The sequence below is a fragment of the Pinus tabuliformis genome, chromosome 3_1 (genome assembly GCF_031772625.1).
Source record: "Pinus tabuliformis cultivar Carrire ecotype Pingquan chromosome 3_1, CPIR1, whole genome shotgun sequence".
Classification (NCBI taxonomy): domain Eukaryota; kingdom Viridiplantae; phylum Streptophyta; class Pinopsida; order Pinales; family Pinaceae; genus Pinus; species Pinus tabuliformis.
Genome location: NC_142301.1, coordinates 503952424 through 504024512, shown reverse-complemented (window position 1 = coordinate 504024512; position 72089 = coordinate 503952424). Strand labels below are relative to the sequence as shown.

The following is a 72089-nucleotide window of genomic DNA, read 5'->3' as shown; positions in this document are numbered from 1 at the left end:
TGGAGGTATGGCTGCATGTGATCCCTCAGCCCACCTGGCTCGAAGTTTCCCCCTACTGGAGGTCTCTGCATGAGTAGATGTCTCTACTCAATCTCCTCTCAGCTTCCCTTGTTGTGGCTACTCCACAACCTCCTGAAGCTGTTGCACCAATCGTGGCTCCTCCATAATATTCTGAGACTTCTTTTGGCTCTACATGTTGAGAGGTAATATACGCTCCCTCTCAACCACCAAGTCTCCATCAGTTGCCTCACTGCTCAAGGCTTTGCATGCATCTTGAACCTCAAGAGCATACAGGTTCTTGACCCGTGAACCAATCTGCTTCACCTGTCTAGTGATGATGTGTCTAAGGAAAACCTTTCCCTTACTGAAGACTACATCATAGCCTTTTTCTTCCGGCATCGCGATCGACACCAAGTTTCTCTCCAGTGCTGGTACATACTTTACATCAGTCAAGGTAAGGCGAGCTCCATGCTCCCTCTAAAAAATAACCGTGCCTACACCTGAGACACTATACTTCTCATCATTACCCATCTCTATGAGTATCTGGAGATCTTTCTCCTCCAAAGTACTGAACAAACTCTTGTCACCGGTCATGTGGAAAGAAGCTACACTGTTAAGAAACCAACCACTTCCCACCATGGATGAAACCATGCATGAAAAGAGTGTGAAATCCAACTCAAACTGTGAAGCAAGTGCCTCACCTTCAGATCCTTCCCCGGATCCCTTCTTGGATTTCCTCCGTGGACAATTTGCAGCATAATGGCCCACCTCATGACAACGAAAGCATCGCACTTTCAATTTGTCAACCTTCTTCCCATCATTGGAAGAACTGGATTCGGAAAGAGAACCCTTCTCCTTCCCCTTCTTTGCTTTGGCAGCCAAAGCGCAATTTTCTTCATCAGATGCCTTTGATGAAAATATGTCCCTAGTATTCCGCCTGATCTCCTCTTGCACAAGATCCGACCAAAGTCTCTCCCATCCTGACAATTTCTCCCGACCATTGACAGAGTCCTGATAGGAATTCCAACTCTTCGGAAGACCAAGGAGAGCCAAGCTCACCAAGTCCTCATCATCGACAGTCACCCCCACACTTCCCAGCTCATCCCGGCATTGGGTGAACTTCGTGAGATACTTGGGCATACTGTCTCCATTCTCACACTTAATGTTTCTGAGTTTATCCTTGAGCGCCAACTTCCTCTGGTCACTCTTGCTTTGGAATAAATCTGTCAACGCTTTCCACATCAAGTATGGAGAAGCCTTTCCATGCAAGCTAGATACAATGTGATCCTTCATGCCCTCCAACAGAATCCTTCGACACTTTGATGTCTTCTTTTGCCAAACCTCAACGTGAGCAGCATCAGTAGGCTTTGGGACCTCAGCCTCTATGAAATCCTTCAACCCATTGTAATCTAACACCGCCTCATCCTGTCTTTCCATGCAATATAACTCGAGTTGCCTTCAAGGGCATACTCCAATCGCAATCCGTTGAAAGACATTTCAAATTTGACACCTAGAAAACACTGTTGCAAATTCGAATTCCACCAGCTCAAAACTCAACCACTTCTGATCTAAAATTCGTGAGAACAAAGTATTTCTCGTACAGAGATTGACTGTATGGTATTTTACCAGATATCTCACCTTCCAAAAGAAGGATGAATCCAGAGGTTACCTGGCCCGATTACAGACTCTGCCTGAAGAAATAAAAGGCAATCACTTTCTGAATAATAGATCTGATGATCAACTTCCCTCTGATACCATGTAGAAATTTTGAATAATATAACAATTATTCACAGAGATTATCCTGATTATACATTATTTGTGGAATGCATGCATAATACATAACCTCGTCTAATTTGATCATCAATTTTGCAGAATTAAGAAACAATCACATGCACACATTGAAACATCAATCACACATATCAACACAGTATGTACTGGGGAAAGCATACAGCTGAAAACCCCCAACTATATGTATATTATAATGATAGAGAACATGTAACAATACATAGTACAATACTCCTCACAAGTACTCAGTACTATCTCCACCTGCTACACACAAACTAGCTCAGATCTGAATCAAGTCACAGGTTCAAATCTCCTCCGCTGTCTGCCTGCCTCTACTACGCAATCCAATGTGAGAATAGGAATGATCCAAGCTTGTTTTCCTTGGCTTGTACTGCACAATCCTCATTGGCAATCTCCATCATTGATTGTGCAAATCTCATGCACAGCTATAGTCACAACTGATAGTAGTCTCACTCTTTCACCCACCTCTAACACTTGTCTCCACTGAACTGTCCATGCACTGAGTTAACTGATGTATTCTTTAGTTGATTTATGAGTTAATAATTAGTGAATCAATTAATAATTAATTCACATCACTCATCACTAGTGTATTTGGCAGTTAGACTAAATACAACTACGTCAACTAAGTCAAACTGAACACAACTCCATCAACTCCTCAATCAACTCCACCAAACTCAATCACTTGAGTTCTAACTGAAGTCCATCATGCAATAGCTCAACTAACCCATAAGAAAAGCGTATTTCCTTCTAGCAGTTGCATGTGCCACATCCATAGATCGAATTGAAGTGCTCCAAGAGGATAAGATAATGCTTATAGTCCAAATATTATTAAGAGCTAATAATATTCGACTATTCTATTTTTAGACTGGCAGTCTAAAAAGAGACTTTGCCCATATGTCTAAAAATAGAAGTCCATCTATTTTTACCAACATGACCAATCATCCACAAATAGCATCCTGCAACTCATAGACCATGATCCATATGTCTAAAAATAGACTTTGCGCCAAAAATAGCCTGCGGGCCCACTTAGTGAAGGCGACTTCTTTTCACTAAGCTCCATCATCTTGTTGCATTTTCAACAGTGATTTCATTGGTATTTTTGTCCCTATTATGTTGGTTATATGTATATTTTATGACAGCAATTATGTATGGCTCTCAGCATATTTTTACTTGTATGTGAATGGATAATGTGTCTATGACCTTATAGTTGAATATGTAGTGAATGACATGAGGAATAAATGGTTAATAGATATTATCATATAAGTATGAGATCCCTACACTTATTTCTATTGTTTACACCTGTAGGTTACATGTTCACGATATGTTTGATGAAATTCCTATCATGGCTAGCAATGGTTTGGCTAAGGTCTTGATCATATCATTTCTTTTGCATCATTATTTCCTTGTAATTTCCATAATTCTAAGCATTCATTCCATTCTGGGCAGTGGCCTGGGCTCTGGGCCTGAAAAAGTGGCTTAAATCCCAAGGTCGCTGGCACAAAACTGGAAATTTTAGTCCACGTTTGCTGGCAAGTAGGCCTATGAGAGTGACTTTGGGTTTCTGGTTTCTCCCTTGCCCATAGCATGAGAGTGACTATGGCTTAAGAGGTCCAGAACAGCAATAGGACAGAGGGATAGGTTGCTTGAGTGGATGACTTGTCTTCTGAGGATTTTGTTGATGATGTTCAGGATGATTGTGTGGATGTTCTGTCGATTCCATTTCCTTAAGGTTACCTAGGAGGTCGAATCATATCATAGTGGACTATCATGTTTACCCGGCTGGCCAGTTGCTTGGGTAGATGTGGGAGGAGGGTGTTACATTAATCATGTGGGTTTCTGTCTTAATCCATTAATTGGATCATGAGTTGCATTCAAACTACCTCTTTTGTTGTGCTTATAAATGGTGCAACCTCTCCTTTCTTTCATGCTCAAAGGGGTCTTCGGCAGGGTTGTCCTTTATCACCTCTTCTCTTTCTTCTCACTGTGGAGGGTTTCAGTCGTCTCCTAGGCGAGGAAAAATCTTCTGATTCATTTCATGGATATTTGGTTTCTCGTTCTCTCGCCATCTCACATCTCCTTTTTATGGATGACATCCTTATTTTCTGCAATGGGGATCTAGGTGAGGTGGGGGTCCTAAAAGATATCCTAATGCTTATCAACTATCAAAAATATTCTCTTCTGGTAGCAAATTTGGATGTTGTCTCTATTCAATCTATCATTGAAATCCTCCCTATGGAATGCTCGCAGTTAGATGGGGGTTTTAAATACCTAGGGTTTATGCTTAAACCAAATTCATATAGAAGGGAGGATAGACTATGATCACTGTCGAAGGTTTGACGAAAACTTAAATGTGAGTCTCTCCCTTGAGATATAATACAAGACTTACGTTCTAGGGAAATCTGAGATGCATGATTTGATACAAACGAAGGTGTGACAATGAGAGATCTCGAACAGTAATTCAATTACTCTTGGACTATGATGCAAGGTTCTTCTTCGTATGAATGCAAGTCATATGATTGTGATACAAGTCACTCTTATTATTCGAACTATGACAAGATCCTAAGTACGAATTATCTTCTCTGATGCAAGTAAGTACTAGTGATGCAAGAAAAATAATGCAAGTTATGAAGTTGCTCTATGGCCCAAGTTCATCCTTCAATATAATGTGAAGTGATACAAAAGAATGTGAGTCCTTGCCCTGTACAATGATAAGAAGCTAAGTTACAACACATAGTGACCTTGTCACAACTCTCTCTTTTGAGTTACCATATTATGACAATAATGGCAAGAATGATAGCAATTTGAAGTCAACCACATTTTGACAGAGTAAAAATAAAATCTGAAGCAAGGTTGACAAATAATAATACACAAGGCATGACAAATTATGGCAATATTTCAAAATTCTAAAGAATTTGATTTGTGTGATCTTTTGCAACATGTGAGACAAAGATTTGAAGCAAGGTTGACAAATAATAATACACAAGGCATGACAAATTATGACAATATTGCAAAGTTCTGAAGAATTCAAGTTGTGTGATCTTCTGCAACATGTGAGCTTCCCTATATATATATACACACACACACACACCTTTGTACCATGAACACAATATATTGGGCAATGGGACAACAAATATTCTAATACAGTGTTGCAGCAGTGTTGATGACTTAATAACATTTGGCAGTGAGAGGTCAAAGAATCCCTTATTCACGTAATAATGACATCATTAAGAAGAATTGGGATAAGTAATGATATATACTTTAGACTAAATATTGAAAAGTGATGGTAAGTCAAAAGGACCTAATCTCTAAGGTAAATTTTATATGAGGTAAGTATAATCTTCTTTCTTATAAGGTTTGACTAGACTTGATTAGTGTTTTGAAATCTCATTCTCAAATTTGTAACCTTTTGTTGATAAATGTTAAAATTCTTGTAAACCCTAGTCTGTTTAGAATCCTTATATTTGTTCTATATAAGTTTAGGATGAATGGAAATCCCCTCTAAAGATTCCATGAATTCTCTAGTTTGTTATCTTGCTCTTGTACTTGTATACTTTCCGTAGTACTTGTCTAACAAATGTTGCAAGTACATAAAGAAATGTTAAATTTAGGCAAGAGGGGGTTCTTCAATGGGAATCCGTACAAGGTTTGTAAAAGAAGTAACTCAAGGTACGTATAAAGATTTATAGTAAAATCTTCTTCGTATTACAAGGAGTAGTCATTTTAAAATTTGCTATGTAATACTAACTCTTTCATGTCTAGGATTTCCAATCTTAAAGATTCTTGTTAGGGTGACTAATCATTAGATTGAATCTACCCTTAGTATACTATCATTTTGATCATTCTTGTAAAACCCTAACCCCTAAAGGGTTCACTATAAAACCCTAGCCTCTTGCTTCTAAGGGTATGCTTATGTTGATTATGAAACCCTAGTCTACTTAGGGTTGTTGATGTAGTCTATAAATCCCATCTTTTTTACATTTATGGTTTTGGTGTTGTTATGATTGAAACCCTAAATCTTTAGGGTTTGGTGAATTAGGGTTTATGAACAAAACCCTTGTAATATTTATAATAAGATCCTAGGAATTAAATTCTAGGTGTATATTCGTATATATGATCAAAACCGTAGATTGATTGAAATTGTTGCATATCTAACTTTTGATATATTGATGTTTGTATCTAGGGTTTAGTCGGGTAAGTATTGATATAAGTATCTAGTATATGATAATGCATCCTAGATACATTTGTGCCAGTATGCTAACCAAATTGTTGATGTTCATGTTTTAGTTTATAAAATATAGGGTTTGTGACAAAACCCTAGTTGTCACAAACCCTAGTAGAGATTGATATTATAGGACATGATGATATTGATATGATTTAGTTTTGATGATAAAATCTAGGGTTTGCAATAAACCCTAGTAGAGTCTGACATGTAATTATAAAATTTTATTGTTGAAACGTTAGATATATTATACTATGATTAGGCTTTATGTCTCGAAGATGGATTATAGGGTTCATGACAAAACCCTAGCAAGAAATTGAAGTCTAGTATATAAAAATATGTGTATCTTGCTTATAAACCTAACTAGGTTTAGGTGTTAGATGTCTAAAGTCTAAAATGCTTCCATTATAGTAACCTGATTTTGATGTAGTTAACTTCATGTTTTTGTATGTTTGTATGTGGTTGTACTTGCTATTAAAGTTTTGTAGGTACATAATCTTCAAGATGATGAAGATGTCTATATGATAATAATAAGCATGATGATCAAGATTATCTTGATGTCATAAAAGGAATGAATCCATGAAAGGTTCTCCAATGTTATAGAAGAAGGAAGTGATTGATCTCCCTAAGTTGAGAGGGAGTCTGGATAGAAAGAGTACATCTACCCAATTGAGAGGAAGGGCATAGTAAATACCTTGAATAAATAAGGAAACCAAAGATTGAATAAAAGTATTACATATGGATTTGCAAAGTTTTGAGGTTGTATTAGGTGATACTAAAGAAATAAAAGAAGAAAAGCTTCTGACAAAATGTAAATGGATAACTTGATGATGATATAAGTGGCATCAGAATGATTGAGGACCCCGAAGGTTTGTGCTTACTTGTATATATATTTAAAATTTTATTATTGATTGGGGTTTGTATTTGTACAGGTAAATCTCTCCATAAGAATGTTCAACACTTTAGAAGCATGCTTGGACAAATGGATATATCTGGTTTAGTTTATTAGGGAGAGATGAAGCATCTAATGGCAAGATGCTTGGGAGGACATATGGTTGGCCTATATGTTGATGTCTAGATCCCGAAGAGGGAGGGTGGCATTGGTCATGGAGCTTTGACCTCGGATACATGCCTAGATACCTGGGTTGATGGTTAGCAAGTAAGCTTGATGGTACCTAGAGTGGTTGAAAGCTTGAGTCCATATTAGTCCCACCCGGATATAATACCTTAGTCAGGTATATAGTCTATAGCACTGAGTGTGCTAGAACTCTTCGTAGTTCATATCATTTTGATATCTTCCATGTTCCTCTATGTATGTAATTATGAATACCTCCCTAGTTAAGAGGGAGCGTTGAAGAATGTAACTAGTGTCAGTCTTCATAATTGTACTTGAGTCATGATGTAATATATTTGTCAAAATAAATTTTTATTATTATTAAATTGACTTATTAAAGCATGGATTTCATGCTTGGGTCAATGGTCATAGGTCAAGCCTCCATTGTAGGCTTCTAGGATTTTTGTTTAAGTCAAAGTCAAATTTACTAATCATTTATAGTCAGAAACAACTATAAATACCGAGATGAACTTGACCCCACAAAAAGCAGAAAAGTTTGGATATATTTCACTGCAGTGAAGTAAAGAAGTTTGGATTACAGAGCAGCAAAGTAAGGATGATTCACAAGATCGAAGTAATGGGTGATTGCAGGATCAAGGCATTAAATTATTGTAGATCGATGTATGACTATAAGACTGTTATAATCACAAAACCAAAATAAGGTATGACTGCAGATTGTTATGATCATAGAACCGAAATAAGATATGACTACATATTGTTATGATCGAGGACATAAATAAGGTATGACTATAGGACTTGTAACTTTTTTTCACCATGTTATGTTTTACATTTCCTTTATGTTGAAAAATATATATATAGAAAAGAAAATACAAAAAAAAAAAATGTGATTTTAAAAAATATATATATATGAGAAAAATAAAAATAAAATCCCAAAGTATATGCAATTTTGTTTAAATGTCGTTGCATTATATTTGTATTATTGTTTAAATCTTTATTATGTTAATTAATCAATGATTAATTAATATGTTGTTAATAAAGTGAATTGATTTGATATTTTGTTGGCTTGCGATAAAGCCCGAGTGAGAATCAAAGGTGGAGATCACCCCCACCTAGATCAACGGCGAGGGATGAACTTTGGACACTCCCTCGCGCTATCGACATTTAACCAATGGGGGGTCCAAAAATCTGTTTTATAAATTCCGCCCATGGCTACGTGGCTTCTCCACAGCCATTTCACCCCCCCCCCCCCTGCGCCAAAAATCGCTCTCTCATCTACTCCACTCCTGCTGCCGCTTTCAAACCTCCTCACACCTTGCCACTTGTCATTCCCTCATTCATCCATACCATATTACTGTTACATTAATAAATTTCCCTGCCTACAACTAATTAACTGTTATAATGAATAAATCCTTCCCACCAACGTCTAAGTGCATTAACTAGACGCGCCAAAATGGTTAACTCGCCCAATCTCTTTAAAACATTTTGCTGCCCTCCACATTCCTTTTCTTCTATCCTCTTGCAGCAGCGCAGGCACTATTGGATTTTATCAACAGACAAGCATTTGCTACACCAGTGATCACCAGTTCCTGGTAATTTGATACACCTGTCTACAAATTCATAATTCAGCATGTCGTCGTCCAAAGGAAAGTCCAAATTAGTGGTAGAATCCCAATGTTGCCCCCTGTAGTGAATTTAGATGAATTTCCCTTGGTTGACAAGCAATACAAAATCTCTGAAACCTAGTGTGAGTTTGATCTTTATGAACTCCACAACTGGGCAAATCAAAAGTTTTTAGATGATAGTGATGAATTGAACATATGGGACTCCTTCCTACCCCAATTTGTCTTTCCTCAAACCCATTTCTTCCTGAAATTTGTCACCTGGTGTCATTTAAGGTATTTACCCAATCAAAGGGTCATAATTGCCCAAAATAATGAAGTATTGTTTACTGTCACTCTTGAGTCAATATGTCAAATCCTTCAAGTTAAACCTACAACCCCTCTACATCCTTTTTTGTAGATTCTCTCATGGAGATCTATCAGAAACTCACATTCCCTCAAAGAGCCAAGATCTTTGAATCATTTTTGAGAACTCTAAGTTACCAAGAACCAATCCACCCTACTCTTCTTCAATATTTCCATAAATTTCTAGGCAAGTCATCTCTATGGTTTCATGTCTATTAGGTTACCCTAGTGATCAATGGGTTGATGAGGTAATTCTATCATTTTTATCAGTATTTTCAACAGGTGATAAACCATCACTCATTTTCAATACAGTCAATTTTTGGCAGAGAACATTCATGATCAGTTTCTGAAGTTTCAACTGAAGGTGCTTTTAAGCATCAATCAGTCCTTGTGTATTTATTTCTATTTTTCCAAGCAGATAGATTCAAATTTCCACTACAAAAATTAGATGCACAAGGGAATCCTCAGTCTGTTATTCATTGGACTTCATTGGTAAGAAAGAACACAAAGGAGTATTCTTTCATTGATTATGTAAATCAGTTTTTACATACGACATTGTGTCTTCTCAGCAATGATATTATACCCAGAATTTCACTTGAAATCAAAAGAATTCTTCACCTCTCTGAGAAAACTAATATTGGAGACTAGTACCTCTATCAGAACTACACAGAAATCAAGATCTATGGATGTGAGCTTCCTCCCTATAGGTTGCCAAAATTTGTACCAATCAAAATTTTTGCACTAGAATATATCAGAAAAATGATGAACATGGATGATCTACATTTTGTATCCAACAAGAAGAAATCTCAGTTTAAACTAAAAGCACAGATTGGACCATTTATTGTCAACACCAGAGCAACAGCAAAGGTGACATATCTTCTCATGAAGTAAATGAAGTTCAAGTTAAACTTCACCTGGTCTTATGATCCCTTGGGGATTTTTCTAAGTTAAGAGTCAAACAGAAGACTATACCTTATGCACATACACCTAGGCCAGAAATAGAGTAGTATGCAAATCGAGAAGAGTGGCAAGAGAACACATTGCAGGAGGCAGAGGAACAAATTGTTATTCAAACAGCTTCACAAACTCCAGTTCCTCAAGAGAAAGAGACTAAGAGGCCCAGCGAAAGTTTGTCTCCTTTAGCTTCAGAAATTCAAGAGACAGAGTTCCAAGTGTTTAAAAGAAGAAAGAAAACTAATACTCAGGGGAGCCCTTTCAAGTAGAAAGTTCACAGGAGCAGGCAACAATGATATTGATAGGTTCTCATACTTCTACCTTTCCAAGGATTGAGGATATTTCCACAGATTCTCCTATATCATCTGTTTCTCAGGGTACAGAACAACATAACATTTTTGCTAGGTACAAAGAGATTAAAAGAAAGAATGAAGCACTGAAGGCCACCACATATTTTGAATTCTGGAAACAAACTTCTACTACCTAGCACAGACTTCTGTCTGCACTCAACACTGAAAAGGGACAATTTCAACTAGCTTTCTTGGAACCCAAAGTTCCAGTCCCTAGAGGTGCAGAAGATTATAAGACATCAATTTTTGCTTTTGACACCAAATAGATTCATGCCATTGATCAAATTGACCTACATAAGCAGGCTGGAGAAATGATATATTCTACTTTGACCAGTTCAGCTATGGCAGCTTCAAAACTTCAAGTTTCACTGAATAACATTCATTCATAATTAAAGATGGAAAAAATGTCATCCTTGGCCAAAGATACTAGAATTAAGTCATTGGAAGATTTGTTAATAAAATTGGGGTATGGTTGATAGTCAAGCATTAAGTAAACAATGGAAGCTCCCTACTACAGAGCATCCACAGGCCAAAGAAGTTGTTCAATTGGAGATAGAAAAAGAGAATATGTTCAAAATGATAATTGAACAAAATCTCCAGATACATAAAATGGAAGCCGAAATGGAAACATTGTTAAAGGAAAAAGAACAACAACTTGATGTTTCAACAACTATCCCCATAGCGACATCTATTACAGGTACTTCAACGCTAGGGACTACTTCTACATCAACACCTATTACAGTGGATACACAATCCACTGATGCAGCAACAGATTTATCAAAAGCCATGGGAGACTTAACACTGAAGGATCAGGGGATTGAGAAAATAAAAACTCTACTTCATAAGCTCGAAGAAAAAAAAATCAAAATTGATAATGAATACTTGGTTTAGTTGCAGAAAAGTTATAAGTTGACTCAACAAATAGCAACTTATGAAAATGAATCTGCAATTTCTCAAACCATTGTTCAGGCCAAGGAAAATATTTGGCTTAATATTAATGAATCAATTACTAAACTATAGCCTTCAATCGAAATTATTTTTGAACAAGAAGAGTTGTTACAAAAAACAAAGGAAGCAGTGGTAGAAGTAAAGGAAGACCTCGACCACAAACCACGAGATGCTACAAAAATAATCAAAGCTCTGAATTCCAAGACAAAAGAAGTGCTTGAAGAATATGGTATTGAAGACAAAACTAAAGTTGTCTTGGGGGTGAGAAGGGTACATACTAAAAGAAATTTAATGCTACAGCTGGAGAATAAATGTCATAATTTAAAACTCCAGATTAAAAAGTTTCACAGAAAATTTAATTCATTACATGTAAAAGGATTTCAAGGTTTGCATGGTATAGGTGATAAATTAATTCCACGGGGAGAGTATCAACAGAGATTGCATGATATAGCAATAGATAAAGCTAAATTTGTTAAAATCAAAGGCACTGTCACTTGAAAGGCTTTCATGGAAGGTCTTAGTTATGATTTATTAATTCAGCACAAGATCAACCATTTGTTCATAACTAAGCCTACTTTTGAGAAATACACTGAAGTGGATGAATCATACAAAAACTTATTAAAATTTTCTATTCCCGATCAAAAAATATAGCACAAATTATGTGAACTCATCGAATGAGAGATAGCAGATTTTCAACAGCACAATACCAAGTTTTCAAGGACAAAGAACAGATTTCCAGGAACAACAAACAGAACAACAGCTTTATAGCTCCAGTCACCAGCAATAGTCCTCAAATTTTGTGCAAGATGTCAAAACAGTTCAGATTTCCTCTTTTCTAGTGAATCTATTTTTGTAATAAATCCAAATCAGTTTGGAAGAGTTATTTTGTAATAAATTTTGATTTTAATTCTAGATATTTTGATTTAAAACTCTATAAATACTTTGTAATTCGAAGTAGGAAGGGTTGAACCCTTGTGAAAAGCCATTGAGCATGATTGTAATTCTCTAAACTGTTTCTGAGATTAATAGAAAGATTTTTGACTCATTTTGAAGAAGCTTGTGTTTTCCTGTGAGTTTTCTAGTTTCTTATTATGTTTCCATCTTTATTTATTTCTACACATGTTTAGAGATAAATAGAAAATATGGGTAAGACAAGATTTAATATCAATCTTTCTGAAATCCCCTGTGAAGTTCTAATCAATTACAGAGATTAATTAATTCAAACTATTTGTTTGAGTTAATTCATCTACATAATTTAATTGTTGCTTCATGTTATCATTAAATATGCTTTGTTTGGTTGTAAAAAAATTTTACGCGCATCATCTATATATGACAAGATAAATACTCTATTTGAATGTTTAAGGAATCGTGATATACATCATCTTAAAATTTTACATTTTCTAAACATTTTAAAGCTTAATTTTGTTAAAGGTGAAGAATCAACCATTTTATTGTATCAGAAATAATTAGGATTTGCATATGTTTAACAGTTTAAAGCATTGGTCGTCCAAACCCAAATTAAAAGAACAATTTAGATGTTTTGACACAGTTCCTTACCCTAAAACTGTCTAGAAAGGACAACAGGACTAAAGTATGATATGACTAAATAACCAAAGCATGATGTGTCACTTATAAACAAGGTTGACTTGATAGATGGAAGGTTTCCTTGGTCTAGGTAATAAGGGTCTTGGTCATCTCAACTGTTTTTGAATCCACTGAAGGAAGATTTTTTTACTAGGCTTTCCCCAAAACCGCTGACAATGTGCCTACATCTTGTGTCTTCTTTTGTTTATTGGTTGGCATTAGTCTTGATGATAAGAACAAAATAATTTGGAAGAAGAACTAATAATTAAATATCACAAGATAATGTCATAATAAGAGAAATCAGTAAAATTAAAACTCTAAGTTGTTGCGCTAACAGATTTCTCAACAAAGGCAAATGGTGGTAGACTCAGGTTTGGAAAATTAAATGTCCTCCCAAGGAAATAAATTTATTTTGGTGCATTTTAAGCGGTAAGGTCCCGACTTGGATAATTTATTGAGAAGGTTTGCGTAGGGGCCTAGTAGATGTGCACTTTGTCATGTTGTTGGTGAATCAATTGACCATCTTTTTCTTCACTATTCATTCTCTCAATATATCTGAGCTCAATGCAGAATCTCCAATCTGGGGGTCTTGATTTCGCAAGGTTTTTCTATGGACTCTGCTTGGTAGAATTGGTGCTCCAATCTGGCATCTCAAATTCTTTTTGCTCTTCCACTTATTATTCTCTGGGGTATCTAGATCACTCACAATAGGGTGATCTTTCAAGATTTCATCTCCTCTCCTTGTCTCATTGTGGTTGAATCCATGGTGATCATAAACCTTTTCCCTCAGGTTTCTGAACCTCGTCGCTCGCGTGTGTTGGTAGAGGTTACCTCAGATAAAGATATCCCATGGGCTTTCTTTGATATTGCCTCCTTGGAGATGGGAGGTCACAGTGGTGTCGATATCATCCTTCATTTATCCTCTAATCACTCCTATCAGATTTCCATTAGTTTGGGAGTTGGGTCCAATAATTATGCAAAATTATTCCTCTGCAAATGTCTTCTTGCCTTCGCCATTGACCTTGGAGTGTCTCAACTTCAAATATATGGAGACTCAAAATTAGTGGTTTCTTGGGTTGTTTGGATCTCAAATTTGCAAAAATTTTAATTTGCAGTGAATATTGCTTGATTCCATGAATTTAAAAAATATGCTCATTGTGTTCATGTCAACACATATACAAGGAATTAAACAAATAAGTTGATATTGCTTGATTCCATGAATTTAAAAAATATGCTCACTGTGTTCATGTCAACACATATAGAAGGAATTAAACAAAAGAGTTGATATTGCTTGATTCCATGAATTTAAAAAATATGCTCACTGTGTTCTTGTCAACACATATACAAGGAATTAAACAAAAAAGTTGGTCTTTCAAAGGTGGCTCTCACCTTGGATATTCATTTTGGCGGGTCACAAAGGTGCTTTGTGGTCACTCATCAATCACATCTTTCTTTCATGCTCCAACACTCCCTCCTATTGGGGATTTATAATGTTTTTACATGACATTGTATTTATATTATCCTATATATGCATATTTTTTATACTTCAATATTAATTTGAGTGACTAAACCAATTAACAAAAATGACAAACTTTATTTAAATATTTTTTAATATGTATGGATGACCACATAACTTGTGATGGTGGATAGGGGTATTCAAAATCTCTCTAGACATTTATTTCATGATGAACTAGATACACTAACTAAACTGCATACACACATTTGTGTGTATACAGAATGTAAATTTTGTTATAATAAACGAAAATTATAAGTTTTTTTCCAGGGAAAAAAAAAAACAAAACAAAAACAAAAACACAAACACAAAACAAACAAACAAACAATACATTACAACTTCTTTACTATATGGAGAAAAATTGTCTCTCATCACAATATTACATTACAACTTCTCGTGAACTTCTGAGTATCCAGAGAAATTGCCTCTCATCACACTATTACATTACAACTTCTCGTGAACTTCTGAGTATCCAGAGAAATTGCCTCTCATCACAATATTACATTACAACTTCTCGTCAACTTCTGAGCATCGAGAGAAATTGCCTCTCAGCACAATATTATATGTTAGTAAAGGTGGCTATTACTACATATTGGACAATATATATCAAATGTTGATGTTGTGTTCAAAGTTTATTAGTATTTTTCGTCACAAAATCAAAGTGGCTTATGCAAGCATCGGTATCATTACGTAAGCATCGGGACCCTTAGCTTGATTGCTAACAAGTGCAAGATCATGCTAATCATCATATCCACTTTCACTACCGAATGTGTCTTTTGCAAAATCCCACTTGATTATGCACCACAACTAACCTGGTATGCTAATTTTGTTTTTAGCATCACAATTTGAGAAAGATATACACAAATTAACGACTTCTTCTCATTGCATTGTCATGTCGCCTTTGATCTTCCTTAATGAAATTAAGATTCATTAACTTAATTGATTGACCACTTCTTAAAACAAATAAAAGCTCCTCAATTTTAAGATACCTTGGTTCGCCAATCATAAATGATGGTAATTGTGTGAATGACACATTTTATCCCCAACACATTGTTGATATGATAATGACAATTCAGTACGAAGCTTATGTAGTGTGATTTTTTTAATGAGAAGATCTTAAACATTTCCAACTTACTTCAAACAAAATGTGCAATCATTCAAATGGAATTTTTTTTTTAAGTGTAGAAAATAGCGCTTAATTTAGCATTCGGAATCAAAGCGACCTGGACAGAAAGTAATGTAAGCCTTCTGGGCTTTGAACTGCAATGTAACTTTAAAAATGTATATACAATAAATAAAACATACTGGACATGTAAGTCTGAATAATACAAAGGCTTTATTTGCATCATGATATAATACAAAGTAAGAAATTTACCCAACTGTTTAATCTAATAATAATACAAAGAAAGCACTTTACCCAACTCTTTAACGTAATAATAGCAAAGAGTGGAATGCTTTATTGACCAGCAAGACCTTGAGATTTTTATAACCAATGCCCATCAACAGAGCCTTTCCTAAAAAACGCAAAGCCAGCTCTGTCACCTTATTAGTTAGTATAAACTGACATTCTTCCAAGCTTGTGTGCGCAGAAACAATAAAGAACTTCACCTTAGTTTAAAGAAAGTGCCATGAAGAAAACGTCCCCAGCAAAATGAAATGGCTCCTTCGACCATTCAGTGCTCCGTAGAAAAATCAAATGACTCCTTCGACCATTAGGTCCTCCAATTGGGCATCTAACTACAAGCGGCTTCAATAGCAAGGTCCTTTCTAACTCCTGGGCATGGATCTCCACCAAAAAGCTTCTCAGAAATACTTAACGAGCATTTTTGTAACCCCATGCATTTCTGCATAACAATTAATTAGTTAGTCAGCTAAATCGTTCTAACATGCGCAAATTCAAACAATGAAGCTAAATCCAGCTATACTGACTGCAACTGAAGAGCACTTGGTAAATAATGTTAATATTTATTGACAGATGGACCAAGAAGAAACAATCAATGCAAAGTCCAGGGTGAAACAAAAATGATGAATTGCAGCATGTTTTCCAATTGCAAATTACAAGTTGTCCCCATGGATCCATACAAAAACTATACATAGATATATAAAAAAAAACGATCCAAGGAGATATAATCCATCATTATGGGAATTGAAGAAGTCAACTGAATCGTATGAAACCACCCTCAATAACATACACAATCCAAGCAACAACAAACGTAGGGCACATGATTCTATCTTAACCACTGCTGAAATTCTTAATTCCTAAAGATGATTTTCAAATATGCGGAATAGATATAAAAAAATCAGCAATCAAAACAATCCTTTTTTAAATGTTTCATCGCTTACAGCACCAATATCATGTGACCAAGAGTTCAAAATTGGGGAAAGTGGGGTTCCCGTGGTTAGGAGAAACTAATTCCTACAATTTATGCTTGAAAACATTAAGAATAGCCATTATTGGGTTCGCTGTTAAAACATTATGAGCCATAAGTGCCTGCACAGTCTGGTAATGATTGTTATCATTTTAATTCTTTATACCACTATATACTTTAAAAGAACAAATATCCAACACCTGCAATGGCTGGTATTCCCTACTACAGTGGATTTCTCCAGTAGAAGGAAATGAGTCTTACTAGAAGGAAATGAGTCTTACACCTACTAGCATAACCCTCATGCACTGGACTGCTAGGTGTAAGCAAGGGAGTTCACAATTTCATGCCCAATTTGATCTTAACTACACAGGATAGTCAATCTTTGCAAATTTTTAAACTAGTGTGACCTTTATTGTCGCAGAATGCTAATTTTTCCTACCTACAGAACTGTATTTTGTGAAAAAACTAAATGATAAATATTTTCCAGGGTAACTGCTAGCTCGTCCTTTTTGCCCTCAAAACTACAACAAGGGCAAGTGCATTTATTCCAAAACTTGGACACCAATTTATGGCTAAATACTTCCAACATTGTATATAATTTTCCAGGAGAAATGCAGGTTTTGATGGTTGGGAGGTTGTGCATGGACAAAAGCAATCAGTGCTAAACACAAAATTAGTGGTAACAACCTTGAAACACTTGGTCAAAATGTTCTGGTAACCCTATGAAAATATTTCATCAAAGGATATGTCACAACAGAGAGATGAAATTCTTCAATGAGATGGAGCTCGCCAAAATATAACTTGAAACCCATCTCTTGCACGGGGCGAACTTGATATAAATCAAATAAGTGACCAGAAATTTGCAATTACCACTCGCTATCTATAAAGACCAGAACCACTGTATTGTAGGAAGTTCTAGTAAATATGCCGAGGGAAGATTGTAACTGTTATCACAGAAGTAAAAGAAATCTAAAAGGATATGTCATATAGTATGCATTTTCTTGTACGATTCCTGAAGGAGTTGTGAGCTGCATAGGGTTTCAGAATATGCTCTCTCTCTCTCTCTCATTCTTTTGTGTTTGCACATGCATGCATGCGTCATGCATCACTGGATTGGCACATGCATGCATATGTGTGAGTGGGGATTGGGACACGCAAAAGTAATGTTTATCTACACACAAGCACACAAGTTTAGGAAAACTTTGCCAGTTTTTGGAAAATACTAACCTTCTTTATAATTGCAACTGAATTTGCAGAATGGCAGTTTCCTTGTTGGAAACTTCCACATTCTCCCTGTGGAGTTCCAAAACTTGCAAACTTAATGGCCGAAATTTGTTGTCCTTTGGAACATTGAAGATGAACCCTTGGTATGTGTAATTTATGTACTTGGTCAGTACTCTCAAGACGCCAAAAGTTGATAGATTGAGAATGTGATTCAGATACATGAGCACACACACTATCTATAGATCTTCTAACGAGTGAAACTCCAGAAGGATTTCCTCCGATTTCCTCAAACAACACCAACACATTTCCCGTAGGTTGCAGCCACGATCGAGGAACATGGTACCTAAAACCATGAAAGATTTTGATGTTCAAATAATCTCAAATTCCTCCCACCAGATTTAACCATTATTAAGAGCTCATAGAATCCACCCTTAATGTGACAAATTTGGAAGAGTGCAGTTCATTATTTATAAAATACAACATCGATTAAAAAATTCTTGCAACAAATTACAGATCACTCACCAGCGCTGAGAAGATTGGCCACAGTTTGTCGCACATTTGTGAGGTCGGTAAGTTCCTTCATAAGAACATCCATCTGAGCAGACACCTTCCGCAATATATGAAGGCCAGTACCGTCCAATGCTCTGCCCATTTACCCAAGCTTGGCCTTTTCCCATGGTGCTTAAATCCAATCCTAATGGATCTTCGCCAGCTGGTGCATCAAACATGGCCTGTACAACAGATAAATTTAGACTCTGTACAAATAAACGTCGGGGAAATCTTTATCTTACTCAATTTTTTCCATCCATGTATAACCAGAAATATGTTGCTGATACGAAATCTAGTGACCAGTACCTTATACCATGTTAGAGGCTGTCTTTGAGGAATCGCTACATCTTTCATCCAATCAGTAGTGTTATCTCCACTGGTGTGGAGATTCATTGATTCACCTTTCAATCCAACCTGCATGCATAAAGTATAAAGAAACAAATTGCATGTATTAGGCATGATGAAACCAAAGATGAGATTATTCTCCGGAGAATTTATGATAGATATTTAGATTCAGTACATTAATTATTTACTCTTTTAGAGTTCTAAGGCCCAGTAAGTCATCCCAAGGCCATTGAAATATTTTTCATTTGTTTAGATTTCAAGAAAGTAGGACCCAGTTGCTGCAGAATCTCAATGAGAGAACAAGAAAGCACCTTTCCCTTGTTCATTATCTTAAAAAGTAGTAACAGGCAATCAGATATTGCTGTAACATTGGTCAGTTACCTACTAATGTAAAATTATTATGACCCTAAATATTACAGCATAATTTCACCTTTGACTACTGATCTTTGTTGTTTGTATAGTTCTCCTTGAATGTCATTTCAAAATGTGTAAACACAGAAAACAAACTGGGATTTGTAGGATAAGCAGAGACATAAGTTTGGCAATGAAAAATCAGTACTAGAAAGAAAAACTGACAAAGGGAATAGCATGACGTTGTATAAGAACAGATTCTCCTTAAAATAAGCTTTTTCTCAGTGTTCCAAGCAATTATTCATTTTGTCTTGATTCATGATATGTATATCCATGTATTTCTACAATAACCATATGCTTGACTTTCAGTTCACAAAAATAACATCTAAAATATAAGAAAATAAGAGCGAAGGAAAGCTTCAAGTTAAAATGGCTCTAACCTGATATGACCACCTTTGTGAGGACAAGTTTTCCATCTCAAAATGGGGCCCAATATTCTTTACCACAAACAACGAAATTCTGAGTAACTTGAGAGAAGTGTAACAGTAATAAGTAATTATACACCATCCATTTGTCGGTTGCTATATTAAACAACCAACAGTAAAACCTAATTATCAAACAGTTCAAGTTTAAGTTGTAGCTCATAGACACACGTGTCTGTCACTAGTTTGAAATCTACCCAACAAAAAATTGAAGGCATGGAACATGAGCAGCGGCTTAAAAGGTTTTGAAGCCAACCTGTAGACCAACCGTCATATTCAACAGAGAAATTTTGTTTGTTCCAACATTTAACTTAACACCAGATGAAAACCTCACTTTCGGGTTCTCCCTCCTTCCATACTCACTCCCTGAAAGCATCCAAGAAAACTTTAAACCCAATTTGCAGAACTCTGGAAGAAGTATAGGTCCAAATTCTCTATACTCTTGATTTATTCTAGGAAAAAGCATCACTATCATAAGCTAAAATTTCCAGTTATTTGATGGTATGAACCTCGGCACAGCAACATGTTGAAAAGTGTATAATTATAGCTAAAGTTTAATGCTAAATGAGCAAATACCTGCAAGATCACCATTTATGAAGACATGTAACGCATCGCCTGCTGACTGTACAGTAAGGACTGGGAGAGCACCATTCTTTATAAAGGGTTCATCTTCATCAACTTCCACACTGCTCAAGACGGGATTTAATTAATGTCTAGGAATGCATGAAGCCATGAATGCATGCCTATGAATTAAAACTTCACAATTAAATCAAAGCCTAGTGAACTGAGCATCATCAGATACCTTTCCTATCAATTTTATAGGCATCATGTTGAAAACTACAACATCAATACAGTTGAAACGAGGATTAAAAAACATTTGTTTTTGACAAACTATAAAGCAGGATAGTTGCTTGGGAAGACAACAACAAATTTATGAATCCTATGATTCATATTAGTACTCCTCTTCTCCCAATTATAAGGTCTGAATATTTTTTTAATTGGGGTTTCACACACAACGCATGGGCCAATGCAACTATAAATGAGCAGGAGAAAATTCAACATAGGAAAGGAGAAAGATGCAAAAATTCAGATACAGATATCAATCTTAACAAAGAAGCAAGCAGCCCATGAATAATCAAAAGTAGCAATCTTAACATACAATTTGAAAGTTAAAATTAAAAAAGATACAAAATTCAAATCTAAGCATGCTCTTTCACAATGACATTCCAGTAAATTTTCAATTCTGACCACACTAACTGCCATCAGTCAAGGAAAAACTTCGATGAAAAAAGAAGATAAGGAAACTATGGTGTCTCACCTTGTTATGTACCACAAGTAATCAGTATTATCTCTTGTAATGTTTATCTGCTCTAGCAAACCCACTGCAGTGATGGAATTCTCTTCAAAAGAGGCAATATTTTCATCAAGAGATTCCCAACCAAACCCTCCAACAGGTTCCATTTTCATTTTTGATGTTTGTACGTCAACCTATGACAACGAGAGAATCATCTTTTAATTAGATTCTATAGTAATATGTGCATTTAAATTTGGTAAAAGAGGCCAAACACCCTTCATAATGGAAGGTAGAAAAGCAATGCAGTGAACTAGAAAACTTAATGTTATAAACCAACAGAAAATGCTGAGTTAGAAAACAGAACAATTTCCAGAGAAATTTATCCCAACGATACCCAATCTATTAATAATTTAATATAATATCGAGCATGTGACATGCTACAATATACATGCAAGCCAGGCATCAGAAAAAATATAACAGAAACAGAATGATTATTTTCTGTTTTATTATCAACTGCTATCTGAGAAATCAGATACGCATTCTTTTGTCTACTATCAGCTAGACCAGTGGGGAACTTAATTAATTGTTTGGTGCACATAATCAGTTATTATAACCTTGAAACAGCTTGCAACAAAAGGGATCAACATCCAGATACTCCAGGTTTGTGCATCAACTTTAACAAGTTGCATGAGACGTAATGCTTTAAGATAGAAAAAGAAAAGATAGAATCACAACTCTAATAACTCAAGCTTATCACCTTTGCAGTATTGAAAACCACATTTCTGCAATCAGGGAGAATGCTAACAGACCACGGAGCTATTTTATAGTGCTGACCATTAAAGATGACTCTCCCAACATTATTTGAATCAAAATTTACAAGAAATGTAGCGGCACAATTTCCAGCTCCTGCATAATATGCATAAGCCTGAATAGACAACACGTAAGTCAGTTCTGTCTTGCATAGCATCCTTTAAGAAAGTAGGAGAAACTTCTCTATGTCTAAACCAATATATGTATAGTGCAGTCAAAGAAAACAAGTCTTACTTGCTGGAAGTGCCCAAGGGACGTAACAACAGGATCACCACTAAGTAAAGCAGTCTCACAGAGCTTTATGGCTTTGTGTAATTCCTTAAGATGACCCCATTTTGGCTGTCTAATCAGCCCTGCCAAAGACAAAGAGTCGAAAGCAATAGGTTGTGTTCCAAAGGTCAGAATCCATTTCACTATTCAGAAGGCTGGATATTGAAAGGAAAAGGCAAGCATTAAGTAAGACTTGAAGAAATTCACATCGTAGCAAATTCAAGCTTTCTGTTGTTTTTTAATCTTCTGACAATGTTTTTTCTATTGCAGTTGCTTTATATTGAGCCCGAGAACAGAAAAGGCATTACAGCAGAATTCAATTCCCTTGCCAAATAAATAGATAACCTTATAGATTGCCCAAGGATGACATTCAAGTCCTGATAAAACTTCTCTCAATTCTGCACTACTTTGATACAAATTCAAGTGAAGATTGTTAGAAAATATCACATCCAAGATATAACGTACCATATTCATCTATGGGTGCATCATAGTCATAGGAGGTTGCAATGAAAGGCCCACCCGCTGTGTGGCCAAAATTTGTTCCTCCATGGTACTGAAACAAATCCGAATCATACATAATTTAGTAAAAACTTCCATATATGAAGGTCACTTGCTAGGGCGGTCCAATTGTTAATGTGAAAATCCTACCATGTAGTAGTTTACAAAAGATCCACGCTTCACTAAAAAGCGAGCAACTGCAAAGGCCAGATCTTCCACCGGTCTACGAGGAGTTGCACCTCCAAATTCAGTATACCTAGAAAATCAGAGACAATGTTTCAGATACTATAAGTTCAAATTTCATTTACAACTGATTATAAACATTGCTGCATATCTGCATTTTTCAATTTGTTGCAATAAAGACTTTACTGCAGAGCCTAGAATCTTCATCATATCAGTTTATTGAAGGACACAATTCCTAATTAATTTGAATGTGGTGTAATGGAAGCTGTTATTCCACCAGCTGAAAGAAAGTTCAAAATAATCTCAGTACCAGCCACTCCAGGCTTCTGTCCACATTGTTGGCTTGTAAGGCTTGTTAGGTACAAAGTTGTCACAATAGAAACCATTGCAAGTGTTTATCTGTTACAAATATTAAACAAGAAATAAGGTAAAACAGTGGAAGCTCCGATATCACTACATGGATTATTACAAGAAAAAGAAAAACAGAATGCAGGACCCTAAAAACCCCACAATCTATTACATGGCAACTATCCCCGAATACATGTGATCAGGTCTTCTCCGAATAGTTAAAACTTAATAGAACAGAGATTGCAGCACCAAAAATCAGTCAAAGACCTCTTTAGACAGAGTGAATATGCAAAGCTAACTATCGATTTAACTGGTGCAACATTTTCTTATAATTTGACAAGTTCATCCAGAGACAGGAGTCTCCAAGTGCCCAGATGAAGGTATTATGATATAAGTGGGTATTGATAACAGAGCTTACCACAGGGTCTGGTGCATCATCTTGTTTGCACATAACCCAAGGTACACCCGTATCCATTCCCACAGCCATCTGAGCAGCCCAATTCATATATTGCACTCCAGCAGACCCATACACCATTTCTTCAGGTTTATACTCATTTTCTACCTGTAAGAACACTTTGTCATTAGTCATTATATTAGGAAATCAAACCATGAGTATAAACAAAGTTCAAACTATCCATGCGGATCACTCTTTTCTGCAAATATAATGAATCAAGCAATTAACTACAATCAAAATTTAAGACATTTTACCATGAGGGATCAAAGCATACCTGGGCCATAATAATTGGTCCACCTTGCGATTCAAACAGCCCTTCACTTTTCATCATGTCGACAACCTTTTTTGTGAAACCTTCCATTGCATTCTGTAAAATACCCAAACGGGTAATCATAAAATGTAACAAGAATGATATGATTTGAAAGCATGTGCCTCACTGACTTTCACAGTTTAGAGAACATTGCAATGACCATAAGAATTCAAAGGAAATAAATGGGTATTCAGAGGTCAACCTTGAAAGGCTCATTATCTGTTCTGAAACTGATGCCAGGAACATATTTCAACCAAACTGGAAAGCCTCTGCGGATATATCAAAAGATTCGTGTCCAATGTTATAAAGACCTGGTAGATTTGATTAGAGAGGACCTTGCAGAAAATCAGTCAAAAGGAAATATACCCGAAATTCCATTCTGCGCAAACGTAAGGGCCAACGCGAAGATGAACATAAAGTCCTGCCTCCTGGGCAAGCTTCACAAACTTCACAAGATCTAATCTTCCATCAAAATTGTACTGCAGTAGCAAGTTGCAACAACGCAAGCAAGAGGTATAATTAGCAAACAGCTAAAGATATATCAAAGGGGTTTATACCTTCAGAATCTGCAACATACTTCTAATCACATCCCACAGAGTCACAGACATTTCTATCAACTTTAACCCATAAATAAAGTGGCATGTCATCAATCTACCACTACAAAATTTATCTTGATTAGACTGTGAAAAGTAGCTTTTAAAATATTATATACATCTCAGATGCATCATCGATAAGAAGTGTAGACGAACAGCTAAAGACCTGCACAAGACAGTTATGCTTTGATATATCCAAATGTCCAAATACAAAAGTAAGAAATGCAATGTCATGCTGCTTGCATTTACAGCGTCAGGCCACATTTCAGCTTATACAGTGCTCATATACGAACGTGTTTCCTGACAGGTTGAATGAGACACAAATTTTATAGCAACTGTTGAGAAACTTAAGTCTAGCAAGTCACCATTATGACCGTGAAAACATTGGATAAACATCGGAAACTTGACTGCTACATTCAGCCTTAGCCTTCAAAAAAATACGATGTGAACATGAACATGAAAATAGGAGTTGCAATCCAACTATTTTATCACAGGTATATAAATTTAAGTTTGAGAACAATTTCTGACCCTTACCTGAGAAGGTGAACTCTTTAGATAACAATTTTCTACAAACATATGATGAACATTGTAAGATGCAATGAAAAAGGAGAATGCTCTTAGACCATTGTCGGAAACTCTTCTCCTACCGGCCAGAAACAAACTGAAATGTGACTACTATTCGACTGTTAAAAATATCCCAGTAATAGTCTGCCAGGACATCATTACTGGAATCTGCTATACCATAACAGTCCGTCGAAAGTGGACCACTACATACTACCTTAAACATTTCAAGAATGCTCAGGTTCGTCAGGAGAGCCGATAAATTGCAAGGCAATGGCTCAATGTGATTACCATTCCACTGCTATAATAAGAAAAAATCTCAGTAATGGCCTGCCAACACGTCATTACTGAAATCCGCCTTACCATAACAGTCCATGGAAAGTAGGTCCCCAGATTCTACCTCAACATTTCAGAAATGCCCAACTGGGTCACGAGAGGTCTTACATTGCAAAGCAATGTCTCAATATGATTACCATTTCACTGCCATTGCCGACAATTTATCTCAGTAATAGCCCCGCGGCACATTATTACTGAAATATGCCTTACCATAACAGTCCATGGAAAGCGGGTCACAAAAGAAAGACAGACTGGGTCACAAGAGACCTGTCAATCGAGGCCTTACATTGCAAGGAGATGGCTCAATGTGATTATCATTTCACTCTTATGCTGAGGAAATACCTTGGTAATAACCTCCCAACACATTATTACTGCAATGCACCTTCTCGTTATAGTCCATGGAAAGTGGATCACTAGATACTATCTTAACATATCAAGAATGCCCAACTGTATCAAAAGAGGCCTTACATTGCCAGGCGATGGCTCGTGCATGTTCCAGAACACATAAGTCTGTATGACGTCCAGCCCTCCATCCTTAGCCTTCTTGATGAGATCCGGCCACATCTGCAATACCCGGTAAACAGAGACAGTTAAGTACTGAGACTACAACCGAAAACAACTATTTATATGCCAATTAAGAACGAGCACAAGCCCAAGAGTTCAATCAGCATAACAGGGCATGCCAAGGAAACCCAAAACGGATTCCCACAACAGAGGCTTTCCATGAAGGGCAAAGTAGCAGTTTCCAGATACAGTTATGTTCAGCTAAGGAACCAATCTACATTCTATCAGGTCCACTCATATTATTCTTAGGCATCAGTACTGCAATAGATCAGTTAGATGAGCTATTAGCCTAAGAAATCACAGATAACATTTATGAATGTCAGAATTTGAGAAAACAAATGTACATAGCATAAGAATAAAAAGCTGGAATCAAAAGACCATAGATGTATATACCTCAGCGGTACTCCTTGGGTAGTGAATGGATCCGGAAATGAGAATTCTGCGTTGCCCGTTAATCACCAGAGCCTTATGGTCGTATGTGACGCCGCATTCCACCACACCCACAGCTAACATCGCGCTCAAAACCAGAAATGCAAACCATCCAGAGCCCCCCATTGCTTCAGTTCACGTTGCACAGAAATGAAGCCCAATGTGAAGCTCAGCTATGTACTGGCTGCACCCGACCTCTGGCAATGAAGGGAATGGAGGGAAATTTAAACCTGAATTCGGAGAGAGCTCTAATTAAAAAATGCGTCCAGTCTCAGTTCGGCTGCATAGCTGACACACATTTTGGGTGTGTACGGGCTGGCAAGAACCTCGAGCTGTGCACATGCAGAATGACAGACCCCTCTCGTTTCAAACTCAGCTTCTGGACTTTCGAGCGAGTCTTGTGAAAGACCCTGGTTCGCGGGTTCCCTGATTTGTAGGTCTCTGTCGACTCTGTGGAGGGGTGAGGTGTCCGGGTTGGAAGTTGGAACGTGGTGACTTTTACCGTCCCGTTTTAGCGGATTTTCAGTTTTTATTGGTCTCTTTTACCCATCTCCTGCCAAAGAACACTTTGGGATAAACTATCGGTGGTGTGTCTTGTATTGTGAACTTGCGAAAAGTAGTTGAGGCAGAATTCATTGCCAGAGTATCATCGATGTATGCAGCCATGTCCTGGCATTGTGCCTGTTGTAATGTATAGCGGGCTAATTGGATGGGCACGGTTGAATTGCGTTGTCAATGGTTAACCCTAAGTTGTTACAGAATCTCAGGCCTGGATCTACCCATCTACTTTGAGCAGAGAAGACAGTATTTATGAAATAAACTCATCTTTAGGGACATCGCCATCTTAATTTCAATTATTATTTGATGTAGTCTCTTTTTTCTACTGAAAAACAAATTACTTCTTTACTGGACGAGTCAATATTGTTTATTATTGTCCCATACATTATTTTTAATCCAGTAAATGTTAAAATATTATTTTATTTCATTTCATTATCCACTGTTATTGATTTTATCGGTTAAAATATTAAACATTTCGAAAACAGTTAGATGAAGATTTTTATTTTTTCGATGCGATATAATTCGAATTTGGAGAGCTAACTCCAATTCAAAATATGCATAAATTGATTTCAAAATCTCAAAACACCTAGTAGAATTAATTTCATTTAATAAATCTCAAAACACCTACTAGAATTAATTTCATTTAATTTATTATAATATAGAGTAGTAATATAATGAATAAATTTTATTTTTTTTTATTAGATTTAAGATTTTTTAAATTGAGCTGATATAGACTTTTTTAAATAAATTTCATGATAAAAATTTATATTAATATAAAATTATAATTAAAAATGTTGAAAGGAAAAAATTTAAAAATAATGTATTTATTTATTAATTTAATTTTAATATTTTAAAAATATAAAAATTAAATTAAATAAATTTTATTTAAAAATTAATCAAGTTTTTGTGTGGCGTAAAATGTTATTTAAAATATTATGAGGTTATTGAGTAGTGCATTTAGTGATAGTAGACATCGGCTATCTTAATAGTTCAGTTTACCCAATATCAAATGAGTAAAGTGTTATTTAAAATATTATGAGGTCATTGATTAAGAACATTGTGGTGTATTTGGTGCATTTAGTGGTAATAGACATCAGCCCAACTTAGTAGTTCAATCTACCAATATCAAATGAGTATCTTCGCAATTATCTACCTAATATCATATCAAATGAGTAAAATGTTATTTGAAATATTATGAGGTCATTGATTAAGAACATTGTGGTGCATTTGGTGCATTTAATGGTAATAGACATTAGCCCAATTTAGTAGTTCAATCTACCAATATCAAATGAGTATCTCGCAATTATCAATTTTATGAGCAACCTATATATAAATCAATTAAAATTATTTTTCTTATTTTTATACACTATTAAAAAAATATAAATTATAAATATTATTCACCAATAACTTAATGGATTTTTTAATAAGTGGAACTATTTAATTTTAGGGTTTTTCATCTATCTTGAGGAGGATGAACGGAAGCACATTAGATGGTTTGCAACGTCGATCAAAAAGATTGATTATGTGATTAGTCCTTAACATGTTCTAAAAGAAATCACTTCTCAAACAATGATTTTTTTAAACTTAAAATAATAATAAAATGAGTTGAGTTTATTGTTCATTTAATTTATGATGAGTTTATAGTCCACATATTATGGACCCATGATACAATTTGCAAAATACTCTCCTTACACTAATTGCAAACAAATCCTATAATAATAATGTTTAAGGTCTTTGTCAACCCAAACACCAAAGTGGTGTATGAGAGCCTCTTGTTATGAGATTGAGGATAAACATACTCTATACCCTTTGGAGTTTAACCTATAACCTCTCAAGAATCAAACAAATCCTATAATAATAATGTTTAAGGTCTTTGTCAAGCCAAACACTAAAGTGGTGTATGAGAGCCTCTTGTTATGAGATTGAGGATAAACATACTCTATACCCTTTGGAGTTTAACCTATAACCTCTCAAGAATCACATGTTTTTAAGCATTAGACCCACTCAAAGTTCACATTGACAACAAGGTTTCCAAGAAAAACGCATTCTTATAAAACAAAAAACAAAAATTATCTCAACACCCACCTAAACCTTTACAGACATTCGAACTAGTAAAATTTCTTACAATAAATTATCCTAAACCATTTAATAAACTTTCTTATTTAAAAACCATAAACAAATACCATAAATTATCTAATACAATAAACTTATAAACCATTTTAATAAAATTATTAAAACAACAAAATTATTTATTAAAATTAATTTCACCCTAAATAAAACATTTAAATAAACCTAATTATCAACTTTACTGAATATTTGTTAATAATATTTTTAATCAACTTTACTCAATATTTGTACATAATAGTTTTAACAGTGTATAAATAATTTTTAAATTTAAATTTATAAAATCAAATTAATTATAAAACCAATACATCATTAAATTGAATATCCAACTAAACATACGCTATCTAACTAAACATAGGGTACAACAATGTCGTTGATACTTCGTTTTACATATCTCAACACCTCCTACTATTCATTGCAGAGCATCACCACCACTTCTAGAGTGGGCCCCTCCTTGGATTTGCTTTATTTTGCCTTTCATAAAGGAGCATAAAAGATATTACTTCTTTTCGTATAGTGGTTTCCATCCCACCATGGTGGGCAGGTCGGTGAAGAAGTGAAATGTGCAAAAATGCAGTTTTACAAGCGTTCACAGTCATTATGTTACTTTCTTTCCAAAACTAGAATCCAATGCCAAGCATTCAACCAACCTTACACTTAATCATAAGTATTGCTAATTCTAAGTGTGTAACATTTTCCTATGAGAATTTCTCAACACAAGGATCCTATGAGCATCGTACATAACTTTTCATAAAGAGGAAAGCACGTGTGAATCCACAAAATTTCTTATACGCGAGGTCACACACTTTCCTATCAATACAGCTTTTTAATATCGTTATTATAATATATTTATTATCTTCATGTTTTTTTAATTTATATACAGTTTTTTATTATTATTATTTTAATAGTTTATAATGTAACCAAAAAAATGAAAATAGTTCTAAAAGTTGCGTGTGGTGTTTTGCTCTTTATAAGTTTTAAGGTTTATTTTCTAGAGTAGAGTTATGTTTGGGCTTTTCTTTATAAGTTTTAAGGTTTATTTTCTAGAGTAGAGTTATGTTTGGGTTTTTCTTTATAAGTTTTAAGGCTTATTTCCTAATCAAAGTTATATTTGGGCTTTTCTTAGTTTATGTGAATGAAAAAGAAGTATAGATTGTTAATAGTATTGTGTGATTTGTTTAATGTTTTGAATGGTGATTCTATTTATATTTTTTAAGATATAGATGAAGCCAGCATCCGAAATATTGGACAGATCACACATATTACACAGTGCTAAGATATGTGGATGGAGTTGTCATCTGAAATATTGGACGGATCACACATATTACACACTGCTAAGATACATGGATCACACATATTACACACTGCTAAGATATGGATGGAGTCACCATCTGAAACATTAGGTGGATCAAAGATATGGATGGAGGCACCATCTGAAACATTGGACGATCACACATATTAACAGTGCTAAGATATGTGGATGGACCCGCCATCTAAAACATTGGATAGATCACACATATTACACACTGCTAAGATACAGGGATCACACATATTACACTCTGCTAAGATATGGATGGAGTCACCATCTAAAACATTACACGGATCAAAGATATAGATGGAGTCACCGATCACACATATTACACAATACTAAGATATATGGATGGAGTCACCATTCAGATCACATATATTACACAGTGCTAAAATATCGATGGAATCACACATATTACATAGTGCTAAAATATGAATAGAGTTACCCTTTGAAACATTAGACAAATCACATAAATTACACTAATAATTAAAATCTCCAATCTCTCAAAAATATATATAGAATTAATTAAAGTAGAATTAATTAAAGTATCTAAACAAATTTTATGTCCACCATAAAATTACCTCGCTACTTGAGTTGAATTGAAATAACTGTATATGCCTTAGTCAAAAAAATTCCTCACGATGGAAGTCACGGGCTCGTGTATTCTGTCAAAGTTAAAAATTCGGATCCTAGAAGCTTTCGATTACGAGTGCACCATGGGCCCACGACGCACAACGAGATTTTTTTCTTTTAGCTAGCTCTTCACAATGAACTAACCGCGGTTAGATAAGCTTACCAGGGTACTGCAGGGTCTTGCTGTCGTCCACTCTGAAATCTTTCCTTTACCTTTATTTATTCCGTCAAATAATTGATAAAGCGCAAGAAACGGATTCTGTTGAGCACTAACCGCATATCAAATTCAATGGAGGCTCGCCTTCCTCTGCAGAAGCGAATGCCACAGCTAACATAAAAGTGAAGCGTGGAACCAAAGCCGCTTGTTATTGGTTTTCAACACGGCATCTGTTGTTGGCAAATTACACGTTTCAGATTTTAACGCCGAAATTAAATGCCACACCTCAGTCAGGAGATTTTAATGGTTACCGTGAAATACGAACGGCCTGCCGTTTGTCCGAGCCTCGAAAGCGAATCTTGGGAGGAAACTCGAACACCGACTCTCGCACGTGTGAGGCAATTCCGAGTGTGGACGCCGTGAATAGCCATCCGCTCGACTTTCCAGTCTCGGGTTCGATTCCTGTTCCGTCCAACAGTCAAGAGTCAAAATTTCACGTTTGTTTAAACCCCGATTTCATCATAAATGCATATTAATTAAAGTCTTACTCGCCTCACAAGACCGATCCACTGCTGCCGGACGCGGCATTGGATAACCAAGTTACTGAACTCGAACTCAAATTCAGTAACCTGCACAAGTTTCAGCAAGTTGCAGTTGGATCATCAGCTTTAATTCCTGTCATTTGAAGGCAAGTCTTTTAATACAAAACTTAGCTTTCACACAGTTAACAATGAAAATGTAATTTCGTACAGAGGTCCATAAAACCCCTCCACATGTCTAACCCCAGCTCGAGAGCTCCGAAATCCGTCAATTGCCACGAAATATCCCTGCCAAATGTTATTTAACAGTCATCAACCTTGAGATCTCGGAACCTGCAGTTTTGACTGTTGTCTCCGCCGGTGAATCCCTGGGTTATAAACAATATTTGTCCCTAAATTTGGCAGAAGATGAAGCTTCTGTATTTTTGCATGTGTCCGGCTTGTAGCCCAGACTGACACATGTCGGCTTCGGCCATTGTGCCAGGGGAAGAAAAAGTTTGTTGAATATTTTGCTGTTTACAAGCTGGCTGCACTGGAGTCTGGTAGATATGTGGATATCATGCCGTAATGGTGTACTGTGTTTTGCTGTTTCAGACTTTCAGTTGGTGATGGCCCAAACAGAAAACCGTCGACAAATGTTCTTTTTTAATTTTACCGTCAAGAAAAAGGGTTAAAAAAATCGTTGAAACGACCACGCTTTTCCAATCTCATCATGAAGAAAAACAAATTCACGAAACTGTTCTGAATAAATTTTTGAAGTGTTGTATCACATGCTTCAATTTTATCTTAAATTTGGTACGGGTATTTTAGGACTTCAGGTTTTAGTTATGATTTTAAGTTTTAGATGTGTTACTTGCAAAGTTTAACAAATAAGCCTAACGGATTTGGATAAATTTTTGAAAGTGCGGTATGACATGTTCTATTTCCTTTTCTTTTTCCGAGGAGATTTTTTAGTTAATTTTATCTGGAATTTAGTAGGGATATTTATAGGATTTTAAGTTTTAGTTATGTTATTTGCACAATTGAGTGTCCTAACGAGTTTTATCTAGAATTTAGTAGGGATATTTTTAGGATTTTATCTAGAATTTAGTAGGGATATTTTTAGGATTTTAAGTTTTAGTTATGTTATTTGCACAATTGAGTGTCCTAACGAGTTTTATCTGGAATTTAGTAGGGATATTTTTAGGATTTTAAGTTTTAGTTATGTTATTCGCACAATTGAGTGTCCTAAAGAGTTTAATCTACAAAATCCAAGTGTTTTAATGATTTTTCAGGACACTTTATATTTTTATGCATTAAAAATATTTTTTTTTTAAGAAATCACAACTTTACCCAAAAAAAAAAAAAATTATAAATCAAAAATTTAATTTTATTCCAAATATTTTGATTTCAAAAGTTGCCCCATAAAGATGGAGACCGCCATATTCATCATTTTAACTACTTGATGCTTACAGTTGTTTACTACCCATGGTTTACTAGTCATTTAATTTATACGAAAGTGTTTACTAGCCATTTAATTTATACTAAAGCGTATGTGTGGCAACAATTTAAATTATAAGATTAAAGAACTTTTTAATAACACAAGTAATCACAATCCCTGATGGGGGTGTTAGCCACCACATCAACAGACATCATATCATGGAATGATCTAGAGCATGTGGATGACCACTACCAGGTGTCCCCTCGACGATGTAACATGTAAGAAAAGGCAAGATTAAAATGGTGATATATGGTTCAGCGACGATCCCTATTCCAAGTGCGAAGGTGGTGGGAGATGAGTATAATTTTTGGTTTATGTTCTATGCATTGCTTATGGTTTGCTCAATCCTCAAAGGTTTTGCCTTAATTTCTTTGATAGGATTAACCATGTGAGAGAAGGAAGTATGCCTGCAAGCCATTAATGGCTCCTCGCAATATAAGTTGTGTGCTGCATTACACACATGTCCTACCTTGGTCCTTTCCTGACAGCATAATGGTCCTTCAAAGGCATGCGACATCTCTTCTTCGTGTGATTATAAATGGCTTCGGTCATGCAAGGGGTGGCGCTGGTACGTAATATCCTGCAAGGAGGTATGTAATATTGTAAGGTCTTTTGTGTTGTATTGTTCTCTCATGCTTGGCATAACCGATTCTGTGATTTGATAGTCATTCATCCATTTTCAATGGAGGGAAGGTTATGAGGACAAAGATTACATCTATTTGCAAAGATTTTGTAGTCAATGTTTTTCATTCTATTCTTGCATAGTGCAGCCTTCGGAGTAATTTTTGAACTGGTGGTTGTGTTACCTTCATCAATGCTTCAAGGTCTTGATTTCCCAGGTATCTCTTTCAACTGTCAAGTATTGGTGTGTGGGGTTTGGTACCTGGCTAATTTCTCTATCTAGTTTTACTGGTGTCTTGTTCTTTGCTTCCCTAAAATTACTAAGGGGTTTACTCTGTTTCCCAAGATGTCGATTTGGGGAGTCTTGTCTTTTGTTCATGTTTTCACAGGATTTGTCGTTGATATGGTATAACACTTGCATAATTATCGTTTCTAGTTTTCCCTCCTCCTCATGCACATTGGTCCCTCACATCACTATTTCCTTTTCCTTCCCTTTCTTGGTTACGACACTCGTTGACCTCAAAGTGTTTTGGCAGTTGAAACTGTGTTTAATCATCCTAGTTGTGTCAAGTTTTTACCGCCTTTGAAATTGTGGTGAAAAGAGCCTTTGGCAGGTATGGGTTTTCCCACCCTGGTGCATTTCCTATTATGCTGATGATATAGCCCTTTATTGAAATACCTCACATTTACTCCTTGTCAAATTGGTCCCGCATTTGTTGCAAAACCCTCAAGGCAATATTGCAGTGAAGTTACATTGCCCTTCTAGTGCACCTTTCCGACCAATTATGCCACCTCGACAAAGTATGGCAAGTCGTAGGCGAGGTTCTAGTAGTAGGTCTAGTTCTCAATCCAGGTGTTGTTGGAAATAATACTGAGAGGGCGGGGTGGGGGTGAATTAGTATTATCAAATCAAACACTTTTTCATTTCCATATTTAGATTCATATACGCTACTTCAGTTAAGGAAACCCGCGTGTATACACAATTGTGTTTAATGAAACAAGCGTATATCCAGTAAACCTCTGATTCAGTGAGTTGATCTTTAATGAGTGCAACAGAACATTATTAACCATATAAATAGTAAACAGGTGCAGTAAAACAGAACAGATCATCACACATAAGAAGTGCAATAAAACAGAACAGATCATCACACATAAGAAGCACACATGAACACCATGATATAAGGTGGAAACCCAATGCGGGACAAAAACCACCTGCTGTTGTTTTCTTTAATATAAGAAAAACTTGTTTACAATCTTATACTGGCACAGACTCATACCAGTACGCATGCACCCACCTGCAGAAGGCTACTACCTTCTCTTGTTTTCCAGTTTTTGCTGGAAGGGAGCTCCAACCCCCTAGCTCTTGTACTAGCCGATCCATTTACTAGTATGTAGGCGCCGACCTACAGAAGGCTACTACCTTCTCTTTTCTTCCAGGGACCATGTTTCATAAATTTTCAGACTTGATCCATAAATACAAAACAATCACTATTGCAATACAATCATCAACTACACCTGCATCGTCAATCTCTAAATCACCCAATACTGAATCACTGAAACCCTGTCATCAAAACACAGTAACCAGAACACATAACTCTGCAACAATAACCAGATCCAACTGCAACTTCAAATATCATATCTCTCTATGTATACGCTACTATGATGAACCAAACCAGCGTGTACACACTCTTTTACCAAAGCCAACCGGTGTACAAATATGAAAATATTTACTCATAACTTTGTAGCCATTCCAAACATTAGTCATACCCAGATCATAACGTTTATACAATAAAACATGCGTCAATAATTTAGATCTAGTCTATCCATGATCAAACCACATAATGATAATACATTCCAAGCCTTATGATCCTAATCCATCATCCATCATCAACCGCATAGGTGCATCCTTGGTTCAGATCAAGCAAAGCATCACAAACCCATAACCAGCATACTAGATCTCACACTTCATCAGATATTCATCACTTGCACACCTCCCCCTTGGCCTAATGATCTTCTCCTTATATAGGTTTAGGCCTCTTTCAATACCATGGTCCAAAACCACTTAGAACCAATACCTTGGACCCAATACTTGGGGTCAACACTTCGGACCAAATACCATGGACCAATACCAAAATACCATGGACCAAAACTTAGTTTTCCGACATGTACACACCTTTCCTTCATTGAACCTACGTGTGTACGTATACGCGTCTTCTGTTCTGCTCATCCGCGTGTATACACAGTTTCATCAAGGTTAACATGCGTATACCTCTCTCTTGACCTGCTGTACTATGATCTATCATCTGATTGAGTTGCCACATGTATCATACCTCTAAGTGAGTTGCCATCAAGGACAACCCCTGTATCATAATGCCAACAGGTGTTTGTTTGGGTGGAATTCTATGGCGGCTTTGTTTGACATAATCCCACTGCAAGTGAGAAGGGAGATTAGACAACTTGAGTCACGAGAACTTGGAGACAAAGCTTATTTTTCAGACTCTGAGGTGGGTAACTCATAATTCAATTGGATTCCAAACCCTGACAAACTTCATAAAAGAAAATTGCACTTTCTACATTCTATTACAGTCTACCACCAGTTAGATTATCTACTTCGTTTGGTCATCCGGGACAAACAAGTGGACCACTATAGGATATTTGTAGGATAAGAGGATTTGAAAGGTCTTCTCAAAAGCATATGATATTATTTATATGATATTCTAATATGTCTACAAAGGGTGGAGAAGTACGTTGTGTCAGATTCAAATTTTGATTCAAGAAATGTTTCTAACACTGCAGTAGTGCTCAACACTCAACTGGTCGACATTGCACCAATTGTTCCAACGGTAAACTCTACACCATCTATTCCCACTGCTCCTTCAATGAATGGGGCTCCTATGTCCCCGGTAGTTATCTCTGACTAAGTTATCAACTCTCCAATCGCTCGTTCTCCAATCGCTCTCCAGTATCTCTGAATTTTGGTCCTTCTTAGTTTGCTTGTATAATTTTGGCTTGAAGGCTTACTAGCGTCCTCATGGCAAATGTGAAAGCCTCTCTTCTTTCCCTCATGGTTTTTCCTTTGGTTTTTTTGTACTCTCTATGTGGGTTTTTGTTTGCTTCCTTTTGTACTCCAGTGACTTGTTCTTGTGCTACGTGTATGTTTCTAGAGTTGCAGGGGTAACATATATTTTGATGTTGTTAAAGGAGATTAAAGTCAAGTTCTGTGAGAGGAAAAAGATCCAATGGGTATGGGTTCCAAATGGCTCAAATTAAGAATTTTGTAAACTTTCATATGAAGCCAGTTATCTTTATGTACTCTTTGTAAACACTTTTTTTTATCAATGAAATATTTTGTGTCGAGTTATTAAAAAACACAAGAAATCACAAATCCCTATATAAAATGCAAGTACTTCAATAAATTTAATCACAATTATATATATATATATATATAATATATATATATCTAATACTTCTAATAAAAATAAGACCTTCTTTAGCCATAAAACTTTAAAAACTGTGCTCATACAATTTTTAAGAAATATTATAATTATCACTTTATTTAAATTGTATTTTTGAATATATAAATAGATTAAATATCATAAAAATTCCAAAATATTTAAAATGCATAAATTCAAATCTATAATTTCAATAATTTCATTAAACAAATAACTTAAAATAAATAAAAAAAAATTACAATACATTTTTAAAAAAAATATTTTTATTTTATTAAAAATTCTCATTAAACCAATTACAACAATACATTCTGATTTCACGATTGAATTACACTAATGTACTAAACGATACATTCTGATTTCACAATTAAATTCATATACACAAAAAATTCCTAAATTAGTGTAGTAAAATTGTACCCATGATAACAATTTCATTAAAAATTATAAATTTCTCATTATTCTCATATATATATATAAATATAATTCTCATTTATATATATATATATGCCCTGAGAATTCATTGTTAACTGTACTGAAGAATCAGTAAAAGCTTTTAAATCACTCGCATCATAACCTGAAATGGAATTTTTATTTTAAAAATTTACAAAGAAGTTCATGAAAAAACGCGTTGTCTAATTAGGAAAAAAATATTATAATTTTTTTTTTAATGGTTATTATTTGCATATCAATTTTTTGGTCAGTAAGAGTTTATTCATTTTACAATTAAATTCATCCCCACAAAAAAAAATTACTAAATTAGTGTAGTAAAACTGTCCCTATGATAACATTTTCATTAAAAATTAAAAATTTCTTATTATTCTCATTTATATATATATTTTTATTCTCATTTATATATATAGGGCATGAGAGTTCATTGTTATCTGTATGGCAGAATAAGTAAAAACTTTTGAATCACTCGCATTATAACCTGAAATGGAATTTTTATTTTAAAATTATGAAAAAACCGGTTGTTTAATTCTAAAAAAGATATTATAAATTTTTTTATTTAATGGTTATTATTTGCATATCAATTTTTTTTTGGTCAGTAAGAGTTTATTGTTAAGTGGGAGTGAAAATTTTTAAATCACTTCAATTATTCAATTATTTAATTTATATAATTAGGTTTGTGATATAATGTTATTATAGTATTTTTTTTTGTTGTTACTTATTTTAATTTTCAATTATTTGTTTTAGATTTGAGTTTACTTTTTATCTTATCACTGATTATTACCCTTCACTCTTTATCTGAGATTTGAGATTTAAATCTAAGAATAAATGATATTTTTAAATCATTTATATTACCTGTCATTTAATTTATATGACTATATTAGTTATATAATTTTTAATATTGCCAAATTTTTTTTTTCATATTGGGAAAACTTATAATAAGTTTTGAGTGGTCAGCATGTTTCCTTACATCGTCCGAAAAAGATAAGCTCTTTAACCAAGCAAAAATAGTTTTAAAACATACTCTAAGTCCATATATTTTTTGACAGGTAAAAAAACCTAGCATAACTCCAGCCTATATTATCACTTACTTCTACTTTCAGTAACTTATTTTAAATTTAAATTTAATTTATCCTCTTACCTTTTTCCCTTTATTTAAAATTCAAACCAATCACCCCATAAAAACTAAATCCCACAAAAACTTGGCAAACCCATTTCTTTTCTCATCTTTGGTAAACCATCTTTTTCGTATAATAAAAACATTTAACTTACTCTCGAATACAGGCGCCGCAACGCCATCTGCCAAAATACAGCTCAGCTTCAATCACTATTACAATTAAAATAATAATTAGGTGTGATGGGCGATATGATTACTTCAGGGGTCACAAAGAAATGGAGTCCCGCGGGCAACGAGACAGCATGTGCAGTAGACAAATGTTCGTTTTCATAGTGTCGGCAAATAAAAAGGTGCGAGTGAGAAGGGTGGGTGAGATTCAGCTTGATTGCAGGCAGGGAAGGAGGGCCTCTCCCAAATTTTGTACGGCATTTGGTGTTTTCTTTGTTGTGAGAATGGATTTTCTATTGGTCGGAAATTAATGAATGGCGTGTATCTTTGTTTTCTCTAAAAATATGCAGAGAGATGGTCCATTACGTTTCAGCAGAAAATGTTATCCAACTGACTATTTTTGGCAGATTTAATAACCGACATTTATGAGAATTTTGGTCCATGAAGCAAAAAAGAATAATTGGTTCGCTGTTGATGTGGGGAAATAGTTTATTTTCTACTGTCAATTCTCATGCGCAATCAATGTTATGGCTGACGAAAAAATATCGCTTCAAAGTTGTTATTATTTACATACGCAATCAACGTTAAGGTTGGTAGATTTATTAATTGATTTGAAAGTTTCGGATTGTAAATAAATAATAGTCGTTACTAAGGTTGGTGGATTTATTAATTTATATAGTGACTGGTTTGAAAGTTTCGGATTGTATTTAAATAGTAGTTGTTATTCGTTACTATGAGTGGTTTGTTTAGGGCAAGGAGTCAAATATTGAATGGACCTTTGATTGAAATCACTAACATTATAATTATTTTTATTTCATTTTTTTAACACTTTTTATAATTATAAATTTGGAAATAAGAAGCTAGTGTGATTTCCCTTCATGCCGTGCTGCATGTGTACCATTTGATTAACGGCCCCATCAATGAAAATCAACTTTATCCACAGTGTTTTCCAACTCATGAAAATATTAAGTGGTTTTAGTCACATCAAGGAAAATTAACGTTAAAAAGGGAAAATTAAAGAGTCATTAGAGAATAATTTTTCCGCGATGGAGATTCACCATCAATGTTGTTTACGAAAAGCTAGGAGATCTTAGAAATGCATTATTACAAACTTTGGAGAAACCACTTGCTGAATAACTAAAGCACTGAATCGAGAACTTCACATCGATCAGTAAAAAAGGCAATTAGAAATGCATTATTACAAACTTTGGAGAAACCACTTGCTGAATAACTAAAGCACTGAATCGAGAACTTCACATCGATCAGTAAAAAAGGCAATTAGAAATGCATTATTACAAACTTTGGAGAAACCACTTGCTGAATAACTAAAGCACTGAATCGAGAACTTCACATCGATCAGTAAAAAAGGCAATTATAAAATATTGGAATTTTTTAATTTCATATTTATTTGAAGGAAAAAAAAATTAAAGATGAAGATTAATAGAAAATTAACAAAAGAGATAAATATAAATTTATTTTTAAAATATTTATATAGTTTTTTTATCGTTATTTAATTTGTTGTCATAATTTGATTTTGTTTCTTATCTTGATGATGAACCATATTAGATGATAAACCATATTAGATGGTTGTCCACAAATATAAATTTATTTAAAAAAATATTCATATAGCTCTCCTCTTTGTTATTTAATCCATTGCCATGATTTGATTTTGCATCTTGTCTTATGATGAACCACACTAATAGTTCGAAAGGCCTCAACAAAAAGCTCTGATATGATTAATACTGAAAAATATCCTAACAATCAAATATTCATATAATTGAATAACTAAATAAAATAATAATTAGCAAAAATACTTTATTATTTAAAAAATGAGAATTAACTATTAGCAATTTTTTTTATTATTTTTTTAAAAGTAGAGTAAGAAATTATAACAAAAATATTTTATTATTAAAAAAAAAGAGTAAAATAAGAAAGTGTAATAATTAAAGTTAATAGTGTAATGATAAATCTTAAATCATAGATTTGGTTTACTCAATTTAATATAATCTTTTTCATTTTGCTTTAAGAGTTATTTATATCATTAATTTTATTTTTAGTGATGGATTTGACTTAATCAATTTAACATAGTCCCATCTACTTTATATCAAATGCCACTTGCATCTTTGATTTTATTCTCCATCATAAACTTGTTCTGTTTAATTTAATATAGTTCCCTTCACTTTACATTAAAAACAATATGTAATATTGAATTTATTCTCAACCATAAACTTAACTTACTAAATTTAATATAGTCCCTTTCAATTTGTATCCAAACCTCTTTGTTTCATCAATTTTATTCTCAACCATGGACTTAGGGCAAGTTAAATTAATATAGTATCTTTCACTTTGCATACTTCTATTATTGATTGTATTCTCAACCATAGACTTGGCCTACTCAAATTAATGTAATCCCCTTCATTTTGCATATTTCTATCATTGGTTTTATTCTCAACCATAGACTTGGCTTATCCAATTTAATATAGTCCCCACTTTGCATGAAAGAGTGATATCATTGTCTTTATTCTCAACCATGTCCTTCTTCTTTACATCATTTTCTCACCAATAATTGTTGCATTTCTTAATATGTCTTACTTTGTTGTGTCTTTCACTAGATTTACTTGAACAATTGATTCTCAATCTCTCATATGCAAATTCATCACATTTCTTATTTACAAATGTGTTGCCCAATTTTTGTCTCTCCATTTCCACATATAAGGCATAAATCTTTCCTCCCATGACTAGTTCTTTTGGTATCTCCATCTCCATGTTTTGCACCTACATATATATGAGTTATTTCTTAGTTGTGTTACTTGTTTTCTACATCCCCATTTCATTGGGCATATATCTTTCCTGCCACAAGTCTTTTTGTTGTTCCCATTTTCATGTTTCACATCTCAACATATGAGTAAATTCTTAGTTGTATTAGTGGCATGCTAAGCTTAAATTAGTTTTACTCGTTAATTCCCATGTCTATGAAAGGCTTGAAATAGTTTTGCACTTTCATCTCCTACGCCTATGAAGTTAGTTGTATAATATTTTTATTTTCTTTTGCCTTGCATATTTTATATTTTCTATTTTCTTTCTCTTCTTACATCATATTGTATTGTTCATCTATCTTTTAAGAAGGACATTTTTCTTCTTTTATATCCTACTCTTCAAATCATTCAGTGCACTATCAATCTCATGTTCTATTCCTCATTTTTAGCTCATCTTGCTTTAGAATCATCTCAGTAGATAACTTATTAAAATTTGTTTTTATACTTTCTCAATATGTTCCATTTGATGGGCTTATACTCTATCTTTATATTCAAGTCAATAAATTGAAAAAAGCCGATAAAAAAATTGAAGTTATGAAAATAATAATCTTTCATCGGGTATCAATTAAATGGCAACATATGATCTTATGTATGGAAATAAAGCTAGAAGTCACCTAAAAGCACATGACTCCATTATTGCACATAGCGATGACATTTTATGATAGTGGTTTTCTTGCAAATAATATTTACTTTGAAATTGCTTTTTGTTGTTGTTGGGGAAGGAAGATCTAAGATTAATTTTGATTGGGTAAGACCTCACCTCCCTCTTCCTTAAATGTAAAGAAACAAGTTCATGTTTAGGGACATAGAATCTAGCAAAGTGAAAATGTGGCATATTAGGGGCCACACATGATCTAGTTCACATGGCATGATTTTCTTTGAATAATGGTGATGAGGTAGTCCACATTTGTGGATAGCAGTCAATGATCTATGTTCTCATTATTGATTTACGATTGCTTAATGATAGGTTGTGTGGCCTTTGAGAGAGAAAAATAAAAAGATAAGTGAAAAGGAGAAAAAACCTAAGTTAAGAAATATATATATGAATGAAAAAGTATAAATAAAAGAAAGGAATAAAAGAATGAAAATGCAAAAGAGGAAACATTAAAAAAAAAAGAGTTTAAAAAATAAATTAAGAAATAAATTGATATAATAAAAATTAAAAAATAAAAATATGAAAAAAATAATAATAAATTATAATATAAATAATGAAAAAAATATAAAGGAAAAATCATTTATTTATATATAAAAAAAGAATATAATAAAAATAGCAAAGTGAAAGTTAAGTAAGTTATAATAAAAGTAGATTATAATTAAAAAAAATTATAAATGTAAAAATTATAAAACAAATAAAAATTCAAACATTTAAAAATTATTAAAATAAAATAATATTATAATAAAATTGAGGAGAGAATATATAATTGAATAAATTACAAAGCGTTAAAAGTTTTTTTATTATATTTTGAAAGAGAATTTACTAATTTAAATTTAATTTTAAATTGAAATTATATATATATATATATATATATATATATATATATATATATATATATAGCATATTGTGTAAACAAATTCGAAATAAATAACTACTTTAATATTGAATGGTATATTAAAATTATGTTGTTAATTTTTATTGAAAATTTATTTTAATTTTTTTTTAACAAATAACTTAATATAAATGTTACAAATTTTGTTAACATAAATTTCGAAACTATTTTTGACCGATAGAATTATTGATGAATATTATTTGAAGGATATTATAATATGTGATAATCATTTTCTAGAGTTTGTTTTAATATTATATTTATTTAATATCAATTTGTGATAAATTTGGTATTGATATTATATTTATTTAATATTAATTTGTGATAAATTATTATAACTGGTTTAAAATTTTGTTTAAATTTATTAATTTAGTATTATAAATAGTTTAAAAATTTTAATATTACGAAAATATAAAATAATATTAGTAAACAAATTAGATTCACATGTGTTATAAATAATTTGAAAATGTTGAGTATCATGAAATAATAAAATAATACTAATAAGCAACATGTAGTTAGTGTAGTTGAATTAACTTAATTGATATTTAATTTGTATACTTTGATTAAACATGTTATAAGTATATTTTGTTGTAATTTTTGTGTAAATGTAATATGTTTATTTAATAGAGATTTGTCATGTTTTTATGATACTACCATATTTTGTGGTTATATATGTCTATATTACTATCATTGTCAGTGTCCCAATGGTCATAAAGACTTCAATACTTGTGGCTACTCTTTTGTCTCTTTACAAGATATAAAAGAATGATGAAAAGGAAGATAATGACTCTTTATAATCATTATTAGTGTTCCCATGGTCATAAAGCCTTGTTTTTCTTTTGTTGGTTGTTTAAGCCAAAATAAATAAAAGGTTGATTAAACCATTTATGAAATGTCTCAATTCTCCTCTTTACTATTTTATCTCCTTACAAGATGCAAAAGAAAGATGAAAAGGAAGACAAAGACTCTTGTTCTAAAATAATCATCATAGCATTGAGTATCTCACCTCCTATGACATGTTGGATGTGGATGGTTAAAAGGTGTTTATGTATTACAAACTTGTTATTGTTTGACTATCTAGATTTAATAATATTACAATTGGTCTTATGATAGTCATATATGTGTTCACATCAATCTACTAAATGTTGAAGGAACAAACAAAGAAACACAAAAAAATAGGTGAGAAGATATGCATTTTTGAAAAAAATGCTTAATATAAATAAAAGAGGGGTGGAAGAAAAAAAAATCATATATTAAAAAATGTTAAAATATAAAAAAATTCAAAAAAAAAAAGAGAAAAGCTTAATATAAATAAAAGAATGAATAAAGTTAAGAGGGAGAAGGAGAAACACATAAATTTAAAGAAAATATGATGAAAAGAAAAGAAAAAAAGAGGAATACTGTAACTTCCCCTCCCACATTTACCCACTTTCACTAGCCTGTCGAGGTAGACATGAGCTGAGGGCTACTATGACATGACTCAACCTCCTAAGTACAGTTAAGGAAACAAAATCGACAAACTTGAACCTTATTGGCCTTCCTTAGGAGCTACATGACACCCAGAAGCCAAACAACAACTCTCAGTGCCCAAACCCTGAGCTAGAATGGCTTTTCAGTGATATGGGCTCCCAACCGGATGCATGACAAGGCCTATATGCGGTTTAGGACCTCCAACTACATGCATAAGCCTACGAGATAGCGGTTGTGATCTAAACTCTTTAGTTCATAGGGTGCGGTTCCGAATTCTGAGCCTAAATTCCAGGTTAGCCTCCAGACCACTACCCAGAACTCAATGAGACTTTTTAGAATGATAAATAACATCAAGACAAAGCCATTTATACAAAACTTGATCAAAGACTTGACCTATCCAGGCCTAACCATGATAGTCATTTCGTCAAACATATTGAGAACATGTAATCTACAGGTCAGGAATGCATATCTGAACATAGGGGTTTGAAACTTATATGAGAATCACCAAGAAGGTTTAATGCCCTCTCATAATAGATGCAATAACCTTTGTTAGCTCATGCATTCACCAACCATTCATTAATTAATCAACATGTCAAGAGCCATAACTAGAACATGTGTATGAAACCATGCTTATAACCAACATATAACTAGAATAATAACTATGATAGAACTTCCATCAAAGCCACACAATAACAAGTACAAATACTCATTAAATACAAGAGGAATAAATATATTATTAACATATGCAAAAACCAACCAAGTCAGGGACTTCCACTTACCACCCGACCATAGATTGAGCTGAACCAAATATTTCTTTTAGCTAATCACCCTCATGCCATATTCCAAGCATGAATGTGGGACTCAAGAAAAAAACAACCATGTCTTCCCGAAGATTAAACCACCTCCACCCTCATGATATACCGCAATCTCACCAAAACCAGTCAAAGGATTCCTAGGCCCAAAGCAAGCACCTAAACAACCAGGCTTTACCGCAATCTCACCAAAACTGGTCAAGGGATGATTAGGCCCTAAACAAGAACATAAGCCACCTGGATTTACCAAAATCACGCCAAAACCAGTCAAGGGATCACTAGGCCCTAACACAAGCTTGGATGCCTAAGAATTTCTTCACCAACACCTTGAGGAATTTTCCCATCTCCACCCTCGGTATTTACCGCAATCCCGCCAAAACAAGTCAAGCGATTCCTAGGCCCTTGGGATTTTTCCTGAGACCACCTCACCCGGTTCCAAAACCATTTTACAATCCAAAGCTCAACTCAATGAAAGAACCCCATCACACCATGGTTATCCAGAAATGGAAAGGCAAGGCTGAAACCACTATCACACTTGGAAAAACCCATGCTAATGACAACAAGAGAACCAAATACACACATGCATGTACCATGCATTCACAAACCAGCTAGGAAATCACACATGCAACCTGTTACCTGCAAGTATTCCTACTGAAGCTGCTTGATCCAACTTTTCCTTGCTTGTCCCTTGTTTTCTTTATCCTTCCTTTGTTTTCCTTTCTCCAATGCTATAGTGCTCCAAGAATGCTGTAAGTGTGCAATAGTATGAGAGAATAGAGAGAGCTCCAAAACTGAACTGACAAAAATCTAAACCAACAAAAGCTGTGAACTGATCCTCAGAAGCCTTTTTATTATTGAGGCCTTTATTTTCTTCAATTTCCATTATTTTTCCTTCAATTTCCCCCTCATGCAAATCTATGACCTTTCATCTCCATTTTCTTTCCTCCTCATGCAAATTTGTGACCTTTCATCTCCCTTTTCTCCTAATTTCCTTTACTTTCATAATTAAAATGCCAAATAATGCCTCTTTGCCTTTTCAAAGCCTTTGTCAATGCCTTTTCTAATTTCCCTTTAACCATAATAAACCAAATGAACACCCACTAGGATGTTTTGCCCAAAATTCAACTTTGAATATATGTCCCATGACCTTGGTCTTATTTTTCCTTTATTAACTTTATTACATGAACTTTTAACCCGAGGTTGTTACAAACATATTTAAAAGTTAGAGAATTATAAAAAAGAGGATAAGAGAAATATGATAGAGAAAAAGGGTAGAAAATCACAACTTAAGAACATTCATTATGGTTTTGAATGCAGGTAATGGTTAGATGTTATGATCGACTTAATTTAATGTTATCTTGATTCTTTTCAATTTTGCTAACTTTTTCTAATAAGTTTTATGAAATAGTGTTTTGGCATGGATTCAAATTTAAGTGTTTCACAAGGCTATAGTTTTTAGAAATAATAAAGTTGATATTTTCATTGATATTAGTATTGCAATGTCTTTTGAATAAGAGCTTTTGTAGTTTTTATAACTTTTTTGTTATTTTTGTAAAACACCTCATTTGATTTATGCATATGACTTTAGAGTAGTAAGTTATTTCATAGAAACCTTAGTGAAAGAAAAGTTCAAATTTACATTTCACATTATTAAAAATATTCTAAATAGTTGTGGGGCCTTTGAAAATGATTTAGAGTATTATGTAAGTTGTTTATTTATTGTGAAGGTTAAGCTTATGATGTGGCATTTTCTTCATGTTGGGTCATTGATGGGCATGGGATGACCATCATTGTCATTTGGACTATCCTTCGTACATTACTTGGTAATGACTACCAACACATTGGAGGTCATTGGGTTATACATCCAACATTTAGTCAAGGTCGTTAAAGCTCGTGATGGGGCATTCTCTTCATGTTGGGTTGTTGATGGGCATGGGATGACCATCAATGTCATTTGGATTGTCCTTCCTATATTACTTGGTATTGACTGCAAACACTTGCAAGGTCATTGGGGTTTTACATTAAATGTTTGGTTGGTCCATGCTAGATTGAATATGGGGAAGGATGAAGAAATAGTAAGGTTTTAGCTTAATTTACTTCTTTTGTGTTTTGATAACAATTATGTAGTTTGGTATTTGGTTAGTCACATGAAAACATTAATTGAATCTTTAATTGAGATGGATAATGTTATTTGAGTTTAAATAAAAGAAGGGGGTTATTTCTTCAAGAAATTATGATTCAAAAAGTTCCCCAATTTTAGAGGGGAAGTTGGAAGCTAAATGTGGGAATACATTTTGGTAGTCAAAAAGAGATTTGGGTTAGGAATTATTAACATCATTGTATCTAGTGTGAATTTGGGTGAAAATCATGATTAGGATGGTAGAGAGGTAGTTAGAGATGGTTAATTGGTGAGAACAGAGCATAAGAATTGAGGAATTCTATAGGGTAAGTAAATGTTTATTGATTGATGAGTAATCTAGAAGAGGGAGAGGGATATCCATTGCCAAATTTATGGTGAGAATAATAAATATGATAAACTGTTACTATTGAAATTAGTTGGACATCGAAGTAGGCTACAAATTTAATACCCAAAGCAACATTCATTGGTCCTTTAATATTGAAGTCAAAATTTTTCTTTTGAGATTTATTTTGTTTATCATTACTAGAAAAGTTTGTTTTGTTTATGATATATCAATTCTAAAATGGAGATGAAACATTTGTAAATTATTGTTTTTTCCAAATCCAAAAGAGACTTTAGTTCAAAAGAGCATCCAATATGCCTAAAATTAAATCTCCCAAGGCAATAAATCACCTAGTAAGGAAACCCTCCAAGACATAGAAGCATGCAAATATTGTTGACACAAAGACTCTACCCAAGCCTAAACATCCATAGTACGTGAACATAGCCAAAAAAAGGTGTTTTAGAGTTTTGGATCTTTCACACTATAGATAATGAAAGTTTTTCACACCTAGGTTTGTTATCCTTCAATCAATGAGGAGACCTCGCACCACTAAGCTCCATGTAAAAAAAGACATCTTTGGGTTCAAGAATAGTTTCCAAATATTGTTTGAACAAAAATCCATTTATTTACTTATATTTCTTCTACCATACTTTATTTTACCAACCTCCAAGAAAGGATTGGGATAGAGCCACTTGTATCCCTCAATTAGTTTGTATCTAAGGAAGATGGTGAATGAATTCCATTTCCAATCTTTCCATTAGGAGAGAGGTGTTTCAACGCCAATTTTTAACACCAAGGCATTAAGGATGAACCCTTGGACACAGTCCACTACGACCTTAATATTAGCATCAACCCACATAATTCCTTTTAAGATCAACCTAAAGGATCCAATTCTTGAATAAATCATTAACCAAGTGGATAAATTAAAAAAAAATATTCAAGTCCAAAAACCAAGAGGATTTGGACAATGGCTTGCCCTTAGTTAAGATCAATTAGTGACCATTTGTGGCATTGTTCATTAAAAGATAGGCAAAAATTGAGTGACAAATATTTCTAGGTTGGGAATGGTTTAAGTGCTTCATGGGAATTTTGAATACTCTACACGACAAAACTGCTAAGAAACTTAACCCTTAAGGGGATTAGAAAATTACTTTGAAGTGAAATTCCTTGTCACACTTTTTGGCTAATGGTATGATCTGAACTTAAACAAGAACGCAACAAATTACAAATATAATTATAAACACAGAGATGCAACAAAAAAACACTTCATTTCATTAATAGAAAAATATTGAACTATGCTTACAAACAGAATGGAAATAAGATAACTCGGGTGATGGTAGCTTATCTCTAATAAGAGATGTGGCAGCTACATGCCTATGAACTGTGTTACAATGAGGCTCAAGGGCCCATTTATTATTGGAAAACATGAGAAAACCCTAAACAACCAAAACCCTAACCCAGGAGATGTAATACCAAGAGTTTGTGGGCCCCGTTGGGGTTAGTTAGGTAGCAAACTTCTCGAGGTCGTAACTTGGTTATATTATCTCTGTTTGGTGCGTGCGTTACCTTGTTGGAAAGGTCTCTCGAAGTAATATAAGTTCCACCGCAAGCCCATGGCTACGGCTACGAGACTGCCTGGACCCCAAAAAACGTCGTTTAGGGGGTTAAAACTGCTCCGGAAGTTTAGGACTTGAAAAAATGCTAAAAATAGTAAATTCTAAAATGAACAAGGAAACAAATGAAATTGACTGGGGAGTCTAGGTGGAATAGGCGAGTGGCCACCAATATCAACCTGGATCATTCCTTCCCCCTTAGGAAGAAATGGTCCCCATTGCGTGCAGAGCCTCCATGAGGTGAGGAAATTTCTATTAAACCTGGTCCTTGGTGAACCACTTGCCTTGGTGAAGGAGTTGGCCTGCTTTAACAAATCGATATAATTATATCCTTTATTGGCGAGTGTTCTTGATATGTGTGTCCATGATTTGATCAGTTGTGGCATGTTCCATGCAGTTCGGGTTGAGCTCTGTTGGTGTGAGTTGTTCTGCAATGTCAGATGTGTCCAACAATGGTGGAAAGTATGGCCGAAGGCGATCTACATTGAACATTGGGTGCAGACCAAGGAACGGTGGGATGTTGAGCTCGAAGGAATTGTCACCAAAGGCCTTAGTGATGGTGTATGACCCATTCAGAGCGGGTGAAGCTTGCGGTGGGGTACATCAAGGCACTCCTTCTACAAATGTAGCCAAACTTTGTCGCCCACTTGGAACTTGTGAGACATTCGATGTTGATCATGGAGTTGCGTGTACTTAACATTGGCTCTGCCCAATATATCATGGACCTATTGGCGGATGTGTTGAATGCACTCAATGAAGTTGTTAGCCCTTTCAACTTCATACTGAACGTGAGTCGAATCTACCTGAGTGGCTGCAAATGGTATGGCCACATCAATGGGGCATAATGGATGAAATCCTAGCCCTACCTGAAAGGGGTTATGGCCTGTTGAGCTGTGGAGAGCTCTGTTGTAGCTGTGTTGGACATAGGGGAGACTTTCATCCCACATGCGTGGATGCTTCGAGTTGTACATGCACATAATGTGTACGATCATCATGTTGACAACCTCTATTTGGCCATTAGTTTGGGGATGGAAAGTCGTGGACTTAGTAAGTTTTGTATCCAGCATCGACCAGAGACTTGACCAAAATGCACTCAGGAATATGCTGTCCCGATCTGAGACAATGGACTGTGGGATCCCAAAGTGTACCCACACTCGCTCAAAGAAGAGCTTAACAATGGCCTCTGTTGTGATACTCTTCTTGCAAGCCGCCATGATGTCCATCTTAAAGAATTTATCGACGACCACAAAAACAGAATTGTTGCCGTGCTTAGTAGAAGGAAGGCTCGACATGTAATCCATGGAGACAGATTCCCAAGGCTAGCTAGGAGTAGGTAGAGGAGTATACAGGCCTTGCTTCTTGATGGTTGGTTTGGCAATGGCGCAAGCGGTGCAGGATCTAATGTACTTCCCAACATCTTGACGAAGTTTCGGCCAATAAAAATACTTTTGCAATACCGCCACTATTTTCTCTACTCTGAAATGTCCAGCAACCCGATTGTAGTGCGCCTCCCAAATCATCTTGGCATGGTCACTTAAAGGAACAAAAATGTATCTCAGGTGGCATAATAGTGCATCTTGAAGGTGAAAATTTGGAACTTGCTTCCCTTCCAGGAGTGTCTGGTATATGCTACCGAATTCTGGATCGCTCTTGTAAAGATGCGGCCACCCCGATGTCTCGTGTCCATAGGATCCGATCACAGTGATCGACGCCATGATCGGTGGTCGGCTGAGGCAATCAACGACGTTATTGGTGCCGCCCTTCTTATACTTAATGTTCAAATGGAGCTGTTGTAGATAGCTGTACCATTTCTGATGACGATTGTTTTGCAACTTCCCTTGTGTCTATATGAACTGTAGAGGTCGATGGTCTATGTGGATGACCGTTTCCTTCACCATAATGTTATGCTTCCATTGATGGAAGCCTTGCACAATGGAATACATTTCTTTGTCGTAAGTGGGGTACTTTCGGATTGTGTTTGAAGATATCTCATTATGGTAAGCCATTGGATGCCCATGCTCAATAGCATAATCAGAGGCATTTGTCTCAATCTCAAATGGTTGTTGCAGGTATGGTAATGTGAGCATTGGTGCAGAACAAAGATGATTCTTCAACTCAGAGAATGATTTTTGTTGGGTTTCCAACCAAAAAAACTTTGCTTTTGCTCTGCCCTTGGTGACTTGACTTAAAGGCCAAGTGGTATGAGAGAACCCCAACATGAACCTACGGTAGAAATTGGAAAGACCCAAAAATGTTGCGGAGCTTTGCCAGAGTGGCTGGGGCTAGCCAATCCTGAATGACTTGTATCTTGGATGGGTCCACATGTACACCCTGCTCATCAATGATGTATCCCAGATATTAAACTTGGGTCAGGCCAAAGGTGCATTTCTCCAAGTTAGCACACAACTTGTGTTGTCGCAGGGTTTGAAAGGCTTGTCAAATATGGTGGAGGTGCACTTCCCAACTATGGCTGAAGATAAATATGTCATCTAAATACACTACAAAGAATGCATTGGTGAAGGGTCGCAAGATGCCTTCCATCAGTCTCATGAAGGTTGCAGGGCCTTCATCAATCCCAACGGCATGACCAACCATTCGAAAACGCCCTCCTTATATTTGAAGGCAATATTCCACAAATCGAAGGGTTCGATAGGAACCTGGTGATAACCTGACTTCAAGTCAATATTGCTAAAATATTTGGCCCCTTTGATCTGGTCCAGAAGGTCATTAATCCGTAGGATTGGGTACCTATTCTGGACAGCGATCTTGTTCACTGCCCGATAGTCAATACAAAGCCTCCAGGTCCCATCCTTCTTCTGCACCATTATAATTGGGCTCCCTAAAGGTGACAATCTTTGCCTGATGTGCCCTTTCTGCAATAGTTCCTGAATCTACCTCTTGATCTCATCGTTCTCCATAACAGAGCATCGATAGATCGGTCCATTAGGCAGTGACGCACCCGAGGTTAGGTCGATGGAGTGCTTGACCTGACAATGTAGAGGTACCCCTGTGGTTGAGGAAAAAATATCCCTGTACTCCTCCATGACCTTGTCCATCTGTTGTTCCTGTGCAGATGATCTGAAATGATCATATATTAAAACTGAAGTAGAATTGATTATGCCAACAGTGAAATGAATGTTAACTTAAAGTGCAGAAAACCGTGAGAACTGCTCAAGAAGAAAGAATTTACGACAGATGAGAAAACATAAACAAGATGCAAAATAGTAGTGAAAACAGCAAATACACAATGATACCAGACAACAAGCTTGATTACAGAGTTCATCCCTGATGGACTACATCTCCATTCTGCTTTATTAGGATTGAAACCAAAGAGGTTGATTACATAGAAATTTGACCAAACTGAATGTGCACGCAGGCACTTCTGGCCACTATCATGAGATAGCTCTTTGAACCAGCTTTCCAACACCTATCACGGTTCCCAATTCTGACTCTGGATGCTCCTATTACACTGAAAGAAAAACAACCTATATTCCTCTAGAACCTTCACATGAAACTCAAAAACCACTCTCCCCTTCTTTAATGAGAAAAAAAGCCTTTTAAAACCCTACAAGTACATTCAAACTTCCTCATGCAGAGCTTAGGAATGAATCAGTTGAAATCAGGGTTTTTAGGTTTCGGTCTAACCACTAGGGAACATCTAGTTGGTTTGTTATAAGGTCTTTGAATTAAAAATAGACATAAACTCAACCAAAACCCCAAATTGGATTTTAGATAAGTGCTGACTGTCAGCAGTTAGAAAACGACACAGAAACAGCTTAACTGTTCCATGTGAACAAGATCATCGTGCCACCTAGTCGTTATCTCCAGTGGTTTCGGTGCGAACAACTAGCGGACAACTGTCTGTGGTTTTCATGTGATAATTATCGTCTGGTAGTTCTGATAACGGTCCTGACTCCTAGCGCTAACCCCGATGTCTAATCCTTGTAGCTGATCACATGGCCATTGCGGTTAATTCCCCACTGTTAATTGTAACCTCCGCTGCTCACTATAACTGCTATCTCCCGACTACACACATGACATGGTTTGATACAATTACCCGAGCAGTCTACTTCGATGCTAACCCCGACAACTTTTTCACATCTGGTCACATGCATACGGCTCCGACGTGGCTAACCGTTGCGGTTAGGGACTTGTTATGTGTTTTGTAATGTTTTTTAATATGTTTTCATTATTCAATAACCCGAGAGGGTTTAGAACATAGGTTTAGGTATTTTAATGCATGCATTTAGGTGTTAGAACTTAGGGTAATGCATTTTTAATACATGTATTAGGTTTTAATGTATTTAATGTATGGTTTAGGTTAGGGTTTTAGACTTAAGATTGATGTTTTCCTCCATAGCTTTTAGGGCTACGGTTTAGTCATAGGTTTTAGTCGTTACATCAAAAACAATTTACAACCATTTGTCACAAAGTGACATTCAAACCCACACACATATCTTTGACACAAAGCTACATTTGCGACGACATCACATGACGACAAATCCGTTGAAAACCAAATTCTTCAAGGCGGACGACAATCACATATCGATGACCAAATCCTAGCGGAACTGACTACAACCACATGTTGACAACCAGGTTCCAAACCATATCACCATGAAAACCATATACATTACCGGACAACCTGAACCATAACATCACTGTCAAAGCTGACGACATCAGACATTGAATGCTGACGACGACACTGAACCTGTGTAACTGATCTAACGAGATCCTCCTGGATCAATCCTCTCCACTTGAAAGCTTTTGGACCACAAAAGTTTGACTAGACAGATAGGAAATGAGGGTAGAGCTCCCTTACTTTCCATTTTGCCCTGATGATGTACTGATACATTCGATCAACCACCTGAAAGTGATGACCATGATGATGTTGACCATGGCACATTTTGAATCAGTGACTTGTTCCATCCATATGCAATATAAACAACTTGCAAAGATGGTTAAACAACTTGTTGTGAACATGGCAATTTACTTCTTTCCACGAAGTACCATGAATTAGTGATTCACACACATCTTTGAAAACAGTCTCTATTGGATATTGTTTAATACTATTGACATGTATTAACAATCTATATTGCAGAATGACAGAGACAGTCAAAGATATTCTTGATATCACTCTAGCTACTTGATTTGATATACTTTCCTAATTCATGTTTACTAAGTGAACTTGCTACAATAAACCCATCAAACTGTAAGGTGAACGCTGCTGCAATTTAGTTTGATTTTGAAAGTATTGAAGTGGTTGTTGATTTGTTTGAATCATTGTTTCTTCATTCATTAAATGATGTTTCCATTGATTAGTACTTTCCCCTGATGCATAATTTTCCCTTTGATGTATTGGATACTTTGACAATGCTTTAGAAAAGGCTTTGATAGGAAAACAAATAAGCTTCCTCTCCACTTGAAAAGAGGCTTCCAAACTATTTGAAACATGAAATGGTGATACAAAACAAGAGAAATTGAACACTAACTTTCCCCAATACTGTCGTGCATCCCTGTAACTTATAACTTCCAAACTTGGACTGAATTGATTCATTCTAACATTAGGAAGAGGAGCTTTAGGCACAAACTGTAATTCATGTTGTATTCAGTGCTTATGAGTTAGATGTTTGGTTTTTTGAAAAGTTTATACTTCTTCAATCAAAATATCTTTAAACTGAGACTCATAACTTGAACAAACATCCTGTCGATTCTTATGTTGTTCCTTTACACACATGATTACAAATCTTTTATTTGAACTTATTAATCACTTCATCTGATTAGCAACAATATTCAAGTGATTTTTGTTTTGATGTGCCCTGACAATAAATTCAACCCCATCTTTCTTAAGGTGATATTTATGCTCTCTTCTATAAAATACTGCATCACGATCATAAAGATAAGGACTTCCTAAGACAACTCCACATATGTCTACTGGAACCACATCTAATTCCACTTCATCAATGTAATTAGTTGTAATGGAAAATCTTAATCGACATTGTTTTGTGACTTTTATTTGAGTTTATTTATTTAGCCATCCTAATGGGTAAGGTCTTGGATGATTCCGTGTTTCCAAACCCAAATTCTTAACTAAATATTCAGATATTAAATTTTCCTGTGATCCACTATCAAACATTGTATCTATCTTTGTGTGCTTAGAATTTATCCTTATGTTAAATAATTCAACTCTTTTATCCTCATTTGAAGGATTTATGTTTGATGAAGATGCAATAGTATTCGAACTTGAACCAGTGTCAGAAGTTTTACCTATCGAAACTATGGCAGTTATCCTCCTTTCATCACCTGAATCAGAACCTAGATCTTGCTGGACTGCTACAATTGCCTTCTTTTCATCCTTCTCCTTAAGGAACTTTTTGGGCTTAAGTTCTGGATGAAGTTTCCAACACTTAGATTCATCATGACCGATTCTCTGGCAATGAGAACAAGTAGGTCTTTCTTTCTAAGCTATCACTGATTTCTTTCTCTTTGAATTTTTCTTCCCCTTACTGTCATTTGAATCCTTGATTTCCAACTCTTTGGATGAATGCGGTGAAAACTTGAATGGTCTTCCACCTGATTCAATATGTATGGCTTGAACACACACTTCATCAAAATCATCAAGTTTAAACATCAATAATGGATGCTGCAAATATGAATATAAATTGTCGATGTATTTTAACAAAGTTTCATGTGTATCCAATGAAATACCAAGCGCAAATGCTTTCTTTCTGAACTCTTGAATACTCTGCCCTTTACCTTGCCTCAAATGCTGCCAATCAATAACAACTTGTTGCATGTATCCTAAAGGATAGAATTGTTTCTGAAGAGATTTTAAAAACTTATACCATGAAGAGATGACTTTTCCTTTCCACTTTACATCTACCCGAGTTTTACTTTCCCACCAGATTAAAGTTGTTCCCCCCATTCTAAGTGTATCTAACTGAATTTTCATTTTATCGTAAGAAATGTTCTGAATACGACAATACACTTCTAACTGATTAATCCAATTATCTAACTTTTCAGGATTCATTTTGCCATCATAAACATGTAACTCAAATTTTACATCAAGTTTTAAAAGAGATGTTTTCTTAGGTTTCTTTTCTGTTTCAGATTCTGCACTAGAGGAAGAAGAAGAAGAAGATGGAGATGATGGATATGATGGAGGTGAAGGTGGTTTATCAGCCTTGTCTTTACCTTTGTCCTTATTCGATGTCTTTGAATAAGAAGCTGCATCTCTCGCCTTCTTGTCTTTGTAGAGTTCTCCCAACATTTGCTGCATATTAAAGAATGCTTATTGAAACTGTTCATCACTCATCTTAGTTTCTGGATTTTCACCTGCATTAGATCCTGTCATGGTTGACTTATGAATGAATCTTTTCTTTCCAATCTCTAGTTCAATCTGCTCAAGGATTCCTTCTCCATGTTGCAACTTCGACCTGGTTAACATTCAATGGAAAATTCTACAAACTACCAAATTATATGATCTGAAATGATCATATATTAAAACTGAAGTAGAATTGATTATGCCAACAGTCAAATGAATGTTAACTTAAAGTGTAGAAAACCGTGAGAACTGCTCGAGAAGAAATACTTTACGACAAATGAGAAAACAAGATGCAAAACAGTAGTGAAAACAGAAAATACATAGTGATACCAGACAACAAAGTTGATTAGGAAGTTCGTCCCTGATGGACTACGTCTCCAGGTCCGCTTTCAAGATGGGTGACTGCTTTAATAGAATTGAAACCAAAGAGGTTGATTACACAGAAATTTGACAAACATGAATATTCACGTAGGCACTTCTGGTCACTGTCATGAGATAGCTCTCTGAACCAGCTTTCCAACGCCTATCACAACTCCCAATTCTGACTCCGGATGCTCCTGTTACACTGAAAACAAACATCCTATATCCCTCCAGAACCTTCACATGAAACTCAAAAACCACTCTTGGTTTCTTCAATAAGAAAAACAACCTTTTAAAACCCTGCAAGTACATTAAAACTTCCTCATGCAGAGTTTAGGAATGAATCAGTTGAAATTAGGGTTTTTAGGTTTCAGTCTAACCACTGGGGAACACCTAGTTGGTTTGTTACAAGGTATTCGAATAAAAAATAGACATAAACTCAACCAAAACCCCAAATTGGACTTTGGATAAGCATTGACTATTAGCGGTTAGCAAACGGCGTGGAAACGACTTAACTGTTCCATGTGAATAGGACCAACGTGCCACCTAGCCATTATCTCCAGTGGTTCTGGTGCGAACAACTGGTGAACAACTGTCAGCAGTTTTCATGTGACAATTATTGTCTGGCGGTTTCGCTAACTGTCCTAACTCCTGGCGCTAACCTCGATGGCTAATCCTTGCAGTTGATCACATGGCCGTTGCAGTTAATCCCCACGGTTAACTGTAAACTCCGTTGCTCACCGCAACTATTATCTCCTGACTACACACATGACATAGTTTGATATAATTATCTGCGCGATCTACTCCGATGCTAACCCCGACGGCTTATTCACATCCGGTCACATGCATACGGCTTCGATGTGGCTAACTGCTGCGATTAAGGGACCTGTTATGTGTTTTGTAATGTTTTTTAATATGTTTTCAATGTTATTCAATAACCCGAGAGGGTTTAGAACATAGGTTTAGGTATTTTAATGCATGGATTTAGGTGTTAGAACTTAGGGTAATGCATTTTTAATACATGTATTAGGTTTTAATGTATTTAATGTATGGTTTAGGTTAGGGTTTTAGACTTAGGATTGATTTTTTCCTCCATAGCTTTTAGGGCTAGGGTTTAGTCATAGGTTTTAGTCATTACATCAAAAACCATTTATTTGTCACAAAGTGACATTCAAACCCACACACATATCTTCGACACAAAGCTACATTTGCGACGACATCACATGACGACAAATTCGTCAACAACCAAATCCTGCGAGGCGGACGATAATCACATATTGACAACCAAATCTTGGCGGAACTGACGACACCCACATGTCAACAACCAGGTTCCAAACCATATCACCATGAAAACCATATACATTACTGGACAACCTGAACCATAAACATCCCTGTCGAAGCTAATGATACCAGACAGTGAATGCTGACGATGACACTAAACTTGTGTAACTGATATGACGAGATCCTCCTATATCAGCACAGGAGCCCTACCTGGAAGTCGTGGCCGCAACCTTCTTCTATCCCTAGGGGCGAATCATAAGGAAAACAAATTTCCTGGTATGGGAAATGATCTTACTGCATTTCTTTGCAGTGATCAAAGAGATGGCGGTAGGCGGGGCTACCTCCGGTATCCTGTACAACTTATTAGCCAAAGTAATAATCATAGAGCAAGGTCTAGACTCATATACAACATGTTGCTTCCACAAGTATGATTTTCCTAACAATACATCACAAACTTCAAGAAGAGCAACATCACACAATACCTCATCCATGAAGGGCTTGATGTTGTAGGGAAGGCGACATTGCTGGCTGACGCGAAGATCTCGTCCTTGGTGAAGCCACCCGATGGTGTACGATTATGGATGTGTTGTAGTCTTTAGGCCCAGCTACTTCATGACATCTACTGAAATGAGGCTCTTTTGGCTCCTGCTGTCGACAATGAACTACAGCGGAGAACCCTTCACCCACCTCTGTGAGTGGAAGAGGTGTTTCCCCTCCTCTAGATCCCCAGGCTCAATATTTTGGATCTTGTTGGTGGCCACGGTGGCACTGGGATCCGCATCAATGATCTGCTTCCCTTTGTCAGTTCCCTTATCGGGTTCTGATTTAGAGTCAGAACCTGCATCTAATTTGGAAGCCTTCAGCTCGGCCACCAGTGACTGCTTGATCCGACACTCACTTGTATTGTGAGTGGATCTCTTATGGAACTCACACCATATTCTTGTGTCCTTCTTCATCTTCAAGGTGTTGTTCTTTGCGGCTTCGACGAGTTGTCCTGGGTAGCCCCACCTTGGCTTGGTCCTTTGTTATGTGGTTTAGGGGCACCTTTTCCTTGCTTTGGATTTGCAGATCCAAAGTCCCACTTATTTTGTTTAAACTTATGCTCAATCTAGACATCGTATCGATATGTTGTGACGAGTGAGGAAATGTCCAGAAACTCCATCTCGTCGTGGATGTACTTGTGTAGACAAATGCGGTACTTGAGCACCAAATGCCTCTTAGTATCCTTAACATCCAACTTCATGCGAAGGGTATGGAAAATATTTGTGAACTTTGGTACATCTTGGTCCCTTCCTTGTCGTAGCGTGGTCCACTTTATGTATTTGTCTTCATAGCTCCCGACAAGGTAATATTGTTCCTTGATGGCATATCAGAAAGAATTCCAAGTGGGTGTGGTTGAAAACAGTGAGGGTTCACTCTCGTCCTTTTGTTCACAGTAGGTTTCCCACCAGTCCTTGATGTGTGGGGCGGATTTGAGAAGTGCAAAAGTAATCTTTTCCCAATTGGAAAAGTCATGAATTGAAAAATATCCTTCCAACATATTTAACCATTTATCTACAATGTCTGCATCTATCAGGCCTTCGAATATGGGAATATCAAAGTTAACTTGTACCTTAAAAGGAGTGGCACCTCCAGAGTGGTTGCTGGATGAAGATGCATCACCTGTGGTTAGTCGTCAAAGGATCCGGGAAAAGTTATCCATCATCCGTCCCTTTATCGCTCGATGGTTTCCACGAGCAACATTTTGAAAGGATCTCCTGCACCCTTGTCTTTCTTTTCTTCTTCCATGGGAGGTCGTCAGGTTTTATAAGTTTTATCTTGCAACGGTTCAACCAGATCAAGCCCTAACTCCTTATACCCTGACCTCGTTGGGGACATGCAAATAAAAATAGAGAAAGAGCATACCACTCTGATACCATTGATTTGAACTTAAACAAGAATGCACAAACTTACAGATATAATTATAAACATAGAGATGCAGGAGAAAAACACTTCATTTCATTAATAGAAAAATATTGAATTATGCTTACAAACAGAATGGAAATAAGATAGCTCAGGTGATGGTAGCTTATTTATGAGAAGAGATGTGGCGGCTACATGCCTATGAATTGTGTTACAATGAGGCTCAAGGGCCTATTTATTATTAGAAAACATGAGAAAAACCTAAACATTCAAAACCCTATACCCATGAGATGTAACACCAAGTGTTTGTGGGCCTCGTTGGGGTTAGTTGGGTAGCCAACTTCCCAGGGTCATAACTTGGTCATATTATCTCCATTCGGCACATACGATACCTTTTTGGAAATGTCTCGCCGAGTACTACAAGTTTTTTCACAGGCCCATGGCTACAGCTATAAACTTTCTGTGGACCCCCAAAAAATGTTGTTTAGGGGGTTAAAACTGCTTCGAAAGTTCAGGACCTGAAAAAACGCTAAAAATAGTAAATGTTGAAATGAACAAGGAAACAGATGAAACTAACTAGGGGGTCTAGGTGGAAAAGGTGGGTGGCCACCAATATCCACCTGGATCATGGTATACTTTGTTGAATGTAGTTTATAAGAAATGGTTTATAAGCCTCTTTTCCTTCCATAATGTGGATCACCCACTTAGCACATGGTTGTTGGGCTTGAATCCTAGTCCTAATCGTACCTAAAACACCCAATTCAAAAGGGGTATAATAAACCTCACAACTAGATTAGAAAAAATTCATATACTAATTAGGCTTAGCTTACAAAACATTATAGATAAAGTTTTCAAGGCATTCATAAGAGCCTTTAGGTAGGACCCAACAAAAAGGATGGTATACATGAGTAGCTACCAACATTTCATGCAAACTTGGAATTTCCCTACTAACACTAAAACTTTAGTGTTCCATTTACTTACCTTACTTTGAATTTTTTGTATTTCCACCTTCCAAAGTTATTTAGGAGGTGGTTAGAAGGTAATGGAAATACCATGGAATTTGAAAATCCAAGTTCAAATTTGTCATGCCAACCACTCTGGCATTTGGTGTTGGCTTTCCCTATAAAATTGAGTCTTAGTCCATTGGATACTTGATCGTCAAGTAGTACAAAATATGTTCACACAGTCCATGGCACGATTTTAATATTTCTTGCATCTTGAGATAGTCAAGAAAGAGTCATCAATAGAGTTTCCATTGACTAATTTCCTAGTCTTTAATTCAAGAATCCCTTGAATGTGCCCCAAATTTACTGTAAAGTTTAAAAAATAAGAAAATGCTTCAATATCATGAAATAAATGGATGGAGACAAGGAGTAGACACTTCTAATGGAAATAAATAGCACAGTTCCCTTTGATTTACAATAATTAATATAAATACATGCTAAGGCATCCAGAAAGAAGGTTTCCGCATAGGATATAAAAATGTCCCAAATCCTCAAGCTTCAAGCATATCAATAGTAAAGGGTCACTCACACACTCAAATACTTTCTCAATTGATGAATAAGGAATCTAGTCCAAATACTCTGACCCTTTCCATTACTTCCCATCTTCCATAATAAATCCATATTTCTTAAGAGACTAAATGATTTAGTTATAAATATAGAGATTTGAATAGTATTTTGTAACAAATATTTAGGATAGTAATAGGCCACGAATTTGTGATAACATCTAAATCCCTTACTTTGGGTATGAAGCGGATAATCCCTTGGTTGAATTCTACCCTAAAAGATTGATTGTAAAAACTTTTGTTATATAATTATAGGAGGTCACACCCAACAAAGTTCCAAGTGACCTTGTAAAATTCCAAGAAAAGATGTCTAGGCTAAAGGCCTTATCATCTACCATGTCATGAATGGCTACAATTAACTCATCTAAGGAAAGGGATAACTTAGGAGCACATTGTTATTCTTTTGATAGCTTCCAATGCATAATGTTTAGGAATTCTTTGGTATCTCTCTCATTCCAATTGAAATGCTTGAGATTGAAACACCATCCTATAGAATTCAACAAATTTAGGTTCATATTCCTCTTGCTTGGTCATTTAGCGCATTATTATTCAAATAAAAATGGATTCTTTATTAGAATGTAAGGTTATGTTGGTTGATCATATCTCTGGAGCTTTTAGATTTATTTAGTTTGGTTTTGGGTTGGTTTGTGACCTCAACGATCGTGGTCATGATGACATAGGAAAGAAAAAATATGGACCGTTGAATCCCTCGATGGATGTAATGTCAACGGATGCCTACCACGTCTTGCTAAGAATGTGCAATCCTCAACACCCGAACATTTTATTTCTAAGTCGATTTCTAGTATTGTAAATATTGTATCTTTCAAATTGTGAATTTTTTATGGGAATAAATGGAGTAAATTCCTCAGTCTTCCAGGTCTCCAATTGCTTGATGATAAAAAGGAATTGGTTTGGTTTGGGGCTAGTTTGTGACCTCGAAAAGCCTGGCCATGATGACATAGGACAGAACAAATTTGGACCGTTGAATCCCTTTCCCAACCATAGATCGTCGGGCTCTAGAGGTGGCATTGTCTGAGCCCTTTTTTTTGCACTCTATGGTTATCGAGCCCCACGTATCTCAACCTATGACCATGCATCAAATGGGAGGAAGGTCAGTTGATGTCGAAGTTTGGTGGTGCCTGATGAAACCATGGTCGTTGATTTGGGTCATTCAACCACCAATTGAGACCAATAATTAGAGGCTCACATTGAGTGTGTGAACTTGGTCAACAGGGAGACATGTGACCACGGTTAATTGGTGGTCGGGTTAAGCCCTTACATATATTTTGCGGGAACATGGATGCACAAGTATAGAAGCTGAAATCATTGTTGTCAGAGGGGAAGCAATAGGGGGAATTGAAGCGCTGATTGTTTGAAATGGAAAATCAACTATTTGGCCAACATGAGGAGAATATTTTAAGCAACCTCATGGAAGAAGCCAAGGGATTTTTTTAAATTTAATTTACTCTAAGAAACCTCATGGAAGAAGCCAAGGGTTTTCTTTTTAATTTAATTTAATTTAATATATATATTCCAGATAGGAGAGTTTGTGTAGATGATATACAAAGAGAGATTAGAGAATTGAAAATGGGAATATAACATCCTAGTTGTAACCAGTATCAAAAGATCAGAAGCCTGGAAAAATTGTAAATCACTCCTTGAATTTTATTTAATAAAAATTACCTTGTTTCCATTGTTGTGTACTCAGGTTTGTCCTTGTGTGAATTTTTACGTGCTTGGGCTTATCCCTGGGCTCAACTTCTCTAAGTGATCGATAGAGAAAGTAGTAGACTGAGTGGTTAATGAGTTATTGAGTAGTCAACTAGCAAACATCATTCGAGCAGTCGATGGGTTGGTAGAGTGGTTGAATAATAAGATTGAGGACTAAGTGGTTGGAGGAGTCGACTAGATGGTGTAATCGACTTGGGAATTTGATTAGTCAAAAATAATTGGGTCGATTAGAACAATCAACTTGATGGAAACACAACACATATTACATAGAAATAATTGAAAATTTTTATGCTCATTTGTCAACCAAATCTTTCACAATTATAGAAAGTCGATTAGTTTTGGAGAAAGGACCATATGGTTTGAATATAACATACAAAGAGTTGAATTCATTGTTGATTCATTATCATGCATTATTATGTTATAATCTTAATGCATTGTGTTTAAGCACTATAATCGTGTCTTTAGACACCGCCCATCATATTGGAGCATAATTACTCTCTCATTTTGTTTATTTTGGATTCTATTTTCTATTCTCCCTTGATAGGTTCGATTCCTCAACATGGCATTAGAGTTGATAGTTTTGACTTGGCATGTTGTCTTCAATTTGTGCTAAGTAAAATCTTGTAGTGATTGACTTTGGGTTGATTGATTTGTTGACTGGAACCTATTTTTTTTCAATAGATCATATCTATTATAAATATAAATATGGTTTCCAATGTTGATCATGTCATTTTGAATGGAGAAAATTATGTTGTTTGGGTACTAAATATGAAACCCTATTGAAGAGAAAATGGCTCTAGTAGCATATGAAGACCACTATTCCAAATCTGAAGGATGTCTAGATGAAGTTTGTCACTGATGGAAAGAAACATGAGCCTATTAGGATTATTACGACCTATGTTGCTAGGAAAATTCATTTTCATATGAGTGAGATCGATGAGGTATGGAAGAAGTTGAAGTTTTAATTTTACAAAGTCTATGAAATTCAAGTTATATAGTTAGAGAAAGAATTAATTTGTATTGATTCCCATTCCTTTGAAAGAAGCGAGGACTATCTAGCTCGTGTTAAAAAGATACAATTGAAGTTGGATAAATGTAGGATGAATATTACAAAGAAAGATATAAAACTAATTGAATTGGTACTAATGAATCTAAGAACACCTTATGATGTGTTATATTCCTCATTTCGCATCAACTGAAGATCATGCAAGGAAGATGGTAAGGACTACACCTTTGAAATCTTATGTGATTTATTTGAGGAACAATAGAGGTTAATTAATGAAAGAAAGCTTGGTAATAAGCACCAAACCCACTTGCTCAAGGGAAAGGGGAAGTCAAATCAGAAGGAGAGAGGAAGTAGGCTATAATGCCTTAACCAAAAAGCTAAAGAGAAGGATGATGGAATGATATCAACTAGGAAGAATCAAAATAAGAAGGCATTTCACTACTATGTAGAGTTGATACATTCTAAGAAAGCTTATTCGAAGAAGTTCGATGATCTGGAGGAGAAGGTTAGACAACTTGAAGGAAATGTGTTAGTGGAAAGATCAACTAGTTGATTAGTTAACAACTTCACCTTCTCAATCACAACTCAAGTATTGCATGCTCACACTAGAAAAAAATGAATGGGTAGTCAATTCTGGATGCACTTGGCATATAACAAAGGATTCTTCTCTACTTTCCTCTCTGGATAAGGCTTGTGAGAAAATATGTATCTAGCAAACGATTTTGATCTCAACATTGCTAGTCATAGTGATGTATTTTGGTGACGTGGCAGAATTGTGAATGTTTATGATGTGCTTAGTCTAAGCACAAATCTGTTTTCAATTTCCCAATTGAAACAAATTAGTAAAATTATCAAGTTTTGGCTAGATCGATTCTTTGTTAAAGACCTAGGGAAAGACAAGTCGGTTGTGTTGAAGGGGTTCTTAACTAAAAGGATGGATTGTAGAAGCTCCATGACTTGTCCTAACCATATGTTTAACCAACTTCTATCATTACGCAAACCAATTATCATAACACACTCTGGCATGAATGAATCATACATCTAAAATTTCAAATTCTAAATATAATCACACCATATAACAAGGTTATTCATTTACCAAAGGTTCTTCCGCCCAATGGAGTCTACAAGAGATGTGTGTTAGGAAATCATCATCATGAATCTTTTAAATCAAGAAAAGCATAGGGTGCACTAGAACCACCATAGTTAGTTCATAGTGACCTTTTTTGCATTAATAAGCGTTAATTGACACGTGTGAAGTATATTTTAACCTTTATTGATGATTACTCAAGGTTTACTTGGGTTTATTTCTCGAATAATAAGAGTCGTGTATTTGAAAGACTCAACCAAGAATTTAGGGTATTGGCTAAAAGGTAGTGCATTTGACCCATTAAATGTTCGAGATCATATAAAGAAGGAGAGTGCATGAATTGACAATTTGGAGAATATCTTATTCAATAAGGTATTTCTTGGTAGAGTTTGGTCTCTCATACCCCTCAGTATAATCGTGTGTTAAGAATGTGAGAATTGAAACTTATTTGAAATGGCTCGATGTGTTTGAAAGGAAAAATATTTGCGGAATAAATTTTGGGCTAAAGTTATTTACTATGATGGCTATCTCCTGAATCTTGTTTTGACTAGAGATTAATTTTGAGACTCTAGTAAAGAGATGGTTTAGTAAGAACCCCCTGATTATCCACCTCAAAGTTTTTGGATCTATTGCTTGAGCACATATTTCTGATGATTGCAAAAATAAATTTGATGCAAAGAGTCATACTTACTTCGTGGTGGGAAACCCTAAATAATCAAAATCCTATCATGTGTTTGATCTCATCAAACAACAAATAATTAAAAGGAGAAATATAATCTATCATGAGAAGTCTTCTGCCATTACATTGTTGAATTCTTCCTCTAGATTATTTGACATTATTCCTTTTGATATCGTTGTAGACAATGGATTGACTATCCCTTCTTTCATTGTTTTTACCGCTCTGTCAATCATTATTTCTAAGTTTACCAACTAAAAATCATCTCTAACTGAAACTATAACCTCTCCTAAAGTAAATATCAATTCATTTATTTCTTTTTTCCCTTAGTGGGCCATTAAAAAATTGAAGTCATTGAACTTGATGTTGGTGATGTTTCCTCTGAGCCAAAAAACAAGCAATTAGAAACAACAAGCCAGAATTGCATGAATGAATCATGTTCATGAGATTTGTGATCCAGAATCCTATGTTGATGCACAAGGGAAACCTAAATGGGAACATGTTATGCAAGATGAGATTGATTCTCTTTTGAAGAATCACACTTAGGTCTTAGTTCATGGACCACACAGGAAGAAAACCATGAATTTCGGTGGGTATATAAAACCAAATTCACTTATGAAGGTGTTGATAAGAATTATAAGGCTCATTTCATCACAAAAGGGTTCTTAGAGAAAGAAGGCATCAACTACACTAGCACCTTTTCCCCTACTGTGAAGATGAATTATGTTCCACTAATTCTTTCACTTGTTTCTCATTTTGGATGGAAAATTCATTAAATGGATGTTAAGAGTGTCTTTCTTCATGGTGACTTATCTGAATAAATTTGCATGGAGAAACCCCTTAGATTTGTGGCAGATTTCAACTTTGTCTATCGATTGTATAAGTCAATAAATAGTTTGAAGCATATTCCCTATGCTTGGTATGTTGACAATAATCAATTATTTATCAATCTTAGGGTCAAACACTGTAAATTTGATCATAGTATTTATGCATTACACATCAATGGTGATACTTTGATTGTTGTTATATATGTTGGTGATTGGGTTATAAATTGCAATAATATTGATCAAATTAATAGATTGAAGGGTCGACGTATTGATGCCTTTAAGATGACAAATCTTGGCCTTTTGTATTTCTTTCTTGGTCTTTAAGTTCTATTGTTACCTAGTGGTCTCTTTCTCTCTCAATACAAATATATATTGGACTCATTAAAATTATTTAAGACGGATGATTGTAAGCCATGTGCTATACCCTTTCAGTTGCGTGTCAAGTTGACGAAAGAGTGTTAATCTTTGAAAGTCAATGTTACCCTCTATTGACAACTAGTTGATAACCTTATTTATTTAACTAAAAATCGACCTAACATTTCATTTCATATTAGTGTGCTTTCTTGGTTTATACAGGATTTGTGAGAAAGCCGTTGGAAATCTACAAAGTGAATCGTTCATTACATTGGAAGTATCTCTCATTTCGGTATCAAAGACTATCAAAATTTAGATTCATTTATTGGCGTCATCAACTTTAACTAAGAAGGTGATGAAAATGGAAAAAAATCCATTTATGGCTATGTATTTTTCTTTGGTGTTGGACCTTTGATTTAGTTGTGCAATAAGAAACATGAAGTCTCTTTGTCGACTACATAAGTCGAATATCAGTGAGTTGTTAATGTAGGGACGAAGGAAGTTTGGATTCTTCAACTCTTGGGAGAGCTTAGGTTTCCTATCAAAGCCTTAGCCATTGTTTATTGTGATAGTAAAAGTTCAATTAAGGATGCTAATAGTCTTATTGCACACAAAAATATGAATCGTGTCGAACTTCATGCTCACTACTTATGACAATTAGTTTAAGACAAGGTTGTCACTCTCGTCTATTGTAGGACAAATGATTATATTGTTGAAATATTTACAAAACCATTGTATAAATCCAATTTCATTAAGCTATGTGATATGGTAGTGATTTAAGAAGTTGCAATTATGAAGGGAAGAGTGTCATGTTAGCATAATTTCGCCTCCTAAACCTCTATAATGTTGTGTTGATTAGGGGGCAGGGGGTAGGGTGGTGTTGGAACCTAAGGTTATGTTGGTTCATCACATATTTTGAGCTTCTAGAAATATTCATTCAAGTGTTTAACTGGTTGTTTTCTCAACTAAGTGGTCAATGGGTTGGTCGATTAACTGACTAGTGAACAATTGATCGAGCAGTCGACTACTGAGTTCAATAACTAAGTGGTCTGAGGAATTGACTGGATGTTCAAATTGACTTGGAAATTGTAAATAAAAGATTCATAATCTTGGAGTGTAATTACTCTTCTAATTATTTCTTTTGGATTATTTCGCTATTATTTGTTCATAGGTTCAATTCTCAACATTCTTTAGGCTCCCTAGTGATGAGATATTTGACTAATTCTTTTGTAGGCCTGTCTTCCATTTTCAACTAGCGTAATTAAGTACACAATTGAGTGCTTCTCACTCAAAAAAATCATCCACCCATCGTATCTGGCACAAAGTTATAGGTTGTTCTCTCTTGTCTTCATCATTGGGAGCCCATTATAGGTCTTTCATGAGGAAATATAGTCCATGGCACATAACATAATTGAATCCATGTCAAATTTTAGCTATCTGGTGTATGCACCCTCATTACAAGGCCATATTTCTGGAAATAACACCCACTCACCAAAAAACATTGCTAATATCCTTGAACAATTAAGGAATGAGATTTCACATTGTGTAGATGCAAGCCAGAAAACCTAGGCTTTGAACATGAGAGACATTCAAAGTATATTGGTTCCAAGGCATATGCACTCACTTTACCCTCCATGAAAGAGATAACCAAATGGGTTGATGGTATATAGAATGGTAATGTTATCCACATAGACTAGTTTCCCTTATTTTAAGTAAAAAAAGGAAAAATTATGCTTGAACAAAATGACCAAGTCTAATCATTAGTAAATTCTTTTAGACCCTTTGCCAAAATTTTCTATTGAATCATTATTTAGTGGAATCTTTCTTCCATATACGATTTGGTTCATTCAACCCATGTCACACCTTCAATGCCCACTGGGCTTCTTTTTCTCCAATTAAGAGGCATACTAGTAGTATCCCTTATTTTTCTTCTTGACATTCCACTGTATTGAAATATTTGTTGATAATACAAGAGGACTTGGAGAGGTCATCAACCATAGAGTTCCAAAAGGATGCACACTTCCTGCATAATTACAAACATATAGATTATATAGACTTAGAAATCCCACTTTAAGGTTAAGAGGGATCCATTCAAGTCTTTTGGAGGGGTTTGCACCCCAATTAACAACATCATTAAAATACTATGGAAAGAAAAGGGTTTCTAGCCTCGCTTTTCCATCAACATGATTTCAATAGAAAACCCTATCTCTAGGAAAAATGGTTAATAAGGAAATAAAAAGCATGAAACTCATAAACTTTACCTTTTCTAAATAAATAGTATTTGTTCGACCTAGAGAATTCAACAATTGGAAAATAATGTGCTTTCCATTGGGGGTTTTTAGGTCTCAAACTTTCCAATTGGTTACTTTCATTAAAACCAAATGGCATCAAGCATATGTGTCTCATATTCTTGAGGTCTTGCAAAGCATGGAGGGAATTCCAAGGACTTAGTGTTGGTCCAAAAATCATCAAGGGTGGATCCTTTTAGTCGTTTAGAAAGGCCATCCACACTAATGCATATAATTTTTTTAGATTTTAAGGGAAATGGAAAAGAGATGGCTCTCTAATTTCCACCATCCACATGCATGGATCCATAAGATGCCTTGAAGGTATTTGGACCAACATATGGGCATGTTCAACCGTAGTTCACTCCTTTTAATTTGGAACCTTAAAAGTTGGTTCCTTCACAGGTTGAGACTTAATTGTATTAACACCTTTTACCTCATGTAAAACTTTAATCCAAACACCTTCACCCCTTTTGGAATCTACAAAGCTCTGGGGATGGGAGGGGATTGTGAGGGTGGAGTTGCTTAAGGTTCTATCTAGGTCATGGGTAAACAAATCTCAAATGAAACAATATATGATTTGGTAGCAAAAGCAAGTATTGGGAAGTTAATGTAGTTGATTGGACAATGATGCACTTTGTTGCCAATTCAAATGTACACAAATTTCTTCAAGTCTTGGGAGAGGTTAACACACATATATACACAATACTAAGGTCGAGGGTTAAAAAAATTATGATGTTCATCATAAATGAATTATCCCAAAAGGGAGGTATTCCATTATAAGGTTAGTGAAAATTGCATGGCTAGTCTAAGAAAATTTATCCATAATAGGAAAGGAAGTTTTATTTCTTGTTAGCTAGGAAGTTATGGGTCCAATGATTAAGGACCATTAGGGTGTTCTTACATATATGGGGGCCTCTCCTGACTATTTCCTTCATATGGGAAGGGTCATTAAATTAGAATTGGAAAAATCACTTGATCGTGCTCCATGTGTGTGTTTGTGTAGTGTCAATCATATGACTCCCATACCTTGCAAACTCAATTCAAAATAATTGCCTCAAGGAGGACACTCCCAAAAATTAACCTTAAATGGAATATGCCCACAACTCATGATAAAGATTATCAAATTAGAGGCTTATATATAAGGAAGATGGTCATTACCTCATGGTACACCTTTGGGACAAACTCACTTAGAGCCTTGTGGTTCCATCACTAGTTGTTAGTCTAGAATCATCATCACAAAGGATCATAGAAAGGTCAACTAGGGCCATTAATCCTCACCTTTTTGCAAAAATTCATTGGTGCCACATGCCAATAAGGTCACATTCAATTTTTAAAATATAATGTGTAAGTTTTAAACCACTTTTACAGTAGTCAATGCATGCACATATTCTTTATAACTAGAAAAGTAAAAAATAACAATCACACATAATACTCAAATATTTACCTTAGAAACCCTTAACTAGGAAAACTAAAAAAAATTAGAGTCACACCTCTCAATCTCATTATATTTTCTTCACCATTTAAAATATAGCATTGTAGAAATTCCTTGTAGATTCAAACTGCTAATTTTAATTTACTAAAACAATATATTTGAATCTACTCTACTCATCAGCAGAAAGAATTAAGAGATCGCAAAATCATGAAGCATACAAGAGAAAGAATTCAATCATCACATTACACAATGATTTCCTGGGGAAAGCCACAACTAAAAAACCCTGGTATCTGTATATTGCATTAGTTAGAAAATATGAGAAGATTACAATGCTTTGCTCAAGCCTGAGCAACCTCTACACTATCTCTATATGTCTCACAGCTTCCTAGACAAGATCTGGTCAATACAACCAATTTTATGCTTGCCCAATTCCCTATTTTCTTGTGTCATTTCCTTGGGAATTAGACCCCTATTAAATAGGTAAATTGCTCAATAGGAATTTCGCAATCCTCATAGGCCTTCCTCTGACTACATGCACCACTTGTATAATTCAGA

The 72089-nt window shown here is 35.3% G+C and overlaps 1 protein-coding gene across 1 annotated transcript; it reads right to left on the bottom strand.

Annotated features, from left to right (window-relative positions):
• Positions 1–15724: 15724 nt before the first annotated feature.
• On the bottom strand, positions 15725–27015 carry LOC149188017 (beta-galactosidase 3-like). Its single transcript, XM_089411538.1, has 19 exons — positions 26348–27015; positions 25859–25954; positions 24267–24379; positions 24103–24169; positions 23865–23957; positions 23555–23698; positions 23099–23187; positions 22756–22861; positions 22573–22660; positions 22072–22190; positions 21785–21952; positions 21052–21221; positions 20310–20419; positions 19990–20099; positions 19692–19748; positions 18862–18969; positions 18529–18737; positions 18010–18349; positions 15725–16257 (listed from the first exon to the last, which is right to left on the bottom strand). Exons 1-19 carry the CDS (start codon positions 26507–26509, stop codon positions 16147–16149), a joined length of 2460 nt encoding a protein of 819 aa, XP_089267664.1. The 5' UTR covers positions 26510–27015; the 3' UTR covers positions 15725–16146.
• Between the last annotated feature and the right edge of the window lie 45074 nt (positions 27016–72089).

Coding starts and splice junctions, on each gene's coding strand:
- LOC149188017 (XM_089411538.1), bottom strand. CDS start 26,509: ATGGGGGGCTCTGGATGGTTTGCATTTCTGGTTTTGAGCGCGATGTTA. Junction 23,699..23,864: donor GACCAATTATTATGGCCCAG/GTATGCTTTGAT, acceptor GTGTTCTTACAG/GTAGAAAATGAGTATAAACC. Junction 18,970..19,691: donor CACAAAGGTGGTCATATCAG/GTTAGAGCCATT, acceptor TTATGCATGCAG/GTTGGATTGAAAGGTGAATC.